This window comes from Podarcis vaucheri (genome assembly GCF_965113315.1).
Source record: "Podarcis vaucheri genome assembly, chromosome: 13".
Classification (NCBI taxonomy): domain Eukaryota; kingdom Metazoa; phylum Chordata; class Lepidosauria; order Squamata; family Lacertidae; genus Podarcis; species Podarcis vaucheri.
Window position 1 is genome coordinate 51010164 of NC_138751.1, and position 72089 is coordinate 51082252.

The following is a 72089-nucleotide window of genomic DNA, read 5'->3' on the forward strand; positions in this document are numbered from 1 at the left end:
AAATGCATGAATGAAGGCAAATTCCTATTGCTGCTGCCCAGTTCCCTTAACATTTAGCTCCTGCCTGAGGATTGACAAGCTGTCAGAAGTCCAGTTAGGCTACTAAGGATCCTCACCACCAACACCTTGCAATGGAGAACAGGCAAGCAACTAAACTCACGGAAGGGGCTGAGAGAAGGGTGCAATTTTAAAATGCCCCCAACAACTTTCCTTCCCTCTCCTAATTGGCACATGTGCCCTCCATGCAGTGGTTAGGAAGGGAACAGTGAAGGCAGTGCTGATCCTGAAAAGTGCTGCCAGAAGTGGAAAGAAGAGAGGGGGGGGACAACTGTAACATTCAGATTAGTAGCTGAGATTGAGCTACCAATCTCTCCTTCACTGCCCCCTCATCAGCCACCAGAAGCAACTGGCACCGGGCGGACTTTGGTAATCTTTGGTAGTATGGTGCCCTCAGCAAAGCCAAAATCTGGCAACCCCAAATGAATCTTCTCAGTGATGGGTCTTCTCAATGTTGTGGTACCTTGGCTCACTTTGCTTAGAGGGTGGACCCAGCCTGCTTCCACAGGGAGTGGGGATCACAGGTCCCACTATGAAACACGAAACACCAACTTACTTTCTGCCTACAGTCCCAAGATCCACCTTGGGGAAGGGCAAGGATGCCCCAGTTTAGTGTCTGCAGTTGTTACACCCTGTTCAGGGACTTGCAAACAGATCAGACTTCTATTGACCCAGAGACACTCCACCAGTTCAACAGAGGTGTAAATGCAGTTATGCAGTCTTTCAGAACTGCCACACAACTGCCCTGATGTCCATATGAACTGACCCAGCCATCTGAGGCCCTTTCTTCATGTGCTTCTTTCATGAGAGGCCTGGAGGGTCAAAAAGCAAGAGTAGGCCTTTTCTATGGTGGCTCCTGGCAAACAGAAGGGGAAGAAATGGAGGCAGTGAGAGATTTTACTTTCTTGGGTTCTATGATCACTGCAGGTGGTGACAGCAGCCACGAAATTAAAAGACGCCTGCTTTTTGGGAGAAAAGCAATGACAAACCTAGACAGCATCTTAAAAAGCAGAGACATCATCTTGCCAACAAAGGTCCATATAGTAAAAGCCATGGTTTTCCCAGTAGTGATGTATGGAAGTGAAAGCTGGACCATAAGGAAGGCTGATCACCAGAGAATTGATGCTTCTGAATTATGGTGTTGGAGGAGACTCTTGAGAGTCCCATGGACTGCAAGAAGATGAAACCTATCCATTCTGAAGGAAATCAGCCCTGAGTGCTCACTGGAAGGACAGATCCTGAAGCTGAGGCTCCAATACTTTGGCCACCTCATGAGAAGAGAAGACTCCCTGGAAAAGACCCTGATGTTGGCAAAGATGGAGGGCACAAGGAGAAGGGGACGACAGAGGATGAGATGGTTAGTGTTGTTGAAGCTACCAGCATGAGTTTGACCAAACTGCAGGAGGCAGTGGAAGACAGAAGTGCCTGGCGTGCTCTGGTCCAGGGGGTCACGAAGAGTCGGACATGACTAAAGACTAAACAACAATGGTGGCTCCTGCTTGTGGAATTTTCCCTCAGGGAGGCCTTTTAAACTGGGGGGAAGGGCATTGTTTTTGTTGGTTATTATGGTATGTATTTTGTGGTTTTATATTGTAAACTGCCCTGTGATCCTCGGATGAATTAGATTTTGTAGGGAAATTCTGGGCTGGTCATTCAGAGCATACAGAAAGATTTGGAGATTATACAAAATGCTGAGTAAGAAACCAGCTTCTTTGACTATAACCCAAAGCCATGTAGTTTTGTCGTCAATCCTCTCCTCACTTATTTGCACTTCCTTCTGTTTCCCTGATTCAACAGAAGGAAATGCACTTGCAAATAGGTGATGTGTGCTCGTTACTCCTGGCAGAAAATTTTAGTCTCGGAGCTGGAGCTGCTAGTGAGGCAGCTTTTAATGCCTCTGATCATCTGTTCATAGGGAGGATGACAGGAAGGGCTGAATTCAGCCATCTGTTCCCTTCTCCTCCCCACAGGCAGGTGGCTGGTGTTACTGAAGACAGTTTGATTAGGATTGTGTGCGCACAATCAGTCCTGGATCAGACTTTTCAGGTCAGAGGCAGTTGACTCCAAGCTTTCTTTCAGTTGGATCAGGGCCATTCTCTTACCCTCCCACTGATGATCTCTTATACTCTTTGACCACTTATGGATCTCGCAAGAAGCACCATTTGTGGCATAACTGATACCATAAAGGTAAAGGGACCCCTGACCATTAGGTCCAGTCGTGACCGACTCTGGGGTTGCGGCGCTCATCTCACTTTACTAGCCGAGGGAGCCAGCGTACAGCTTCCGGGTCATGTGGCCAGCATGACTAAGCCTCTTCTGGCGAACCAGAGCAGCGCACGGAAATGCCGTTTACCTTCCCACCGGAGCGGTACCTATGTATCTACTTGCACTTTGTGCTTTCTAACTGCTCGGTTGGCAGGAGCAGGGACTGAGCAACGGGAGCTCACCCTGTCGCGGGGATTCGAACCGCCGACCTTCTGATCAGCAAGTCCTAGGCTCTGTGGTTTAACCCACAGAGCCACCCGCGTCCAAATGATACCATAGAATCATGGAATTGTAGAGTTGGAAGGGACCCTCTGGGACATCTAGTTCAACCCCCGTGCAGTGCAAGAATATGCAGCTGTCCCATATGGGGATTGAAACTGCAACCTTGGTGTTATCAGAACCATGCTCTAAACAACCTGCAACTATAGGTCATGTTCACAGTTATGTGATGGCCTTGTTAATACCATTAGCATGGGATACAGCCATACCTTGGATCCCGAATGCCCTGGAACTCGGACATTTTGGTTCTCAAACACCGCAAACGTGGAAGTGAGTGTTCCAGTTTGTGAATGTTCTTTGGAACCCAAACGCCCAAAGGAGCTTCCTGCAGCCAATTGGAAGCTGTGCCTTGGTTTCTGAACATTTTGGAAGTTGAACGGACTTCCAGAAACGATTCTGTTCAGCTTCTGAGGTACCACTGTATAGGCATTATATTTTATTTTATTTTTAAAAAAGGGTTGTTGTTTTTAGATGATGTACAGGGCTGTTTAAAATCACCAGTGGTTTATAGTACTAAAATGAGATGTCACAACACACAGTTTTGTATGTGCTTTGTGGTTTTAGGAGTAACGGCAGTTACTTAAGCTCCTCAAAATATGTAGGGTCAGCTCAGAAGTTGTTTTTTTAATCAATCAGGGATTTAGACAGAGCTAGTGCTATGATCCATAGTGCTATTCCATTGTCTACCACGCTATCTTCTTTCTCTTGTTGCAGAAATGTTTTTGAATATTTTGCTTGTCTCTCCAAGGATCCACCTGAAAGGGTGTTCCCTTTTCTCCTGCCCTAGTGAGCTTTCCAATAAGGGGATTAGATCCCACCAGTGATGGGAGGGAAATATGTGTCTGATTAAAAAGAGGTGAATTCTGCATACTCAATGGAAATAACACTCACTCTTGGTTTCCCGGCCAATCCATGTTCCATCTGCACATTTGGTAGCTTAGCCTGCAAAAGAGGAGACTGAGAAGAGCTGGGGTAGCCATTTTCGAATGTCTAAGGGGCTGTCACATGGAAGATGGTGCAAGATGGACCTGAACTATTGGATTCAAGTTTCATGAAACTAAGCAGGAATAACTTTCCAACAGAGCTGTTGAACTGTGGTAGACTCTCCTTCCTTGGAGGTTTTCAAGCAGAGGTTGTATGGTCATCTGTAATGGATGCTTTAGTTGAGATTCCTGCATTGCAGGGGGTTGGACTAGATGACCCTATATAATTCTATCAATCTTCAGATATAGAAAACAAAATAAGCCAAACTGGCCATTAAAGAAATATTGGACCAGATGGCTTAAGCAATTTATAGTGATTCGTGTTAAACAATTTATTCTGTGCTTAGCATTGTTTGCCTAACCTAATCATAGCAGATTAGCCTTTGAAATGTGTAAGTCGATCTGATTCCTCGATCATAATGTTTTTAGCTCTGTCAACAACAGCTGACATTTGCTGATAACATGGCCAAGTGCAAATAGTCATCTCTAATATGGGCTTTCCACTTGGGAAGGGGGTTAGGAAGGAATATTCTTAATGCCTAAACCAAATTCACACAATCTAATATCTGTGTAATTCATCTCTATCTTATAGCTATATCTAGACAGACAGCCATGCTAGTTTGCTGCAGCAAAAACAGAATCTTTCGTAATATGGCACCCTGTGAGAGACAAAAATTTGGCACCCCCAAATTTCTCAATTATGGATCTTCTCGATTTTGTGCCCCCTCGTCTCAGCACCCTGCCAAGACCACCCTAAATCTGGCGCTGCTTGTGGTACTATAAATATTAATAAATATACTGTGCCATAAGTGGACCACAGTTCACTATGTCATGTGCATGGAGTGTTTTGATGGTGGTTCTGCTAATAGTGATGGTTTTGTGGGATAATCAGCCTCATATAACCAATATGCTTAAGGCTGATGTGCCAGGCTTAGCTAGGTCACCCACCCCCCTCACCTTGGGAAGAAGGTAATCAAGTCTACCTGATGAACTCAGCATATGAAGAGGCTAAACTGACCTTCAGATTTTGCTGGACTCCAATACCTATCAGTCTAGCCAATGTGGGGAAAAAATGGTCATGGGCGATGGGAATTGCAGTGCAACAATTCTAATGTGAAGAAAGGGGAGGAGGATGCTCTGGCAAAAGAGAGAGGATCAGGGCCCAGTTGACTACAAGAGTGAATTTCAGATAAAGAAAATTAAAAGGGATAACTACTAGCAACAGTAAAATGGGCATAGTGACTATGATTTGTGTAGATTTTTCAGAGTTTGGGGCTATTTCACATTTCAGACACCTGCTGAACTGAGTTCATGGAAATCATGTCTGTTTCCAGAGGCTTTGTTTACTTGCTTATTTGGTTGTGTTGTTGTTATCGTCTATTATGTTTTCTAGCTGATCCATGTATGCAATGTATCTTTTGCAATAACTGCTTACCTCTCATTCTTCACTTTCTTCATTTGCTTCCTCAGGAACAGCCTCTACTTTTCTTCTTCTTCTTTTTTCACTGAAGAAGGAAATTCATCTTATTGTGCAGGAGTGAGAAAAGTGGCAGGTTCTGACATCATGGCCATTCATGGGAAGTGAAGAAGTTGCCCCCTCCCACAAGAACCATAATCCTTCAAGTTCCAAGCTTTCAATTTATAACAAACATTAAATGTCTAGCATTTGTAGAACCTGAGATACGAGGCAAAGTGTGCAGGTGCTATTCCCATTTTTGTGAGGAATTCCCCTATTCCCACCTTTGAATGTTTTACTCCCCCTGAAAAATTCTTGTGGATGCCCATGACAGACATTTTCCTGTCTACACAACTTTTAAAAGTACTAAAACATGTTATCACATGATATATTGTGAAGACATCCTTCCTATACTATAAACTTATATAATACTCACTCTACCCCTCCCCAACCCTCTGGGAACAAGTTGTTTTAAACCCTCCCTTTCCTCCAGTAAACTAAGGGCTTCATGGATGGTTCTGTGAGGAGAGGTAGGGATCTTCACCAGAGAATTTACAGCACTCTCACCAAACCAGAATTCCCAAGATTCTTTGGGAAAATGAAACTGGAATAAAACTGATACTGCAGCATAGATTCAGATACAGAACACACATACTTGGTACAGACCTGCACTGTGGATTTTAGCAAGTGCAGACAGGCTCATTTTTAATCATTTGCTATCCCCTTGTGTCTTGCTTGTTAAGATTGTAAGCCAGCGACAAAGAGCTGTGACAGTTTATTGTGTTGTTCCTTCTCCCTCCTCCTCCTTGAATCAAATAATTTGAAGACCTGGACATACCTGCCTACCTGTTACCGCAGTCCAATGCAGTTCTCATTACAAATCATGTACAGGCAATCACAAAACTCCCACTTTCACATAAGCGGTGCAATAAAAATCAAAACATTCCATTAGAATCTTCATAAAGAAAGGAAAAAGTAAGCAAACTCGGGACTTCTGAGTGAATTCAGGTAGGTAAAAGATAAAGGGGACCCCTGACCATTAGGTCCAGTCATGGCCGACTCTGGGGTTGCGGCGCTCATCTCGCTTTATTGGCCAAGGGAGCCGGCGTACAACTTCCAGGTCATGTGGCCAGCATAACGAAGCTGCTTCTGGCAAACCAGAGCAGCACACGGAAACACCGTTTACCTTCCCGCTGGAGCGGTACCTATTTATCCACTTGCACTTTGACGTGCTTTCAAACTGCTAGGTGGGCAGGAGCAGGGACTGAGCAACGGGAGCTCACCCTGTCGCGGGGATTCGAACCGCCAACCTTCTGATCGGCAAGTCCTAGGCTCCGTGGTTTAACCCACAGCGCCACCCGTGTCCCTAAGGTAGGCAGGATAGCAAATTCTCTTTTTTTAGCCTCATAATTAAAAGAAGATCCACCCAGATACAGAGGCACATTTTCCATTGTGCCTTTCCATTGCATGCCATGGGATACGGGTACACTGCTTGGGGGTACTTCCGGTGGCCTCAGTGGCACAGAGTGCCTTGCATCCAATTTAGTTGGTAGCCCAGCTGCACCACTATCTGGAGAGGGATAGCCTAACTTCTGTTGTTTATGCCAGGCATCCTGAAACTCGGCACTCCAGCTGTTCTGGGACTACAACTCCCATCATCCCTAGCTAACAGGACTAGTGGTCAGGGATGATGGGAACTGCAGTCCCCAAACAGCTAGAGGGCCGAGTTTGGGGATGCCTGTTCTATGTTTTGGTAACACCTTACTGCAATGTGTTATGCGCAGGGCTGCCTCTGAAGACAGGTCAGAGACTTCATCTGGTGCTGATCTCGGCAGCTAGATTGCGCACTGGGGCAGCCTTTTGAGCATATAATGCCAATTCTGGCCCAACTGCAGTGACTGCCAATTAGTTTACAGGCCCAATTTAAAGTGCTGGATTTGACCTTTAAAGCTTTGAATGGCTCAAAACCCCAATACCTCAAGGACTGCCTCTCCCCACAGTAGCATAGCGTGGGGGGTGCAGGAGGGCCGGCCGCACCGGGCGCAACATCTGGGGGGCGGGGCGGAAGAGACTCAAGTGCTAAAATCCACGGGTTAGGGGGCGCAAATTATTTGCCTTGCCCCTGGTGCTGACAACCCACGCTACACCACTGTCTCCCCATATGAACTGACTGGATCTTGCGTTCACCATCTGAGGCCTTTCTTTGTGTGTCTCCTCCATGAAAGGTCCTGAGAGTGGCAACATGAGAGCGGGTCTTTTCTGTGGAATGCTCTCCCTGGGGCGGCTCATTTGGCACCTTCATGAGACACCTTTAGGTGCCAGGCAAAAGCCTTTGACTCAGTAAAAAAAGCTATGGCCTTGTGTGTGGAAGAGTTACTGTTTTTGTTTGTTACTATGTTATGCATTTGTGTGGTTTTATATTGTAAATCACCCTGTAATCCTTGGATAAAGGGTGGTATGGAAATATAGTAAATAATCGAAATATTTGCAGTTCTACATTTTTCTGGCCATATAATCAAGATCACTTCATCTCCAGTAACATACATAAATTAAAAGACGATTCAATACAATTCCGACATGACATATGTCCAATGCAAATAATTCAATGCTTGGAGACCATAACAAATTTTAATGTGCATTTTTTACAGAGTAAACAGAGGGGCGCATTGCCATCTGCAAGGGCTCAGACCAGTGAAAAGTGATTGCATGGATTACAAAATCTCACATTGCACCGAATTACAAATTAAAATGAATGCGTTGTTGAAAAGGAAACAGAGATGTCATTTGGTGGCACCACACTGAGATAATACTCAAACTGGCTTGCAGGATGGACCACAGAATGTCTATTCTGAAGTTATATCACACATACTGTAAGCAATTTACAGAATTTAAGTTAGGTTTGCATATACAGGAGTTGCAAAATTAGAGAAAACACATCAAAATAGAGAACACACACAAATAAAAGATGTATTTATAGAAACCTTCAAGTGCTCCCCAGGGGTTGGCGAGGGCCAGCAGCTGCCACCATCAAACAGGAAAGAAAGCAAGAAACAGTAATGGGAGAGGGAAAATCAAATGAAAGAAGATAGGATGCGCAGGAGAAGTTCCAACACTTTCTTCCGCCTCGTCCAGAAACATATAGTCCTCTTGTACAGTGAGCAGCTTTGAATTCTTGTCAGATTTGCTGCCTAGAACAAAAAGCACTTTCAACACAAGGTTGTGTTTTAAATCTTGCAGGCCGGGCAAGTTTTGGGCTGAGATTTGGGAAAGGGGAAGTTTGGATTCTGCTTCCTTTCTGTATAAGGACAAATGTTCAGTTGGATGATGCTAAAAATTTATAGGCAACCCCTGAAGACTCAAGGGAATTCAATGCTTCTCTTCACTGAATCAAAAAGGAGGGGGGAAAGTGGAAGAAAATGTTGTCGTCAAGTTGAACAATGTTCTGTTACAGCACTCCAGATCCCCTCAAAGAAAAGACCAGTGGCACATTCCAAAGAAAGTAAGACTTGAAGAAACTATATGCTAGCCTCTTCTCTCCTTTTGCAAAAAAATTCTTTTTAACATTTTGTTTTTTGTGTGTGTGTCCTGAAGAAGGTGCTCCTTTTGTGTAGAGAATTAGAGTACATTGGGTGCAGAGAGGTGGTTGGAAGTTAGGGTCAACTTTGCTGTCCGCTCCGTAGGTTTTACAGGCGATTTGCTCTTTGCTTTAAGAAGAGAAAGTGATATTGGAAAAAGTCAGCACTTTTTAGATTAAAGCAAAGCACCCTTCACAAAGCCACAAACAAGAAGCAGGACAGAAAGTCCATGGCTTGTAGCTATCCTCGCACCTGCGGAAGAAGTTATAAGATATTCGCTCATCTTGCAGATTTCCAATGCTCCTTTATAAGGCTGTTTAAACACATACATTTTTTTTTATACTTAATTAGCTGGCCAGCTTGGCTCTTGTGCCCATGACTGTCTTGGCATGCACTGCAAATAACAACACATACAAAGTATTTCAGTCCCATGGAAGTTCTTTGCTTAGTTTTCTTGTATGCCTCTCTCAGTCTCAACAATGCAATCCGATTGCCGCATGGCAAAAGGAACAAACTGATATACCTTCCGCCTCAAAGCATTTATTTTTCTTTCTTTAACGCAAAACATATATAAAGTCACTGACAAAGCAATCCCCTCTTGGCTAGAAAACACTTCCTGCAGAAATTAAGCAGGCAGCGCTGTGCAGATTGTGACCCATCAAACCGAACACAGTCCAGGAGTGATACATTGTGGCTGTGCTAATCATAGAAGGCTTATCCAGCCCCCTGCGAAACAACACCCACAGCTGGTGGGTTGTGTCTGGCTAGGTGAGAAACAAGCAGTGCAGTCCTGTGCTAAAGAGTCTGTAAAAAAAAGCTTTGCATTGGACAAAAAGGATATGTTCAAAAATATATGTAGCATATATTTTTTCCTAAATGCTTATTATTTCAGGTTAGGCACTTTCCCCTCTAATTAAAAACAATAATTATAATACTGGGAGTGGGGCAGAGCTTGCTAGTGGAAAATTAGCCTTCCATGCAGAAGGTCCAGATTCAATTCTTGAGACCCGAAAATGATCTTGGGTGGCCGGAACAGGGAAGACTTCCAGCTGCCCAAGGCTGCAGAGAGCTACCACCAGCCAGTCCTGGTGCAAATGGCTAGACTTGGCATTAGGTTGCTACAAACGTTCATAAAAACAAAATGGTGGTATGGCACAGATAGCTGATTTCTACATATCTTGCTGCCTCGGCTGGTAGACCACTGTCACACAGCTAGTAAACTGTGTTCAGTTAGAGTCCAAACCAGATGTGTACTTAAATCCGGTAAAAACCAATGGGTTTAAGTGTGCCTAACTAAGTTTTGGACTGGATTAATGCCAGTGACATCTGAGAGCCTGCTCTTATATATATTATAAAATTAGCATGGGCTAGCTCAAAGAAACATTAACAGGTGTGACTTGGGGACTGCAATGTACAGAACATTTCTTTGATCACAAAAATATGCATGTTAGTATGATACTATCATTATAAAGCACAATGAAATAACAGAATAACAAATATTAAAAGGTTCATACAAAGTGAAGTGAGGAAGAAGCTGCTAAATCTATTTCTTTTTTCTTCTCTTTTTTGTTTCTTTGATGATATGGCTGTGACCCAGAAGATTGTGAACACGTGGACTTTTGCAGAAATTAATTAATGTGTGTATACTACATATGGAAAAGGGGAAGTGGGACTGTATCATTGACTCCACCCTGATATCATGAACTTTGGTTATGATGCCCTCTCCACCCACAATATCCACACATTGAACATAATATTTCCCAGCTGAGCTAAATGCATGGAGATGCTCCTCTAATTGGCAGGTCCAAATGCATGGCACACCTATGCAGGATAGCTCAGTTGGTAGAGGACAAGACTCTTAATCTCAGGGTTGTGGTTTCAAGATCCAGGTTGGGAATAAAGATTCCTGGAAGATTCCTTCCAACTATACAATTATATGACACTGTGATTCTGTGTTCAGCTGCCATGCCTCAGAGCTGCTTCGCAGTTATCACAATGAACATATAGACACCGAGGGAGCTTGATGCCCCAGGAGTACAGTCCCATTCTCTCTTCTCCATGTGTACTTTTCAAGTGTGAGCAGCGTCTAAAATGGACACTTCCTTGTAATTAGCTATGACAGTTCTCATGGTCTCCTGACTATGGCCTATGTTCTTAGACATATTTGTCCCGAGGCTTGGGATTCCATTGGCCTTGAGAGGTTTAAAACACTTCAAGCGTATTGTTGTATGACAGCAAAACAGCCTTTTCCCGTGGACATTTATAGTTTCAGAACTAAAAACTGGCACGTTAAGGTCAAGACTGTGCATGGCAACAATCAAGTACGCACCCAGGTTACTTGCCACCACATACACAGTTTATTTCGGTTGTGGCAGGTTTATTTGTTTTCATTTTATTCAGTTTCATTTTAAATCATGTTCGACAAGACATGTGCAAGTTAAAGCAGACCTGAATATGTAAATAAATTTAAAAGAAGAGGAACTTCATTCCTTTCATATTTCTCATTGAAATGTCCAAGATGTAGCATAGCAAGTTTTTATCTTCTGCAATTATATGTCTACACAGGCCTCCACAAATTTCTTTTAAAAAAATAAATAAATAAATCTACTGGTAGAAGATGAACTTTTAAAGAAGAAAACATTTGCCCTGCATTTTGGAAATATAGGTCTAATCTCCTAGCGTCAGCAAAAGAGTCCAGGATTCAGGAGGCAACACTGCCCTGCCTTGCATGGCTATTGTAATGGGTATGAGTTACTCGTGCATAAACTGGTGCCTTTCTCGGTTAATTTGCCTTGTTAAAACTTTCTGACTGCACAGCCCCTTCTCATAGTAGCTGCCTCAGTCACTGGCAGAATCCGTCAGTGGGCGTTTCTTGAACCTCTTCCAACATAAAAGTTGTTTGACACCCAGTCTCCTCCTCCTCTCACTGCACGGGAGTCTTCTGCGCAGGGAGGGCGTGGGTAGCGGAGGACCAGGGCTCTCCTCACTGATGTCCAGTGAAGAGTCCTGGAGCCCTCTCTCCACTTCCCCCCGTCTGCCTCCCTTTATCCCCGGTGTTGCGCTGATTGGCTTCCCCCTCTACTGAGCTGTTTCTCCCCCTGCTGCTGGGTCCTTCGCCAGCATCATCTGGGAGCCTCCCCTTCGCCTCTCGCTCCGATGTCAGTTCCCTGACAGCTATATATTTCCATCTTCCTGTGACTTCAGACGTATTCTTACCTATCAGTTTCCCCCCTTCACATATCAAGATTTCTCTTCCTCCTCTAAAATTACTCATCACCAACAACCTGAATTTTTGAGAAGAGTTTGGACCAAACTACACATGGTTTTCAGTCAGTAGCTGTTACTGCTCCACACCTCCACGCCATGTCTCCTGACAGAATGCCCACTCACACATGCTCCACCTGACAAAGAAATACATCACCAAAACAAGACTAAAGAGGATGCAAATTTGCACATGGTGATTTATATGTCTAGCTGCAAATAAATAAATAATGGCTATGTCCTTCCAGTGAGCACTAAGGAAATCAGCCCTGAGTGCTCACTCGAAGGACAGATCCTGAAGCTGAGACTCCAATACTTTGGCCACCTCATGAGAAGAGAAGACTCCCTGGAAAAGACCTTTGATGTTGGGAAAGATGGAGGGCACAAGGAGAAGGGGAAGACAGAGGACGAGATGGTTGGATAGTGTTCTCGAAGTTACCAGCATGAATTTGACCAAACTGCAGGAGGCAGTGGAAGACAGGAGGGCCTGACGTGCTCTGGTCCATGGGGTCACGAAGAGTCGGACACGACTAAACAACAACAACAACATAACTAAGGCTTTTTAATACCGGAACTCGCCAAACTCAGTTCCGGCCCCTCTCAGATGGGCACCATTGCCATTATAAGAGAACAAGAAAGATGTTCATGGTGAGTTCCAGCACCTCTTTTTCTAGAAAACTAGAACTGGCTATCCTAATAAGATAGAAAGGTTGTGTGTCAGGCTTGAGAAATTCTCTCCCTCCTCCCGATGGCACCACAAGGCAGGGAGGAAAGAAGAAAGTTCTTACGTATGATTTATTCAGTCATCACGGTCAAAGACAAAGAATTCCAGTCATTCCTCCATAATGGAGTTGCTCACACTGAACTCCTCCCCCTCTCACAGCAACACCTGCTTCTAAGGTGTCTGTCCGCAGACAATTGTCTCTGGGCTCTTTGTTCTTTCACCCTTTGGGGAGAAGGGGGGGTTGGTTATGCTCTCCAGTGACATGTAAGCTAGCTGTCCTGCCTTCTCCTAACACAGCATAACTCTGCTGTTTGCCTGTCTCTGAGCTGTTATCTTCCTCAAAGCCCTGCTGTGATTCAATGCAGCCTTCCCCCTCTCCTGCAGTGTCAGCTCCTCCTCCTCCATCTCACCCTCTTGAGTCCAATCCCTGACATTGTGTGAACTGGAGCCCCATGTGCCTGCTAGCTAAGTCTGCTGCCCAAGTCCTAACTGTTGATAGGCAATTTCTTGGCTCCCCTTTCTTCCAGTTTCCTATATTTAAACTGAACTTGGACCGAGCAGCCCTTTCAATAGAGGAGGGCTCCTCCAAGTTGAGGGCTGTTCTCTGAAAGCCCTTCAAATGTCCTCTGTGCACAGTCACCCTACATCACCCTCAATGCTGCCCCACACCCTACAAACAGGAGCCAATGAAGTCAAACCATACACAGCATGACGACATTGTACCATGTGTCAGTTTTGAATAAACACTATTTGGGTGTGTGTGAATGTCGGCAACTTCCGTTCGTTAAAAGTAATGTGTACTTTGCCCCTCAAAACCATAGTTGAAAATCAAGCACGTAAACTCATGCAAAACAAACATAGCTGCCTGCAGTATATTAATTTGCATACATTATGTGTAATAAATGTAGGGGTTACTCGTGCGCAAGTTGGTGCCACTCCTGGCTAGTTTGCCCTACACTTCGTGGCTGTTCAGTCGCTGGAAGAATCCGTCAGTGGGCATTTCTTAAACCTTTTCCAGCATAAAAGTTGTTTGACTCCAAGTCTCCTCCTACTCTCCCTGCGCGGAAGTCTTCTGCGCAGGGAGGGCATGGGTAGCGGAGGACCCGTGCTCTCCTCGCTGATCTCCGGTGAGGAGTCCTGGAGCCCCCTCGCCGATTCCCCCATCTGCCCCCCTTTATCCCTGGTGTTACGCTGATTTCCTTCCCCAGCTGGTGAGCTGCCTCTCCCCCTGCTGGGCCCTTCTCCAGCATCGTTTGAGAGCCTCGCCTCTGCCTCTGGCTCCGATGTCAGTTCCCTGACATTATGCACTGGATTTTGGGTTCCCATTGTACAGAGTTTAGATTATGTCGTGAAATTATAGAGGGCTTAAGTCAGTGCCAAAGACAGATTGCATTTTAAAGATTGATTATTTGGGCCTTTTTCAAACATTACTTTTGAAACTAGGCATGGGTATTTCTAGAAATACTGTCTGGCATTTAAACTCATTCAGCTAAATGCCCTTCATAAGGTATGTTGGATGAGAAAGGGAACTTGGGCTTGGCTTTCTTCCCTTTGTTGACACTGTGGTTGTCAGCAGGATGTGGTTGAAATGGGACTAGTTCGGTCGGATCCTATGCATGCCTTTGTGAAACCGATTTGGAACATCCCCAGCACTAGGTCCTCTTTCAGTAAGTAGCTCAATGATTAATTATTCCTAAGGCAGCTGCAGTTGTTGAAATGGTTCATTTAACATATTGGAAATACTCTTCTTTTCCATCATTTCATAGGAGTGAGAGACAACTAGGCACTTAGTCCACAAATGTACATAAAAGGAGAAACAAATGAGATTTCCTTTTTATAAGCTGTAACAAATAAGAAGCTGGTCTCCTTTTCTGGATAAGGCATTTGATTTAAGTGACTGCCGGGAGTGGGAAATGTTTTTGACACAGTGTGGGTGCAAGTTTTGCATTATAGATAGAAGGAGACTTTCTTTGGCAGTGCAATGCTTACAGTTGTCCATTTTGATGGGAAGACTTGGGTTCAAATCTCTGCTCATTTACACAGCTCAACTCGCCATGAGCCATTCATTCCCTCTCTGTCAGCCGGCCCCACCTCATACAGTGGTTGGTGAGCATAAAGTGTAAAAGACCATGTACGCCATCCTGAACTCCTTCAGGGAAGAACGAGATTTTAAAAAATGAAACAGATGAGCAAGATACTCTTTCTCAACCTCCCCCCCCCCCGGGTATGTGATTTGAGGCATGAGGACGAAGAAGAAACTTGAAACATAAATATTTTAAAAGTAATGAATGTGAAACATTTGAATATCCTGAGAGAGAAAATAAGGAGAGTGGGTGCTGAACTGCCCTAACCATAATTTATTATGGGCTGGGGATGAGCAGCAACCCTTCTTGCCATCTGTCTCTGCCCAGACTACCTACTCCATGGGTTAACTGAGAAGTTGAAGTTGCCTTTGCTACGAGAAGCCAAGCTGCAGGGAACCAGGCAGAGGGCCTTCTCGGTAGTGGCACCCGCCCTGTGGAATGCCTCTCACCAGATGTCAAAGAGAACAACAACTACCAGACTTTTAGAAGACATCTGAAGGCAGCCCTGTTTAGGGAAGCTTTTAATATCTGAAGGACTATTGTATTTCAGTATTTTGTTGGAAGCCGCCCAGAGTGGCTGGGGAAACCCAGCCAGATGGGTGGGGCATAAATAATTTATTATTATTATTATTATTATTATTATTATTATTATTATTATTATTTGGAGAGGGGATGTAGGGATGCACATACAGTTTACCTGCTGCAGAATTGCAGCCTGTCAGGCTGCTTCCAGCGACTCCCACGGCTAGTTGCCCAGGAATGTACAAAGACAAGGAATGTTCTTACTGTCCACTTTTTATTCAGTATTTATAGAGGGAGGCTTTAGAACCCAGCCTCTTGGATAATGGCATTGTCCCGAGTGAATCTGCTTCCCCCGTCTCTCCCACTTCCTCATTCATCAAGCACAACGTCTCTACTACAAATGCTGAGAAGTACCTTTTGTCTTTGAGCTCTTTGCTTTCCTACTTTCAATGCCCGCCGGGTTCTGGGAGAGGGAGGGTCTGGAATGCTTTCTTAAGACACTGAGTCCGTCAGCTGTCACTCCTCTGATAGTGCTTCTTCTTCCTCCTCCTCTCCCATTATTTCCCAACTTTCCCCCTCATCTTCCTCTGAGCTGTGACCTCCTTCAAACCCCTGTTGTAATTCTGAACTGTCTTCCTCTTCTCTGGAAGGGTCAGGCTGGGGAGGCGGTCTCAACCATTCCTCCTCGGCCCAGCCCCTGATATAGCCAACCATATTGTCTCTACTGTCCTATGTTAGGTGGCCATAACCTCAAGGGAGTAGCTGTCAATCTTCCTTGGCCTCACCTGCTCTCAGTACATTTTAATCTAGACAGCTGCAGAAACCCATATGATTTTGTATTGGCATCTGTGCCATGACATGGAACTGGGTAGTCCTCAACATCCATGTGTCTCCCCCAGTGTCCAATCATGTGGTGGACTAACATGCTTCCAGGTAGCTGAATGCAAGTCAGCACCCCTTTGCAGATGTCTGGGCTTAACCTGTGGACACAAGGGGGTTCGGCTAGAGAACTGTGTGCAATGTCAGGGTTCAGATCAAGCACCAGCAGCCCAGCATCAGTCCCTTATATACCCATGGATGTTGTATGCATGGATAATGTATACACAGGGCTACAATTTGAGCATAAAACCAGGGAACGTTTGATGGTCTTTTGCATGAGTTTGAAAATGATTCAGATTTTCTGCTATTGCCCTGCAGAATTAATTAGAAACAGATTCTCGGTGTTTCATTGTGATTCCTCTCAGTGCCCCATTTCTTCTTTACCGGCATTCTTCATCTTGCCCTCGTTTTCCCATACTGCCCCTGGATCTTTTTCAATGGCATCTCAATGTCATGTCTAACATGAATGGCCATGAAAAAACAAACAAGCCAACCCACATGCATTCCTAGAGCAAGCAGGATTCAACAGCAGTCTCAGCAAATGAAGCTGAGGAGCGTCGCAGAAAATAAAGAAATATTTCAGCCCTTAAAAATGTCTTCAGTGCCTGAAGAGAGTCACTATTAACACACGTAGGAGTCAGTCATATTGGAGTGGCAGCGCACACTGTGTCTGTGCTGGAAACTTCTCTGCATCTGGCCAGCGTTATTGTGGAGGGATTTTAAATCTTTTTCATTCCCTGCCTGAGAAAATAATATTCGCTGCATTATAATTAAAGTGTGTGTGTGTGTGGGGGGGGGGAGAATACGATACCAACACAGAGCCTTGATGGTTATGAGAGCTTTGCATTACTTGCAGAAATGTGAGTGAGGTTTCAAAACATAACTTAATTACACCCACTCCTCTCCTCCCACATTCCTGATTGCTACCTTTTCTGATACAGAACAAAGCCCTTCCCAGCTTGAGACCTCAGAGAGCTGTATCAACTGTCAATAGTACTTTACATTATTATTTTTCCACCGCTGTTTGTTCCCCTTAGCTGCTGCTGCTGCTTCTCCTCTGAGCATTTCCCCCTCTTCTTTCTTTGCCTCGCGTTCCTCAGCTTAATTTAGTGACACAGCTGTTGACTTCAATTCACTGTAGCAACCCATATGTGTGTGTGCTTTTTAATGAACATCTACAGCAAGTCCTCCCTTCAAAGTGGGTATCTGCTCTGTACCCACAAACTCTCCATGCCATTAACAGGGAGCGAGCAAGTCACATGGAAGCTTTCATACTCAACTCCACAGGAGATTTCTCCATCCCATCCGACAAGAAAATTCAAGAGGTGATTCGTCCCCTTCACAACCTCTAGTTCCACCCAGTTGGGAAATGGGAACAATCAGATTTCCCTCTGTATAAGTGATAAATATCTGGATTCCTCTTCCTAACTGGCCAGCCGCTCCTGCAGAACATTTTCCAGCACTCTTAGTCCCTCTCTTGTAACTGGATTGCATCTTTCCTGGAGAGATTTGTAAGTTATGTTGGTTGTCTTAGATAGGTGCTTTCTTTCTTCTAAAGCAGGCATCCTGAAACTTGGCCCTCCATATGTTTTGGGGCTACAATTCCCATCATCCCTGACCACTGATACTGTTAGCCAGGGATGATGGGAGTTGTAGTCCCAAAACATCTGGAGGGCCGAGTTTGGGGATGCCTGTTCTAAAGCTTTCCTCCATTTTCTGGCACATTTTTTAAAATAATAATAATAATAATTCTGTTGTTTACTCTGAGTTAGTTACTTTTATGTATAGCCACAAAATTTGGTCTACTCACATGGCCTCACCACCATTTCAGCCATGTTCTAAGCTTTCAGGGACAGGTCCTGGGAACAAGGGTGGAGATAATATGTCACCACTGGTGGAGGAAGAAGAGTTTGGGGGGAGCGCACCGCTGGCGGCAGAGTGATCCCGGTGGGGTTCCATCACGGCTGTCCCCCACCTGTGCTGGGCACCACACCCCTACAGGCAGCGAACCCTGCCCCCGCCTGCTCTCCAATCCCCAGTGCCAGAGCATGAAGCTGCGCCACTGTATGTCACCCTGTGCCAGGCTATCTGATGCTCTCCCCGCAGCCCTGGTGGCTTAAGCTGGGCTTTGGGAAGGAGGCACAAGGCTCTGGCAGGATCCTAGAGCCCTCCTACCTCCTTGCCAAAACCTGGTAAGCACTTGCTTGGCTATAGGACCCTGTCAGAGCTCTCACACCTCCTTCTTGAAGCTAGGCAAGCCCTTGCTGGTGTTTGAGAAGATGCCCTCTTTGGCTGCAACACTTGCACTGTCCTAAAGCCTCCTCTGCAGGGAATTGCATATTAGACGGCTGTTGGCTGTAACGTACTTTCAAAGCATATTTCTTCCCCTTTCAGCTCACTATAAATATTGCAAGTCTGAATCTCTTTCTAGACATGAATAGGTTTAGACGTGAATAGGTTTAAAAAGAAAGCGGTGGTGGAAAGACCAGGAGCAAATAAACCCAAAATAACACCTTGCCGTCAATCATACTTGGCAAGATTGAGATCAGGGAGTTGCCCTTTACAGGATCCATGATGCCAGACATAGCATTGTGAGGACATTGAAAAGGATACAAGGGCAGTGTGGGGAAATGAGGCCAAGAACGGCGAGGGTGAAGAAGACGAAGAAAAAGGGCACCCAGAGGAACAACCTTGCAACAATAGATGTGAGAACTTTTCCTTTTCTGAAGCATTAAAGAAAATGAGGGGTATTTTCTTTTTCATAAGAAGGTCAGCTGTAACCTAGTTTCATGCACATATTATAGCCCTATGTAATATAAGTACCCAAGGGGTTCTTGCAGCTGCTCCCACAAAAATTCTCACTTATGTGGCACATTTTCTTTTTATAACTGCAAATGAGGTTGAACAATTTGGATGTTCTTTTCATTGCAGCATTCACATGTGTGCTATGATGTTTTTCAAACAAAAATGGGAAGCAGAATCATGTTCCTTCTTCTATTATTATTATTATTATTATTATTATTATTATTATTATTATTTATTAGGTTTACATATCGCCCTTCATCAAAAGATCTCAGGGCTGTCACAGGATAAAAATACTAGATAAAAACACAGTTAAATGGTTAAAACAAAAACGATGAAACAATAGCCCCCCTCCCACAAACACATTTAAAAGTGTGTAGAATATTAATCAGCCAAAGGCCAGGTTGAAGAGGAACAGTGCCTAATTCTGAAACAGACAGCTTACTACTCAGGTTTGGCTAGAAAATCTGACTATATAAGTGTTTATACAGTGGTGCCCCGCAAGACAAATGCCTCGCAAGACGGAAAACTCGCTAGACGAAAGAGTTTTCCGTTTTGGAGGTGCTTCGCAAAACGAATTTCCTATGGGCTTGCTTCGCAAGACGAAAATGTCTTGCGAGTTCCTGCGGGTTTTTTTCCTTCCCCCCTTTTTTCTAAGCCGCTAAGCCGCTTATCAGCTGATCCGATAAGCTGATAAGCCGCTAAAAGCCACTAATAGCGCCAATAGCGCTAATCCTCTAATCCGTCAATGGCCTTGCTTCGCAAGACAAAAAAACCGCTAGACGAAGAGAATCACAGAACGGATTCTTTTCGTCTTGCGAGGCACCACTGTATTCTGTTAAAGAGTTAAGTTCTAAATTGAAACTAGTCCAAACCCAAGCCTTCTTGTCCTCTGCCTTTTGGTCTAAAGATTGATTGCCAAAATATGATTACTTAGCAATTGTGTGGGTGTCAGGGGCAGTATTCTGCAACTGATGCTACATCATCATCATCATCATCATCATCATCATTATTATTTTTGTTGTTGTTGTTGTTGTTGTTGCTGCTGCTGCTGCTGCTGTTGTACCTAGGTTGTGCATTTGTTTTTGCTAACTTACCCTTGTTATCTGAAATTTCACATGCTGGTTACCACCATTAGAAATCTCGAACAGTCTGGGCTTTGTGTCCTTTAGCATGTATTTACTTATATGAAAGTAAATTTCATTGAACTCATGCATGGAATTCCACTGTTAGAGACTACCTTCTCCTATGTCTTCTTCTCTGTTTGCTAAGATAATCACATAATGCCTTACACAAGGTTTGCCATTCATTGGAGTCCTCTCAGAGGCTACCTGAATCTGATCCTTTTCTGAAGTGGTGCCCAAATTATGGAACAGCATCCTCCTGGGAGCATTCAGAAAAGATCCAAAAGAGGTTCAGAGAAGGGCAACTCCAATAATTAAAGGGATGGAGCAACTTCCTTATCAGAAAAGGTTACAATATTTGGGTTTTGGTTTTGGTTTTAATTTAGAGAAAAGCTGAGTATGACCAAAAGTCCAGAAGCAGCATTATTATAAATTTACGGTGGGGTGGAAGGTTCGCAGGCTAGGAAGGACTTGCACACAAATTTATTGACAGCCGCACGAATTATGATAGCTAGGAAGTGGAAGGGGCAAGCAGAATATCAAATGGAAGAATGGTATAAAGAGGTGTGGGATATAGCTATTAATGATAAATTAGCATGTGCCATTAAGGTAAGATGGGGAATATGCAGGAGATATGGAGGATGTTTGTAGAATTTGTACAGTGGTACCTCGGGTTACAGATGCTTCAGGTTACAGACTCTGCTAACCCAGAAATAGCACCTTGGGTTAAGAACTTTGCTTCAGGATGAGAACAGAAATTGTGCAGTGGCAGCACCACAGCAGCAGAAGGCCCAAGTAGCTAAAGTGGTACCTCAGGTTAAGAACAGTTTCAGGTTAAGAACGGACCTACAGAACAAATTAAGTTCTTAACCTGAGATACCAGTGTATAGTGGTACCTCAGATTAAGTACTTAATTCATTCCGGAGGTCCATACTTAACCTGAAACTGTTCTTAACCTGAAGCACCACTTTAGCTGTAACCAGAGTCTGTAACCTGAAGCGTCTGTAACCTGAAGCGTATGTAACCCAAGGTACCACTGTACTGTTAAAATGGAAAGGGGTCAAACCATCACAAGAGGTGTTGAAGTTTTGGGATGTTGGATGGTTACAATGGAATGGTCTTGGTGGTGGGGTGCATATTTTTATTCTTATTTATGTATGATTATTACTTTGTCATAATAATAATAATAATAATAATAATAATAATAATAATAATAGATAATTTTTAAAAAGCTGAGTAAGAGGAGACATGATAGAGGTGTATACAATTATGCATAGCATTGTGAAATTGGATAGAGGACAGTTTTCTTTCCTCTCTTGTAACACTAGAACTCAAGGATATCCAGTGAAGCTTAATGTCACAAGTGTCAGGACAAACAAAATAAAGGACTTAGTCACATAGCATATATGGATGACTTTAAAAGAAGACACACCAGTTAATGAAAGGTAAGGCTATCTGTGGGTGCAATGACGATCTTCTATCTCCACTGTCAGAGACAGTGTGCTCCAGAATACAAGCTGATGGAAAACATAAGACGAGAGAAGCCTGTTGTGCTCAGGTCCTGTTTTCTTGCTTCTCACACACATCTGGTTGGCCACTGTGAGAAGAGGAAGGTGGACTATTTAAGCCACTAGCCTGATCCAGCAGATTAGTCTTATATTCTTATGGCAAACTATGGTCTTAATATAATTCCCAGGACCGCTAAGTGAGCTTCACAGCTGAGCAGAGATGCAAATCCATCTATTTCTGGTCCATGTTAGTTTTGCATGGGTTAATTCATAAATCGGTTCTGTCCCATTCCCAAATTAAGCTGCCATTTTAAAAAAGAACATGAAAATTCCTATTTAACCACTTAATGCATATTTTATAACAAAATAATATTTAAATGTATATTTTATGGGCAAGTATGTTCTTCTTGTTTATATTTTGCAGTTTTATGGGGGAGCTGTTGGGTTGTTGTTCTTATTTTCATTATGTATTTTGTGATTTTATATCTTGATTTTATTCTGTGAACTGCCCTGAGACCCCCCAGGTATAGGGCGGAATATATATCAAACAAACAAACAAACAAACAAACAAACAAATACAGGCACCAAACTACACTGTTATTTAAGCCAAATTGGATCCTCCTAATTGAGGGTCCACATTGTGCGCAGGCCCAAGGTGCCCCCCCCCATCCTGGGGTGGGTGGGAGAGAGATTGAGCCCAGCCCACGCGAAGGCCCCATGATCACACCATGGCCTATTGGCCAATCAGAGATCAGTAGTGTGATCGTGGGGGCATATAAAAGGCAGAGACACATTTCTGGGGATTCACCTGGCTTCGCGATGCCGAACCCCCACCCAACCACCCTTTAGGTGTCTGCTTTGCCTTGCTCTGGACTTCAGTTGGTCACCTGTTTTGGAACATGGACTGGAATTTGTTCCATTTGGCATATTGGCACTAGCCATTTGGTTTTCGCCTACCTCTTAGCAATCGTCACAACTTTTGTAAGGTTTGGCAGTTAGGCATTGGCTTATTGTGATGTGGGGGAGGTGAGGTGCAGCCATCACCTGCCCCTCCAGGTACAAGGATATTCCAATAAAGGAATCTGTGGGTCTGGATCTTGTCCAAAGTCCGCTTGTGGGGCTAGGGCCATACCACAACCCAGCGGGAAACCCAGGGTGAGCTTCAATTGGATACCATCAACGGAGCTCCCTCATTCAGTTGTTTACCTTTCCAGACTTCCTGCAAGGTGGGCAGGAGTCATATATAGTTATTGCCAATGCCTAAGCCAATACCACTCACATTGCTGTAATCAATAAAGTTGTGGCCTAAATTTTTGCCCACTAACCTTAAACAAAAAATTCTGTGTCAGTGTGTCTTTATTTATCCTTGGGGGTTCGCTGGAGTCTTGTCGTGCAAATACATGTGTTACTCACTTATGGGGTGTAAATGTGCCACAGCCCATCGCTGGCTCCTCTTCCATGTGGCTGTTTGTACAGAGAGCCCAGAAAGCGAGCTCATACTCACTTGTGGGGGCTCTGCATCATCCAAATACCCACACAACCCCATGTCCCAATTCTGTGCAGCCCCTACACATAATAAACAAGAGCTCATGCACCAGGCTTTCTGTACTGACGTCTGTGGGCAGCACACAGTTTAAAGAAGACCACCTGATGTCAGGGGCAAAGCTAAAAGCATAGACCCATCTCACTCTGCACACAGTTATACATAAAGCTTTAGTTGCCATGAGAACTGGGTCTACCACCTACACATAAGTGTTCTAAATTCAGCCACCACAATTGCCAGCATGGCAATGAAGTGCTGTCACCATCAAAAAAAATTTTGTTTTGGCTGCATGTCACAAGCCCTTAACTGCTCAGGTGGCCCTAAAGATGATAACCTTGTGTGCCAAGCACCCCTTTGATTGCATTTGACCTGGGCCAAGAATCTGTGTCTCAGCATTCCTGGCAATTGTCAACCAGTGGTCTCTAACTCTATCTATCTATCTTTCTTTTTAAAAAAAATAAAATTGTGACTTGGAATAACATGAGGCCACTTAAAGCTGCTTCCCAGTACTGTTGATTTGATGGTCTTACAAACGAGAGCAAAGGTTATATGTGATGACGCAAAACCAAATGCTTTCTGATTTAACATGTAGGAGTCTTGTGTTAAGCCTTCTTAAACTATGCGATTCCTCTGGAGTGGGGATGGATATTTTCATGAGAAAGTGGGTGGAGACCATATGAGGAAGAGTTCATGAGCAAGCTTACGGCTTATCAAAAATTTGACCAAATATATGTAGCAAGCATCATTGCCTGGACTGCTTACAAGCATTATACCTAATCTTCCATTGAGTAACTAGGGCTATGGTTTTATTAATTTGAATATAGCAAGATTTCCAATTTTAACATGTCAAACTCAGGAGCTACCTAGTGACTCAACTTTTTGAGCAGCTCACTGTTCAAGTATTAAGAGAGGCTCCCCTGCAACACTTAACCTCACTCAGGACTCATAGTTCCAGGTAGCTGAAATAGGGCAGGTGTGTGAGTGTCTACAGCCTACTTTGTGGGTACCACATCCTGAAGTAACAAGTATTGGGAATCCTGATTCTCCCAACCACCTTAAAAGTGTTTCCAGGTGCACACCAGATTTTTCCTTGACCAATTAACTTCTAAATAGAAATGCCCCCCACCAGTTTTTACCCAAAGATGGCATTCCCTCCTCCTGCAAGCACACACAATGTGGAGTAGGCAGAAAAAACCCAAAACTGATTGTGCACTAAGCAAACCTGGCTGATTTTCTTGTTTGACAGGCAAAACAAAAACCCTAATTGGCCCCTGGGGTGACCACCTAGTCCAGAGGTAGGGAATCGTTTTCACCCTGAGAGCTGCATGTCCACACGGGCAAACTTCTGGGACCCACCTGCGAGAGGTAGCAAAACGTTGGTGGCGTTGGTGGCCAAAGTCAGTGGGACAAAGGATGTACCTCATTGTACACAAAAGTCCGGAGGTTTCTACAGCCCCTAGCCCTACCCAGGCTCGGCCCACTGATGAGGCAGACTGAGGTGCCCACTTTGGGTAGAGTCGGCACCAGAAGCCCACCTCCGCTGCCTGCTCCACCAACTCCACTGGCAGGGGAGAAGCGATGCAGAAGTCGTTTGCATTCCACACCACTAATCTAAGTCTCATACTGCAGCCAAAAGATGGGTGGGTGCTATAAAGCTGTAAAGAGGCGTGGCTTGGAGGGCAGAGGCTTATTTAGACACAAAAGTGTTGCCCCCTCCAGCACTGGCGCAATGTGCACAGCCAGCCATGCATCTAACATTGTAACCTGTCTCTCTTCCATCCAGGGCACCAGTAAGACACCCACCACAATCTGCATTGGGCAGCTGTGCAGGCTGATAAATGTTGCCATTTCAAAAATCTGTCATAGTCCTTGCATCGTTTTTCCTCCCCTCGTCACAATATATTTGCATGCCAATAAGAATATACAAGGGAATATTTGAAATTTCCTGCAATTTCCAATTTCCCCAACTCAATAAATAAAGTTGTAGGTTAAGTGTGAAATGCTTACCATCCAAACTGGAAATTCTAAAAGTTGCTTAAGATTATTATTATATTTTTCTTTTCTTAATTGCTTTGATTTTGGCAGGCTTCATCTATTAAACTTCCTAAGCTGCCAACTGTGAAACGCTGTCAGTTGCTAATTACCAATGAACTTTGTCAGATAAAAGATGCCATTATATGTCAACTATTACATATAGTCAAATATATTATACCAGTGGCCTGGGTTCTTGAAAACACACAAGAAGTTTTTCAGTGAGAAGTTCCATAACCATGGTGCAAAAACTTTCCCAAGAGAGGAGGTTTCCTCATCATTCATTTTCTTCTGCAATGCACAGCCACAGGTGACTCTTGGGCAACATTCTTGAAGTGGACACACTCGGTGTTCATTTACCTAAGCAGACGCCTTAAAACATCCCCTAGAAATCTCTGCAACGTATTGGGGTTCTGTGATATATCCTTGTGCATGAGCTATCAGTATTGCAAAATATTATTTTAGAATCTTCAGAGGAAATGAGTGCAGGAAGGGGAAAGTCGATACAACCAGCTCCTAAATCCCATCCCCTTGCAGACCAAGTGTGTTAAGGTGAGTGTGTTAAGGAATGCAGCTAACAGGTTAATTCCATTAAAGAGGAGAGAGTTCACTCCTGAGATGCACTTGGCTGAATCTGGTGACTTCCTTATCAGTGCCACTGGGCAGACTAGGCATGCAACTTTGTGTTAAACGGGATCAGATTACAATGTTGGTGGTGGGTCATTGGTCGCGATCAGGAAGGAGTGGATCATTGCAGAACATCTAAGTTACCTGAGAAGAGCTCATTTGGGAGGAAGACTTGGACAATTGCCAGACTTCAGGACTCAGGGAATTCTAAGCAGTAGCAGGACTCTGTGCAAATTGACTTAGAACTTGCGCGTGGACTTTGTTCAGCAAGGACACTGAAGTATAGAAACCCCTCTGACACCAGAGAGACAAAAGCTTTTGTGTAACCTTTTATAGAGTGGGAAAATACAGGGTGTGTGTTTTGTGTCAATTTAAACAGCTCTGCTTAAGACAACAACTTTTTCACATTGGTGAGCTTAACAGCTTTACTGAGCTTCCAAGCTGCACACAGAGAGAGCAAAATTCATAGGTGTCGAAGATAAACTCACACGCCAACAGAGGCTGCTCACCTATCAACCACCTGATGTCAGAGTGATGTCAGGTGATGGACACTTGCCAATATTTGAAGGAGTGTCACTGTAACTGTAATCAGTTTCCTTTGAAGATGGAATTTCGGTGCTACTTGATACTGGGAGAGCACCTTTGAAGAAACTTCAAAGCCTCTGCAAAGGGGGAAGTGCTCTGTTTAAAAACATGGAATGAAGCAGCTGCCTTGGGTGGCATAATCCTGCAGGGTGGCACTGGATTTTGCCAAAGCTCACTGCCATGTGACCCCAGTAAGCATGACTTATGACAGGAGGCAGCATCTTCCTGTTTCGCCTCACATGGCCAGGGCTGGATTTAGGTTTGATCAGGCCCTCAGCTACTGAAGGTAATGGGGCCCTTTATATGTCCAGCTGTCCTTTGTCAACAACAAATTGTCACTTTTTTTGTGTGTGTATTGAAAATATGCTACATGGTAGGGTTACCAGATGTCCCCGTTTCCTGGGGACAGTCCCTGGATTTGCAAATTTGTCTCCGGACAAATTCCATCCCCGGAATGTCCCCGAATTTCATCTAATGTCCCCGGGAAACATGGCAGCAGCAGTCTAAGCTGCCCAGAGCCAGCCTAGTAGCGCAGTTGGCTCTGGCTGGCTTCAGGAGCTGCCTGCTGCCATGGCGCCCACCATTTTACCTCACTGGAAGTCCCCATATGATGTGTTGTGCACAAGACACATCATGTGGGGACTCTGTGTAGGGGCTGAAGATGCGGTGCTGGGTGAGAGCTGCGCGGGGTCGTTGAGCCCGGTGTGCTGCTGCAAGGAGGGAGATGGAGGGAGGGAGAGGGGGGAAGCACGGCTAGTTCTCCAAGAAAGACCGGGACCTAGAGGAAGGCCACGCAACAGAGGAGACCGCAGAAGAGAAGATATTACTTCTTTATTTTTTAAAATAACTTTTTTCCTCTCTTAAAAAAATGATTGTTTGAATGATTGATTGTGTCCCCAGATTCATTGAAATAAATCTGGTAAGCAGGTAATTTATGGACCTAATAGGTATCTAAAGCCATTTGCACATAACAAAATATGTATCTTATCAAAGTAATTGTTGAACTGAAATACAATTAAGATGAAGTATATTAATAGTGAAATACTTTTAATTTTTTTGGGGGGCCCCAAGAGAGTGGAGCCCTAAGCTATAGCTTGTTTAGCTTATACCGGTATGTAAAAACGGCAAGGCACATGGCAAAACAGGACAGGCCTCTCTTGGTTCCTAGTGATCCCCCTTGAAGCTCCTGATAGTTCCTTTGTAGCTGTCTCTATAGTTACCAGACACATGTGTGACTTTGTTTTATTAGGCCCGTAGTCCAGACGTTCTTCACCCCTGTTTAATGCCTAACATCTATTGAGTTTGGTGGGGAAAGTTGTCAAGGAAATCTGGATAATAACTGATATTAAAATGTGAAGTGGAGAATTTTGTGTCCTTCACTTGCTGAAAAGACAGCACAGTGATGGAAGCCTCAGCACTCTAGATACAAGCACAGTCATTTCCCTTTGTCACAGTAGCCTGGAGGTAAAAATGAAATAGGCTCACTATCTTTTGTCAGTTCTCTGACAAAAAGCACCTAGAGTAAGTTCAAACAAAGCAAAGAAAGCCAGGTTTTGTCTTAATCTCTCCAAGAGAACTGGAACGGGACAAGAGAATGAGATAGGAGCCTTTGAATGCACTGTAATTACATACAGAGGTGGGATTCTCTTGAGCTCTGTTGAAATCTGTGTGGCTGTTTCAGTTCAGTTATCAATCTTTTCCTCAGTGCTTTCTAGACATGAGGTGAAAATAAACAACTTTCCCCAGTTGTCTGAATGATAGGGTGGTGTGGGAACAACTCTCAACTCAATCTTGAGGGTGAGGCAGGACATGGAGCGATGCGCAGCATGCCATACGGCCCTGACTCCTGCTGAGACCACGGCAACAGAGGCTCTTAGTTGAGAGCAAGGAAGAGATCTTTATTCAGGCACAGTCTCAATACACAATACACAGCCTCAGTAGCAGCTAAGGAGTCACAGCAGCCTTTATGCTCAGGCTGGATGGAAGGAGAGCGTGGCCTGGCTAGAAGCAGTGCTTCTGCCCTATGAAGACCAAGCTCGGTGAAAGGAATTTGCAACTATGTAGAAACAACAGAGGTGTCCCAATAGGTTGGCATACCCAACTGCCAAGCTTCTAAAGTTGGGACAAAGTGGGCTTACGTGTGAAACTCTCATGCCTTGTAATAATAATAATAATAATAATAATAATAATAATAATAATAATTTATTATTTGTGAGGTGTCCAAGAGCTTACAGGGTTAATAGCTCAAGGGAAAAGACGTCCTGTCCCCGGGGTGTGCTTCACCTATGAATGCGAACTTACTTTCACTTTCTGTTTTGGCTGCAAAGGAGAGGCAACATGCCGCTGCTCTCTCCTGTCTGCTCTTCCTGGATTCCAGGGAGTCTTGTTTCCCACATCCATAGCAACTATATGCTGTGGGAGGGAAGTACCTGTCTTCTCCAGTCTCTATCCCACCCCACCCCTATGTTATCCTCTTGTTCCTCCTCCTCATCCATCTCAGCCTGCCACTTGACGCCTGAGCCCAGTGGCACCTATAGAATCACAGAATTGGAAAGGACCCTGAAGGTCATTGAGCCGAACCCCCTGGAACGCCAGAATCTCAAGTAAATCATCGCTGACAGATGGGCTTAGAATCCTCTGCTTAGAAACCTCCAAGGAAGGAGAGTGGTGCATGGCTCCTTATAGCCAGCATCACCGCACCCATCCTCATGTCATAGAAGTGGTAGTATAAGTATCACTGCTCACTTCGTGACCAAATAGGGATGTTTTGCCTGCCCTCTCAGTTGGCATATGATGTGCTCCCCTCTCCCTGCCAATTCCTCTTTACTGCACCTGAGAGAAATGATTGCAGTAAAGGACCCCTGGATGGTTAAGTCCAGTCAAAGGTGACTATGGGGTGTGGCGCTCATCTCGTTTCAGGCCGAGGGAACCCTTCATTTGCAAATTCCTGCAGCAGACAACGTACTCCTGTTGCTACTCCAGGTCTTCTCTAAACCTAGACTACTGAATCTTCTCTGCTGTGCCCTTTCGTTGTCTCTTGTTGGATCTCCTTACATCTATCCAGCATTCTGCTGTCATGTCTCCCATTGCTCTGATCATGTGACACCTTAAATCCCCACATTGGTATCCTCTCCACTCCCAGATCTGGGAAAACTGACCTTTAAAGTCCAGCCGGGTCTTCTGTCTCCCCCCACTTCATCTCTCTGCTCTTATACCCTGATATATCCCTTTGCTTTTCCCAACTCCACTGCTGACCATCATGGCAGTCTGCAGTTCCCTCAGAAGACCTCATCCTTCCACCTCTGCTGCCTCATCTTTTCAGAACCACCTTTGAACACCTGCACGATGCAACTTCTCTCACTCATTCAAATCCTTCTTGGAAACTACCTTTTTCCATCGAGCCTTTGACACAAACTGTGCAACTATGCCAAAGCACATGCTGCTGAAACAGCCATGTACTTTCCATAACCTTTCTTCCTCTCTTGCCTCTCATTGAAATTTGGAGATTGCAAGCTCCCAAGGGCAAGGATTGGCTCTTCTACTCTATAAAGTCTCACACGCACTGATGCACACTACAGAAAGGAATATGAACATCATAAAATCACTGTTTAATAGACATAAGAATTCAGGAACTGAGTTTTAGCAAGAATATATATTCCTTCCTTTTCCTCTGTCAGGGCTTGGCATGTTTATGCCCACTACCAGGAACCAACATAGGAACTGCTGCAGTGAGGATATAGATTCATTGAGGAGGCAGGACCATGGAGGGTGCTCAAAGACCTTCTAAAAGCTGAAATCAACATTATCTGGGGGAGGGGGTGTATGGCAGTGGGAAAAGCAGAGGCAAGAGCTATAAGTGGGTAGTAGTCCATAGCTGTCAACTTTTCCCTTTTCTTGCGAGGAATCCTGTTCGGAATAAGGGAATTTCCCTTTAAAAAGGGGAAAAGTTGACAGCTATGGTAGTAGTCATTGTAGTCGTATGGACCCTCCATTTACAGTGGAAGCATACCTGACTACCAGATACTGGGGACAAACTGTGCAGAATAACTGTTGTATGTTTAGTAAGGCCCTATGGTGTGTTGGCCAACTCCATTTGCTGTAATCTAGCTAAATAAAATAGAAGAGGAGGTAACTCTGAACGGCCTGCCCATTGGGATTAGGTTTTCCTTTAGAATGAAATATACTTTGTGATGTATTAACTTCATTCAAGAGCAGATGCTACATTTTGTGAAAGCTGAGTCAAAACTACTCGGCTTTTCATAAATATTTTCCACCAAATCTTTTTTTTAAAAAAAAAAAAAATCTTAAGCTAAAATATATTCAGTGCAGCCCTGTATTTTACCCCCCCCCCTCTGCCCAATACCCAAACAAAGCATTTTGTAGTTCACAGTTGGATAACTATTTGCAGAAATGAATTTTTATGTATGTTCTGCCTCTTTATGCAACAGGGATACAAGGCCCACAACTCAAAATCCTATACAACTGAATAGTTCTCCTTTACAAGTCCCACGGAAACTTAAGGTAGCTACACAAAATCTTAAATAAAGGCTAAGTGAGAGGGTGGGTCTAAAAGTTAGTGTCAGGTAAAGAATAAAAATTCCTGATGAAACAAGCTTTAATCTGGAAAAGTGCAAAGAATTATGAGTAAATATTTATGAAACGGGAGGGAGAAATCTCCCTTACTACTAACTGTTAATCTCTCCTTCAGGGATTGGAAACCTCCAGTCTGTAGGCACATCTTGGTGCACCATCTCCCCAAACCACACCTACCTGTCAATCATCTGATCTCACTAAGTGACATCAGCTGATGGGTGGGGTTGGGTCCTGCTTTGCCAGTAGACCCTTGCAGAGAACAAGACTGAACCTTCTGCTCATCAACTGATGAGCAGAAATTTCAATCTTGCTGGGTGCCTTTTCAACAACACATTTCCAGTAGAGAACAGGCTAGCAAAGCAGACCTCTCTGCCTGCCCTGCAGGTCAACTCTGGTAGGTGGGTGATACTACCCCCATACCAATCATCTGACATCATTGTCAAATCAAATGACTGACAGGTGGGTGGTCCTGCCCATGTGTCAAAATTGGCCCTCAGAAGACCAAGATCTGGTCCACCCTACGCTGATCATAGTTCTCAGTTCCCTTCAAGTTCAGAGCAAGATCTTCCACAGTTGCCTCATTTTTTGTTCACTCAAAATTCAAAACAATTCTTTCCGATACTATGAATAAAACGAGAAATGTTCATTTACATGAATTTTGTGTTCCATTTCTGTATTTTTAGAGCTGCATTTGTTAGGTGTGTTGGCAGGAAATGCCAGATGGAACTCTGAAATTTGCTCTAGAGTGATAATGCTTGAGACCTGCCTGGACGAATCTGAGTTTCACAAATACTCCCCTTCAGCGAGGAGCGTCACAACTTCATGTCCTTGCGGGGGAACCAAAAGATCAGTGAGTTAAATGATCTACTGCAATGCGTCACCATCCACATGTCAGATCCTCGCAGAACAAACCCCTCTGTCTAGACCACAATGCTGCTGAGAAAGCTTGCACACAACAGTGCATCACTTTGAAACCCGCCAGTTTAAGCTGAGCCAGTAAAAAACAACAACACCAAGCCACATGCTTCAAGGGGAAAATAACCCTTAATCATTTGTCAATACAACATGCAAAGCTTCTACATGACCCACTATATGAATGGCAACAAAGACCTTGACTATGATCATAGCCCACCTGCTCCTAAGGGGGTTCAAGATGGTGCCATTTACTATTTCCTTGTCTCTTCCCTTGCTTTCCACTTCCTTCTGCTTTATTATCATTGCTGCAACTATTTACATTTAGAGGCCCACACTTTCTATCTATGTTGCTCTTTTTGGTGTCATAATAAAAGTATTGCCCAGCTGTGAATATTGGAGGAAGTTTGCTGAATAACCACCATCTAACACTCTTTCCTGAGCTGCAGGAAAATGTTGACAAATCAAAGTATTTAATTTCACTTGGTCAAAAGAATTCTTATAGATGAGTCACCTTGCTATGTATTCACACCAATAGTTGCAAACAGTGAGATATAGATCTGTATATATTTGATTACACCATAAGCCCTCAGTGCTCTCTTGTCAAATGGAAACCAAAATCTCTAGCAGTGTCCTTGCAACCTGTCACCGCCAGTGGGAGCACAGAATATGAGTATATAAAAGTGGTGTTTCTGCCATGTAGCCTTGTATCAAGGGGACATTTAAGGCATTCGTAGGCATTCATAGAATCATATGTGTCCTTAAAGCAAGACCATAGTCCTCAGCACCATATTGAATTTGATCTGCTTGGAGAAAATAACCAAAATAACATTTAACTTGCACATTTGTCTTATCAGAACATGTATTGCCGCTGGGGTGTTTTACAGTGTTGGAGAGAGAGGAAAAATGCTTGTTTTCATCAATCCACAGCAGAGTCTTTTTATATTTTCCCCTTCTGTTGCTAGGTTTCCTCTTAAATTCCATCTGACCGCAGGGCAGCACACCAGCAGATGTACTGCTGTGTACATTCACGTCTCGTCTGTTCATTCAACACTATGGAAATCTACATCTCAGTTCCCATATGTCTACAAATGAGGCATCAGTGCTACTGTTGTCATTGTTAGTTATCTCTATCATCTTACTGTACTTATAACAATTGTGTAAGATGGGTCAATATCATTATTCCCAGTGAGAAAGTGTAGCCTACTTAAAAAGGCCACCTAGCCTATTCATGCCAAAGGCATCGTGATTCATCACTCGGTCTCTTAGTTGTAAAGTTACCCCAACTCTCCACACTTCCACACCCAGTCAGAAATCTGGGGGAACTTTGGAGTGGTCATATTCTCCTCGCCATTTGGCAGAATGACACAAGACTGGCTTACCTAGTGGTTTCATGCAAGTAAGCAGACAGGATGTCTGCATTAAACCAATGCCCAAAACTGTGGAATTACATACAAAGGTGATGAGGGAAATCATATTTATATTTGGAAGAGTGCTACATTCCAAAATATTAAGACCTTCACGGTTTCCCTCTCTCTCTCTTTCTCCATTTGATGTTCATTTGATATCTCGATGCATTTTATCTCTAAATGCTTGTTTACTATCAATAAGCAAGTATTTAGACAAAACCATCCCTACTTATAGACCACTATGACAAATGCAGCCCCCCAGCCATGTGTGATGGTTCAGCAGGACTAAACCTCCTTGGTTTTGTTGCCTGCACGAGACTTCAAAAACAAGGAGACTGGCTAAGCAGTAGGCAGGACACAGCACATAGCTGGCGGGTTGCAGTTTAGTGAGTCACACAATGTGCAGCGTAGTCCTAAAGAGACACCAAGTAAACTAAGACAAAGAAAAGAAAAGAAAGGTGGTGGGAGGAATAATAGTAACGTTTTATAACACCTTTGAATAAAACTCCTCTTGCTTTGGGCCTTGATATTTACTTATATTCTCTATTAAAACCTTTGCTTAGGTCATTGAGATGTGCTATTTTGCAATTTCTTAGAATTAGACCTACATAATTTGTGACTGATCAAGCCATGCATTGAGGCCTTCCTAGCACTTGACAAGCTCTTCCTTCTGTCCTATTTTTTTGCAATCCCCCAAAGGCATCCATCCATACATGGCTCATGGGCTACGTGCATCTAACTTGGTGGATAACAAGCTGTGTAGTCCTGGTTAAAACATAAGGGCACTTTTTGTCTTGTATAGTCAGGAGTACAAAAGTATGGATTTTTGTACAATGTGTTTTCCTAACTGTGCTTCAGGTGTAAGAAAGCGCATATCATGTTTTTGTCCAGTAAACAGCCTTTCCCTCCTCCTTTTTATTTTTTTTAAAAACCACACGTTGCAAAGTCATTAGCAACAAAATCCTTCAAGTGCTCAAAATAGTTACGCATACCTGATTGTGGGCTTTGTTTGGGGATTTTGGCATCTGCTGGAGGGCTGGAGGTGGGGCGCATACGTTGGCTGGCAGAGTTATGGATGCTACTGGGGATGGCTGCTGAGATGTTTTTACGAGGTTTATCCTGTAGCCACATTGGGGAAGCTTCAAAGGCCTGCATTCGTCGGGTGTGGCTGTTTGCATTGACCTTGAGATGGGCCTGGACTTTGTATTCCTGGAGGTCTCCATAATTGGCGTCAATCACTCTGCACTCATACAACCCTTCATCCTTTTTCCTGACTTTGGAGATCTGCAGTTTGTGGGAGATGTCGTTCCCTTGTACTTTCACTGTCTGCAAAATTTCCAGAAACAACATATCACGTTAGACATTGCCACCAGCAGGTGTTCCAACCATCATCTAGAGAAGGAGCAGCTGCAGGGATGGTGATTCCCTTCTCTCTGTCAGAAACAATTCTACTCTGGCTTTCAGTTGCCCCAGGACTGTAGAACTGAGGGGAAAGCAAACTCTGCCCCCCACCCATTGCCCAGAGGACTAAGGGTTGTTGGGTTCTGCATGTGCTGGGGGTGAGTAACTATTCTGCAGGGGAGGAAATTCTATTTTTTTTTTAAGTACCTCTAGATGCCTCAAGTACCTCTCCTCCACAGGAGAATATTTGGAAATATGTTCCCTCCCATTTCACCATCCGTGCATGCTGGGTGCAACTCTATTAGTATTTAATGTTATTTTAACATCATTGACCTGGGATAGCTCAGTTGGTAGAGCATGAGACTCTTAAATCTCAGGGTTGTGGGTTTGAGCCCCACGTTGGGTAAAAAATTCCTGCACTGCAGGGAGTTGGACTAGAATAACTCTTGTGGTCCCTTCCAACTCTACAATTCTATAAAAGAGGGAAACCATGGGCATGGCCCCTACACTTCCCAGTCCTCTCTCATCACATTGCTTCCTTCATCCATTAAAATAGATTGTTTAATTCAACATTAAATGAAACAGCATTTCTAAAAAAAGAAAAAATATAATGTTCTAAGAATGCACAGAATTCACCCACAAAGATATTTGGCAACCTCCCTCCCCCACTGTCTACAAATAGGTGTGAGTTTGTTGGTTGCCTTTATAGGGTAGTGTTGATATTTTCTCAATGTGTTGTAAACTGCATTGAGGTGGGGGCTATATAAAATAAATGCAGAATAAATATATAAGCCCTTCTGACAATATAAAAATATTTAGTATTGATATAACATTTTCTTTGGTGTACAAAGCCCTTCACATTTATTGCCTTTCCAAATTCTTTTATCAGTTCTCTTTAAAGTAGGCTGGCATCCTTATTATTCCCCCATTGCAGATGGTGGGATGAGTTTTGTGATGTGAGATGATGGCTTTGGCCAAGACCACCTAGTGGGTTCATAATTAAAGCAAGATGCTAAGCAATATTGTATCTAAAAAAAGAACACTAAGGGCACCCACCCCAGACAGAAACTGGACAGGAAGGGGGCCAAACAGGCACTAAAGGTCATGTACTGATTAGGTAAGTTGTTAAAATAGTGGCTGACATGTCAAAAATCAACTGCAGACTGAATGTGGGCAGCAGGCAGGACAGAGTTGTGCCATTGCAATTTCTCACTTGCTCTATACTTGCCACCTAGGACTCTACATCACATTCAGCCATTGAAAATGGCCAGGGGCAGGGAGAGAAATTATACATATCATTTTGTTAACTATCACTGATTGGCTAGTGACGTTTGAGAGGCATTTTGCACAATAGCTTCCCAGCAGGAGGAGCTATTATGAGCTATGACAACTCTGCATTTGAGCAAAAGGACCCTTAAATGTCCATAACCAGTCTTAATCTCGCTAAGATTATTTTGTTCAATATGTCATATATCCATTTCCAGGCATGTCTAGTTATAGCATTGATTTGAACTTCACAATCCAGAACTCTTAACTTCGGAGCCAGGAGTGAGGAAGACCTGTTTGGGACTGCATGCGAATGGTGGACTGGGCCAGAACGCCTCACTCATCCATACAAATTCACACTCTTCCATCCATGTGCTCTCTCTCACTCTTTTTCTCCCTCCCTCCCACCTCATCTCCATCCCCCTCTCTCTGCTATTCTCTTTCTCCCTTCCATCTTAGCATTTTTTAAAGTCCAGAAAGGGGACCCCATGCAACAATCAGGCTTTCCTAAAGCTTCCCTTCACACATACTGAAGCTTTTTTGAAGCCTAATTGCAGTGCAGAAACAGTGCAGAAACTGTGTGCTCCAGGCCAGGTGGGGTGGTGCCATGGGATGAAAGTTCCCCACCTACTCTGGGAGGAATGTCAATGCTCAGTGATATCTAGCTATGTGGAATTTGGGACAACAAAGAACGTAATTTTCCAAAAAGGTGTTGGACCAGCAAAATCCTTATAGATAATAGGGCTTTAAAGGTAAAGGTAAAGGTACCCCTGCCCATACAGGCCAGTCGTGTCCGACTCTAGGGTTGTGCGCTCATCTCACTTAAGAGGCCGGGAGCCAGCGCTGTCCGGAGACACTTCCAGGTCACGTGGCCAGCGTGATGAAGCTGCTCTGGCGAGCCAGCACCAGCGCAGCGCACGGAAACACCGTTTACCTTCCCGCTATAAAGCAGTACCTATTTATCTACTTGCACTTAGGGGTGCTTTCGAACTGCTAGGTGGGCAGGAGCTGGGACCAAAAGATGGGAGCTCACCTCGCCGCGGGGATTCGAACCACCGACCATACGATCGGCAAGTCCTAGGCACTGAGGTTTTACCCACAGCGCCACCCGCGTCCCAATAGGGCTTTATTTATAGTTTACTTTTGATAGCATAGCATTCCTTCACCTCTTGCTCTTATCTTCTTTCCCTCTGTCCTTCTTACCCTCTAAACTCTATGCTTCTAATTAATGGCTTTTAAAATAAATCAACGTTTTTCCAAACAGCTCTTTTCAAACATGCATTCTTCTCCTCCTTCTACTAAGCCTGCTTTTACTTAGAGGGCTAAATTGGCTCACTTAGCCTTGAAACCAGATGTTCAAGGGCCACATTCTCTTCTGGGCAGGCAAATGTGTGCAAATTTTACCTTTGCACTGTAGGCTGGTTTCTAGAAATGCTCTCACAAACCTCTCTGCCCTTCGTCCAGGTGATAAAAAAAGAGGCATTGCCAGAGCTTGCACTCTTGCAGAGTGAAGCGGGACCAGCGATGGCATGTGGCCTGGGGAAAATAGGTGGAGCGTGGAGGAGAATTTTGAATGCCAGATAAAGAGGCCAAGAGGAACAAGATTGTCCCTCAAGCCTGGGGTCCAACACACCTGCTTTATTCCACCAATATCCTTTCTTTAAAGATAGCAGCGGGTGCAGGAAGGGACAGAATTTTATTGGAACTATGCTGCTGGGAGAGGGGTTAATATTCCTTCTGACCATCTTCCTGACTAAAACTGTTCTCCTGAAGCTACCAAGTGTGCCACAGGCAAATGATAATTTGGGAGGTAATTTTGATTTAGAAAATGACACGGGGGGGGGATAAGCATCACCCACCACCAGCTCCCAAGTCTTGATTTGATCCCCACTGGCTGATCTTAGGGGGTTTATTTGGGGTGGGAGGGATAACTCCAACTCACAGCTTCCTCCTCTCACATCTGGTCCTAGTTCCCATTGATAGCAGTGATAGTTATACACAACTGCCTTCTTCCATTGATCTCTGTGGGAGAAGTAGGCCTAACCCATGGGTAGGCAAACTAAGGCCCAGGGGCTGGATCCGGCCCAATCGCCGTCTAAATCCAGCCTGTGGATGGTCCAGGAATCAGTGTGTTTTTACATGAGTAGAATGAGTGCTTTTATTTAAAATGCATCTCTGGGTTATTAGTGGGGCACAGGAATTCGTTCATTCCCCCCCAAAAAATATAGTCAGGCCCCCCACAAGGTCTGAGGGACAGTGGACTGACCCCCTGCTGAAAAAGTCTGCTGACCACTGGCCTAACCAATGTGTTCTTTCTTGGAGTTAAATCCCACAATATCCTATGGCATACCCTCCAACATTTCTTTGATGAAACTAGGGACGTCCCATTCCATAATGCTAATTTTAGTATTTATACCCCACACATCTTACTGGGTTGCCCCAGCCACTCTGGGTTTACTTCCAACATATATAAAACCATAAAGATTAAACATTAAAAAGACTTCCCTATACAGGATTGCCTTCAGACAGCTCAGGGGGTCAGGCAACTCCATACCCTCCAACATTTCTCCAGTGAAAATAGGGACATTCTAAGGATAAGTGGGACATTCCAGGATCAAATCAGAAACCTTTTCTAAATCAGGGACATCCCTGGAAAATAGGGACACTTGGAGGGTCTGGTATGGGACTTACACTCAGGCCAGTCTGGTATGGGACTTACACTCAGGCCAAACCTGCAGTCTGAGTCACAATTAACTTTACCAGACTGGTCCATGAGCTCAAACAATGTTTACTGCAGGATCCAATTTCCAGTGTGCCAGAGGTGTCACCTGCCCCTCAACAGCACTACACAGTTGTCTGTTCATCATGTATTTGTATTATTTTATTGTTCCAGTTACAGATAGGTAGCCGTGTTGGTCTGCCATAGTCAAAATAAAAAAAATTCCTTCCAGTAGCACCTTAAAGACCAACTAAGTTAGTTCTTGGTATGAGCTTTCGTGTGAATGCACACTTCTTCAGAAGAATATCTGAAGAAGTGTGCATGCACACGAAAGCTCATACCAAGAACTAACTTAGTTGGTCTTTAAGGTGCTACTGGAAGGATTTTTTTTATTTTATTGTTGTTAGCCGCCCTGGGCCCGGCTTCGGCTGGAGAGGGCAGGATATAAATTATTATTATTATTATTATTATTATTATTATTATTATTATTATTATTATTATTATTTGTCATTGGACCAAGTTGGTGGAATATGGGATCAGAACAGCTACTGAATTTCCCTTTCCCAAAGTGACATTTTGTCCTTTTTGCCAGGAGAACTCAGGATGAGTGTGCAACAAATTTTAAGGATGTAAAAGGAGTTTTGAGTACATTATTTTTCCTGGGGTGGGGATATTGCACATCTCCAATATCCCCATCCTTAAACATTCCCCCCCCCCCGGTTTTAATTGCATTAATTGCAAATCAAACTGCTGTGAGCCATACTAAAAGCAGACAAGTAGTATAGGTGTTAAAAGCTCATGTGACTAAGCAAAAACACCCCCCAAATAAAGCTGGCCCAAAGTTCTTAGTGGAGAATGTGGGGCTGGAAGGAGGGTTGGAAGGTCAGTAGACAAGAGGAAACCCCCTTCCTCTGGCTCACCTTATTTTGTAGTGCCAACAGTTCCATGTTTATACAATTCTCTTTCTAAGAACACTTGCAATCATATAACATCATCCCATGGGGTTGGGGAGGGATGACGGTGACTGGCAGGCACTGAGAGGAATGTTGCCACTGGTGGAAAGGCCCAATTTTTTATCTCCTCATCTTAATCACTATTTTCCCCATTTTCCCACCCGAGAAGAGTGCAGCAAATTTTGGGGGGAGAGGCATTTCAACTCAGTGCTACAAAAACTTGCAGGCATGAGATTGTCCAAAGTGTGGGGGATAGAGATGTCAGGGTTAATAAAATGCTTGGCAGTTTGGGGTCTACTGGGTTGTAAAAGTTTTGGTGGGTCTCAAGTTCTGTATGCTTCAATTAATACAAGAACATCTGGAATATACGGTACTCTCTCCCTCCATTATTAAGGTTTTTTGTGTGTGTTTCCCACATAGTTCCATGGCATTGTAGCACTTTGAAAATCACTCTCCTATATTTATTTAATTGCATTTCAGCTAAGTAATAAAATAATACTGAGGGAAAGAAAGAAAATCTAGGTCCTACATGTTCCTCAGTTCTTGGTAATAATGATTAAAGAAATACAAAGTATTCTGAAGGGCTTGTTTTTTGTCATGCTGGGCAAAAATTCCATTAAGGTTATTGAAAGTATGATGTGCGGTTCCAAAAACAAAAAAGGCTGTTTTCTGTAGCAATTTTCTTTTTAAGTACCCATATTCATTTTTAAAAAACCACAAAAAAAGGATTTTTTTTCTTCGCTGTGTTGTGTGTCTATGCTTGGAGGGGGTTGGGGTTGGGGAGAATAGGATCTATCACATGACCAGATTTAAAGGCACAGTACTTTTATCTTTCCTTATTAGTTCATATGTTGTAAGGGTTCTAGATCTGCACATTGTCAAACTGAACTTTTGACCCCATTTTGGAACCTGTGTGAAAGCAAAGAATTCCTTATGGGACAGAAAAGGTAAATAAAATAAAATAAAAATGGGCACCTATGTGCTCACTGCATTCCCCCTCGTATACCCTTATAATCTTGGAGATGGTCTGAGAAGTGGAGAAATCTCAACCTGAACCAGTAAGCATGGAAGCCCATGCAGAAGCCTCTATGTCCCAACACACTCCAAATGATGTCCCCAGGTGTATGTCCAGGAGGGTCTACTGAATCCTGGGGGCATCCACAGCTGCCCTAGGTATTACTTGCAGGTCTCCAGCATGTAATAGGATCAATAATATCCTCTGTGCATGTCTGCCAGGACCTTGAATGGAGAGTGTCTTCATTTGCCTGGACTCTCCACAAAACCTCCAACTCTGGTAGAGGCAAGGGCCACCCACAATTTGACTACCAACATCCATTAATGTTTTCTGTATACAAGAGCATACATTCTCTGTCCTAGTCTTCATTCCCAAAGGGAGTCTGGGATGGCTAACAACATAAAATATAATGAAAATCCAATGTCCAACAATTAAAATGGCAGTTTTTACAAAGCTACGGGGCCTCAAAGGAACCTAGCCCCTTCTGAAGACCTGAACAAATTAAAAGGTTCTTTAAATTCTGCCTCAGCAGGGCCAGGGAAGTGAACCAGCTCATCTGCACAAAAGAGTTCCAAAGGCTTTGATAATGCCCATGCCCCAAAAGGCACAGGGAAAGTTGCAGAAAATAAATCCCATTCACTAGTCCAGGGCTCATGCATTTTTGGATGGTGGCTAATGAAAGACAGCACAGTAAATGGAAAGTAACTGAATATGTAGCAACAATCTATATTTTGTAATCCACTTACGCTTATCTTTGTTCCATCGTTGTCCAAATCTCTCTCCACCTGTGGGGGAATGGATAACTGTTTTTGCATACTGCAGGCGAGGAACCTCCAACATTAAAGGTTAAATCACTTATTCCCTTCCTTTCATTGCATGGGGTTCCCACTGTCTCTGCCTGGTCCCACCCTAATTTCTGTCCAGCTCTGTAATAAGCCATGACAACCAGAGCTCAAGCATAGTTTGGTTTGAGAGGGTTTACTGGTGGGAGACAGATGTTCACTCAAAGGCAGCTGAATTGGCTCCACAGCTGTGAGATAGATCATATCAACAAAAAAAGGCAAGTAGATGGCCTGATTCCATGATGCCTGCTGCAGTTCATAATTAATTGATTCAGGATGTAAATTTGCTGAACTCGTACTACACTAATGCATTAGAAACTGGATGCTATGTCCCTAAATTCTTCTGCAACCCAGAATGCCAAAGAAATTCTGCATCTGAATAGAAAACGCTTTGTTATAAACATCCAAGGACTCATCACTAATGACAGTTTAGTTAGAAGTAAGCAACTGTCTGTAAAAGGTGGTTCCTTAAGGTTCCAGAATATGTAGGCAAGCTTTCAGAAGGCTTGAAGGCTCAGAAGCAAGGGAGCTAAACCATCCCAGAGTTTTTCAGACCAAGCATATGGAAACTCCACATCTTGAAGGACCTATACTTTCTGTCAATCCCATATTGAGTACATTCAGTTAGCCTTTCTTCGACGGCCTTTGAAATATTTTTAGATCATAGCAAGGCCAAAAAGGTTACTTCCAAATGCCTCAGTATTTAATGCAAATTAGATGCTTTGATTGCTAGAACTCTCACAAAAACAAAGAACGTGGCACAATATTTCATATGAGAGGGACAATTTCCCTCTCCTCTGAACATTTCTGCCCAAAGGCTCTGTTTTCAATGCAAATAAGATGCCTGGTTGCATTGTCATCAGTTTTTAAATTATTAATTCCATTATATAATTTAACCAGTTGAGAAACATGATGGGCAGATAGTAAAATAAATAAATAAAAAGAGAGGAGGGCTCTGCCACTGCTCAGGTCTTCCTTGACTACCCACCAGACTGTCTAGCCCAGGCTTCCTCAACCTCGACCCTCCAGATGTTTTTGGCCTACAACTCCCATGATCCCTAGCTCAAAGGACTAGTGGTCAGGGATGATGGGAATTGTAGTCTCCAAACATCTGGAGGGCTGAGGTTGAGGAAGCCTGATCTAGCCTCTGAAGAAGGCTCTCCCAATAGAATGTAGAGCCTTGAGAGATCAGAGCAGCAGCCATAGCAGAAATGAAAATCCTACTTCTGTTCCTTGCATAGGTAAAAGCTCCACACCGGGGGTGTTGGGGTGAGAGAGAGGGGGGAGGGGGGACATTGCATGAGGAAGCAGATGTCTGCATTTGAGGGATGTAGATTTGGGCAGGAGGAACAGTGATCAGAACAGTGACTAAAATATCCCTGAATATATGAGTTCATGTCATAGATCAGCTGCCATAGAGAATTATCTGTCATCCTGTAAGGCAATTAAGATAATTATCTAATTCTCGGCACAGTGGAAGGGGCTAAGTTAAGCTGATCACATGTTTGAAATCATCAAAATTGTGGGAACAGCTCACCGGGAAGGAGAAAATAGGCTCATGTTTATGGATTAACCAGGGAACTTGTGAGATGCAGAGTTCATTTGGGGTTTACACCAATCACCAATTTAAAATGGGCATGATACCTGAACAGGCTATGTGTGGATTTTTGATGTTTGGGTTTCCCCATTTCTTGATCTGTTTCAGTCTGAGGACCATGGGGTAAGACTGAACTTGCCCATAGCTTGTGAGTTTTCTGATGACTAATTGCTGTTGAAATACTACTTAAATAAATGGATTCTTCCTTGGAGAACACTCACATGCTCAGCCTGCCACCTATAGGCAAAACGATGTTCCTTCCTGTCACATTTAGCCACTGTGCTACATAGTTTGGATGGAGGCTGATCTCTTCACATTTGGCTGCATTTAATGCCTATCATTGCAGGCAGTCTCAGAAGAGTGAGGTGCCATATTAACAGGTTTATATGTTTGCATGCCTTCCATGGAAAATTAGTATGAATTCTAAAGCAGTCTGGATGCTTCAAATGAATTCTTCAAATAAAAACTTTTGGGGGAGGAGACAGGCTGGAAGGAAATGGAATGATAGAGATGACGCAGATTTTCCCCACTGTCTCAGGAATGAAAACAAGCATCATCTGAAGCCAGTGAGATTGTTTCTTGCCAAATAGGAAATAAGGAAGAATTGTTACAACTGAGTCAAAGGAGGCCTGTTTGATTTCTAGAAATCCTGTCTACAATAGGTTCCCGCAGTGTGTTAGTAAGTATCTCCGCTCCATGTGTTTATCAGTCTGAAACAATGGAGGAGGCAATGAAAATCCCCGAAGGGATAGAATGATAGCAAGCAGACTTCCTATGGGGGGGGGGGGAGAGGAAGTCTTTGCAACAGCCTGGGTTGCAAATCCAATCCATTGCTATGATATCTATACTGTGCCTTGTCACTGATGAGAAAAAAGAGAAAAGGAAAAGAAAGGATGCTTTATCCATGCACATGAATTTGTCAACTACCAAAAACCAATTGGAAGGGTTCAAGGTTTTATGCTCTAGTGGTGGCTATTTCTCAATGGATTTCTACTGTTGTAAGATATATTAAGCCTTGGGGGCAAGACTTTCCTTGTCCCCCTGGTCCCCATTTTTTCTCTGCTTTTGGGGAGTGGCTGACTTGCATAGGATTTCAGGGGCAGTAAATTGATACCTGAGTGCCCTCACCTCTGTTCCAGGGTCTTGGTCCTCAGCTGCCCGTAGAAACCACCACTGGATTTCCAGGTACACTGAGGCAGAGCCACTCTGGAATGCACAAGACATCTCCACATTCTGCCCCTCAGTAGATGTGACATTTTGAGGGAATTCAGTAAATTTGGCTGCAAAAGAAAAGCATATCTTATTGGGATTCCTCTCTCTCAATTTTCCACAACCTCTCTTTCCTTTTTCCTCCCCCACCCCCTCTTAAATTTATCTGCCTGCACTTGCAATCTGATGCCTGTTTACATGGGAGTAAATTCCATTTAATGCAGCAGGGCTTATTTACAAGTAAATATGCATAGGCTTAGGCGGGTGCTTTCTAAGCCAAGTCTGTATTCTGAGTTCAGTGGAGCTTACTCACAAGTAAGTATGCACAGGACTGCAGCCCTGTCTCCCGCTCCCTGCCCCTCCTTTTTCTGATTCTAATTCTCATTCCTCTTTGCATCCCCATGTTTTTTGTTTTTTCTCAGACCCTTTCCTCCCCCTCCACCCCTTTATCCCTTACAAACATGTATAAATTGTTTAGTAAGCCTATTTTGCTTATGGACAAATTGAGCACCCTTACCAGTATCTCACTGGAGTTTGCAAAGTTACAAATAATTACATGCAAATATTCTTAGGAAGGCAGTATTTCAGCATTCTAGCTTAGGGATCCAGGGCAGAACCATTTGGAAAATCAGCTCAGATTATTTATTGTATTTTATGGATGACATTATACCATATTAATTATTAAACATATTGTAGACTACTGGGATGGGGTCCTGTTTGTTTGTTGCATTATGTCTAAATATTTCGAAGAAGTAGCTTGTCATGTGATTATTTGTTCTCAATTTCATTTTCTTGTTTTGCTTGCCGTGTCAAGCCAAGAAAAGACTTGATCATGTTTAAGTTTAGGAGATTCACAAACAAGAAATACTTTGCCTCTGGCACTTCAGTATGGCTACCCTTTCCAGTTCCATATGGTAGAAGACATGCATGCTGACAGTCCATTTCAGGATGCCAGCATATATCTTAGAAGAAGTCATAATCATCACAACCTTCTTGATCCACTTTCTACTCATATATGGGGCTTTAAGAATGTGATCCATTCAATCAGCTGTGTGAAACCCTCACTGACAGGATAGACAAAATAATAATAATAGAAATAATAATAATAATAATAATAATAATAATAATAATAATAATAATAATAATAGCTAACAAGAAACACTTTCAGTTTTCAGAAAGAGTCGAATTTACCAGTTTACCCACTTCTTTCAATTCTATGACGTTACAGGTTGATAGGGGGGTAGACCGAAAAGACTGCAAAAATAATCCATGCATATGTGCTAGGTTACGCCCTGGGACTCATAGCAGTGCTATATGAGAAAAAAGCTGCCTTTACTTTTTAAGTACTTAAATTCCAAGTAGGCATATGTGAAAATAAGCCCAACACCACCAGTCTCCACGCGTGTTTTCTACAGCGTCTCCTTCCGCTCCTCAGCCAGCACTGTACCGCTGCTAGTGATATCTATTCACCTCATCAGCAGGGAAAGAGATCATATTTCCGCATTCTCAGTCTGTTTCCCCACCACCACCTCAGCCAGCCCTCTCTCCAGAGTTAAAACAAACAAAGCGGCGGAGAACTGCGCGGTTGTGGGTGCAGCGTGCGGCATGGATACGATCTATCCATGGTTCTGAAATGATCACTGCAGCCCTCAAAGTCTCCAGCAACTGGAAGGCTTCTGCAGAGCAGGGGCTACTTGGAATGCAAGAGGCGACTTTGACAGGGTGATGGGGAGGGGGCGTGCTTTGTAGAAACACATACTTGCAGACGAAAAGCAAGGTTTAAGAATACGGACCTCAGGGCTCCTGAAAAAATCGGGGAGGGGGGGGACAACGCTATGAAAACACTGCACTATTCAAAGCAGACAAACACATCCCTTTTTCACAGGCGCTGTGTCTGTATGAATCCTGAAAACAAGAGTTGGAAGATACACAGTGGCATGCTATTCCCCACCCCCACCCCACCCCCGCTCACGCACAAACATTGCATCTACTCAGTCGGGCTATGTTATGCTCATGTTGGCAGGAGATCGGTTTCATATTCACTTCGGGTGAACTTTTTTCCCTCCAGTGGGGCGAGAATAAGGCTAAGGCAAAAAGATAGCACGACGTTTCCATTCCACATGGCTTGCCCCCTCCACAAAGATCGCCCCGTCCTGCTGCAATTTTGGCCAAACACACACAAAAACAAGGCAGCTCTTACCTTGGGAAGAAAGTCCTTGCTGAATGTATAATACCGACAAGGAAAGGAATCCAACATAAGCCCAGAAGATCCCCATTATTCCAGAGCGAGAGGGAGGGGGGGTCACATCGGGGTAATGCCAAGAAGACGCCCGTTCTCGAAAGGCAAGGCAGGGCAAAGGGTTTTTACAAGGCTATTGGGCGCTGGAGCCCCAGCTGCACCGCTGCCAGCATTCTCCTGGCAAGGGGGGGGGACAAGATCGGCTTCCGACGGAGAAGGAGAGGCTGGGGGTTCTCGGGTGTCTGGAGTCCGGATCCAGCCCTCCCCGTGGTTGGAGAGCGGGTGCTTCCCGGGCGTCTTCCTTCCTTGCTACCTGGCAGCTCCGTCAGCCCCTGCTGCTCAGGACTGCGTGTTGAGCGCCCTCCCTAAACATTCAGCCTGCTTGAAAAGTAGGGAGGGAGAAAGGAGCTTAACTGCGCTTCCAGCACTTCAACTCGCCCCCCCTCCCGTTCTCCTCTTCCTGGGAAAGGCTGCGTTTAACGGTGGCTCCTCGGTGGCTTCCCTCGCCCGCTGTCCACGGTGCTGAAAGACGCACGAGAGGGAAGCGACTAATGGAGATGATCACGGAGGGCAGCAGCTTTCATTGAGCTGATGGGGGGAATCTTCCGCCTCCCACCTCAGACTGAGAGGTCAATGCGGTGGTTTCGTAGACGATGGTCTCTCTCTCTCTCTCTCTCTCTCTCTCTCTCTCTCTCTCTCTCTCACCCCCACCCCCGACATCTCTCTCAGGCACACATACACACAGAAGGGGAAATATTTAAGAATGAGTGAAGCTTATTTCCTCTCCCCGTTTGGTGTTGTGAATCTGTAAGCCTCAGATTTTTGAAAGGTTTGCTGTATTTGCAGTCAATGTTGTTTGTTACATGGGTTCCTCATAGTCGCTTCCCACTGTAAACCAGACACCTGAATTCCAGAATACATGCTTTAGAGTTAGACACACACCACACACACACACACACACACACACACACACACACACACACACAGAGAGAGAGAGAGAGAGTTTTATGTGCACAACAGCTAAGGTTAGAATCCAGTAATCTCTACATAGATGCCAAAGTTTAATTGGTAGGTAGAACTCAGCAGATCTCATCCCTGGACACTGTTTCTAGACCAATCCTGTATCCTAAAATTTAAGGTAATGATAAAGAGAACATCTGAAAATGTTCCAAGTGTCTCCCTTCACCTTTAAACAACTTCAAGCAACCTTTGAACCAAGGTATTTCCACGCAGACTTGAATACTAGCATCTCTTCTCAAATTTAAATCCCCACAAATGGATGCACTTTGAATCAGAGGGGAGGGAAAGGGGAGACACGTTTGGACTACCCTGTGACTATGCTAATTGTGACTCAAAAAGCTGGTTAAAGTGTGTGTTGAAGGGTAATTAGCTTCTTTCATCTGATGTTACATATTTGTATTTTTCCCAACATGGTTAAGAAAAATAATAATTTATAGCGTCTATGTGATTTACTGATTTGTAATTTCTAAGTACAGAGGAAGCCTTAGGGACCAGTTCATGGGTGAAATTCATTACACTGTTAAATTAAACTTCTTTTAATTTATAAGTGTATTTCTTATCACTTAGCAATAGAAATACTGTTAAATAATAATACATAGACAAGCTCTCCTTATTCCTGACCCCAGCTTAAGAAGGTTGCCATAACTAGGAACTAGCTGAGGTTCTCCCTTCAATTTAGAGGTGGTAAAATGGCCATTTGCATGTATTTGAAGCTCTGCACATAGATGAAGGAATTATTTCCTGTTGCTCCAGTCAGGGATGATGGGGATTGCAGTCCACCAACATTGGTTGACCCATGATTGGCAAAGAGTAGGATAGAAACATACAAGGCTAGCCAAAGTGGTCTATGAAATAGGAGCCCATGCGACCTGGACAGGAGGACAATGGTTTGGCTATGGAATCAATTCTGGCTCACAGTACTGACTTCACCTTCACTGCTTCTGCTGTGCTGAAGCATATTTCTCAGCTCAGTAGATGAGAGTCAAAACCACCCTATGGCATGAAGCCAGTTTGGTGTAGTGGTTCAAGTACTGGACGAAGACCTGGCTGGCAAGGGTTCAAATCCCCTTAAGCCACAAAGTTCTCTGGGTTACCTTGGGCCAGTCACCCACTTTCAGCTTAACATATCCTCACAGAGTTGTTGTGAGGATAAATGTGAGGATAAGCCTTGAGCTCCTACTGCTACAAAGGGCAGGTCTAGGATATAATGGACTAAAGATATTGGAGGGCAGATTTTTGTTGAATTCGAAGAGAAATGTCTTGATGGGTAAAAGCAGTTCTGCAATAGGAGCTATAACTTAGGGAAGTGGTGGGTTCGCTGGCTCGCTGGAGGTGTTCAAAAAGAGGTTGCACAACCATGTGTATTGAAGATGCTTCTTTATGGATTTTCTGCACTGAGCAACCAGTTGAACAAATAATATTTCTAATAATGGTAGAATTATTATTTTCAGAGTAATTGCATTAAAGCTACTGCTCTCTGTCCTTCCCACAGAGGGTAAATCTTACCCATCACGTAATCAGCATAATCACATAATCAGCATTGTGCCCTATGTTTCCTTAACCATTCAGCAGCATCAGTAATAACCCGTCACACGTAACAACAGTGTTTGAATTATGATTGGGGGTGGGTGGGTGGAGAGCTTAATGAATCCACAATATCTAATATGCACACCCAATTTAGCCCTGCTCCTCATAAGCTACTCTCCTATCCTGCTTAACCTACTAGTTAAGAGTAAAAGGCTGGTGTGCAGGGAGGGGGGAGGGTTGCAATTTGAGCACTGTTATAATGAGGTCAATGAGATATTGAGAACAATTTGTATTTTTTCTACCAAGCATTGCTGCGTCTTCTGATACAATGGCTTTTTTGCCTACACAGTGATAAAGCCAACTGCTGACTACAGTTTCCTATTCAGTTACTTGGTTGCAAAGCAAAGCACATTTCCAAAGCAGATGTACATGGCCTGTGGGGGCTGGGAGAGGACCCCTTGCTTTACTTGAGGCCTACACAACTTGTGACCTACTAGCCTGAACTCGGCTCACCAGCTGTTTGGTCATCCAGGGACTTGACAAACCTGCTTATGCTATCTATAAGACTATAAAACAAAATAAGAGAGCCGTCTAGCACTTAACAGGCCACTATGCATGGCCTTTGTTTGACTTAGTAAGTCACTAGTCAAATAGACCTGGTGTTTTAGAATAGGAGCAAAGAACCTTTATGGCCCACTGGGCCAGATCAGGTCAGGTCAATTTGGCTACCTGCATGTTAAAAACCTGATGTCATAATGACATCAGGTGATTGGCAGGAAGGTGGTCCTACCCACTGGTCAAAGATAGCAACCTAGCAGGACTGAACTCCCTGCAGGTCAACTGTTGCATGGGGAGTTCAGTCCTGCTTTATGCAGTTATTGGATTCATGCCCTGATTCACCACTGGGAACTGGAACATGAAGCTCAATTGAACAGGATGGAACCTGCCCATGAGCTGTTCAGTTCTGCAGGGATTAGCTGTGTGTGCTAGTTTTCTGTGGGGAATTAGTATGTGCAGCCAAATCAATCAGGATTGAACACACCCTTTCACGTCTTGCACCCACCCATTGAGTTGATAGCACCTGATTGACAAGTAGGTATGATTTGTTTTGACATCCTCTATATTCACTCCCTCAAGAAGGCTGCCGTGTTGCTCCACATGCTCCCAAGCAGCAGCAGTCCATAGCACAATACCTCATTTATTGTGGCCAGCTGACAGTCATAGTATGCCAGAATTTGGGTGGGGAGATCTGGGTTCACATCCTTGATCAGCCATGTGGCAAGATGGCAGTCCTTATGCTTACTTACCAGGGGAGTTGTTGACACCTGTCTGTCCCGAGATACAATGGAAGACCATGTTATCGATGGTAGAGTCAAACCATTGGAGAGTAACAGTGCCTACCAATACAGGAGAGACATCTTTTGTAGCAGCTGGGGCAGATGAAGGCATCCAGTTATGCTGCTGCAGATGCAACATGGTGTTTCTTCCCTCCGCACTCCTCCCAGCAGTCATTCCTCCTCTGGTCACTTCTGTGGATGCACAACCTGATTGTCTGTCTCCAGGCCTGGGATTCCTACAGGGCATGGTTAATATTGGCAGCCTTCACATCTTGTCTGCATTCTTTGTAATGCAGAGCTGGTGTCTGAAGCCAGCTCTTTGGGGGTCCTGTCATCTTCCATTCCATGTACATGACCAAGCCAGTAAGCTCCACTGAACTGAGTTGTGCTTACTTCTGACTGCAGAGGTTCACACCCTCTTAAATAAATGTGTGGAATGTGATTAGTAGTTAAGCACTCACCACTCAACCTGTAGGGCTGTGCATAGAAACTTACAACACTAGCAGGAAAATGCTGACTCAGAGCAACAGAACTATACACCAGTATGAGTTTGTTTGTTTCCTTAAATGTTTTTCCTAGAATCATAGAATTGTGGGGTTGGATGGGGGCTACGACTATCACCTAGTCCAACCCCCTGCAATGCAACAACCCTACCCACCATGGGTGCCAACTTCAATTAAAAAAATGGGAGGGGGGAGGTAAGCCCCACCCCACATAATTGATCACATGATACAGTGCACACATTATTTGAATGGCAATGCCCATAAACTTTGGGGGCCCTGACCCCCTCAAATATTTTAGACCCTTTGGCCCCTAGGAGTTGGTTTCTATGCTGCCCACAGCCTTACTTAGGTGGACTCAAAGCACCTACTTTCTGGTTAACAGCCAGATGATTATAACAACAACAACAATTTATTATTTATACCCTGCCCATCTGGCTGGGTTTCCACAGCCACTCTGGGCGGCTTCCAACAAAATATTAAAATACAATAGTCCATGAAACATTAAAAGCTTCCCTAAACAGGGCTGCCTTCAGGTGTCTTCTAAAAGTCTGGTAGTTGTTTTTCTCTTTGACATCTGGTGGGAGTGCGTTCCACAGGGTGGGTGCCACTACCAAGAAGGCCCTCTGCCTGGTTCCATGTAACTTGGCTTCTCGCAGTGAGGGAACTGCCAGAAGGCCCTCGGTGCTGGACCTCAGTGTCCGGGCAGAATGATGGGGGTGGAGACGCTCCTTCAGGTATACTGGACCGAGGCCTTTTAGGGCTTTAAAGGTCAGCATCAACAATTTGCATTGTGCTCAGAAACGTAATGGGAGACTGGTGTTATGTGGTCTTGGTGGCCGCTCCCAGTCACCCATCTAGCTGCCACATTCTGGATTAGTTGTAGTTTCCAGGTCACCTACCACGTAGAACACATTGCAGTAGTCCAAGCAAGAGATAACTAGAGCATGCACCACTCTGGCGAGACAGTCCATGGGCAGGTAGGGTCTCAGCCTGTGTACCAGATGGTGCTGGTAAACAGCTGCCCTGGACACAGAATTGACCTGCGCCTCCATGGACATTAACAGAGCATACTGTATGTTGAAACCACAGCAAACGCCAATGCACAAAACATAGGAGAGGCACTTGATTTTCTTTTGCCAGAGTCTATACAAGACTTCCCCTAATCGTGTCACACTTCAGCTGCTTACTGAACTCCAGTGTCTGATACTGGAAAAAGTCACACTGCCCAGTTTCAGTACAACCTCCCTCACGTGGCACGTTTAGGGAATCTGAAGAATGCAGCTTCCTTGTGATGCCTCAGCATGCTGGCATAATTATTCCACCGGCTTTGCTTCGTTATATTCCCTGCCATGTGTTGCTTTTCATCATCTTAAATGTTATCACCATACAGTTAGGAATATTAAACAATGAAAGATAAGTATCTTTTATTTGGTTACACAGCTTGAACTGACACACTCTAGTCTCATTTCACAGGTCTCAGATTCTAATCTATCTTTGAAAAGAGGGCTGGGGAAAGAATTCTGCAAGTGCTATTAAAGAAATAATTCCTTGGTCTGGATTGGTAAGGGTTGAAGGCCGCGTTTGAAATAACCAGAAGCTTGAAGTCAAATAACTGGCTGGATGGTCCAAAACAAATGTGAAATCAACTCCCACCTATACTGTTCGTTGTCATTCTGTTTTTTCTTCTTGCCTCAGGGCTCATTATCCCTTAGTTTATCTAAGAAAAACTTCCAATTCTTATTCCACAGTGTGGAATAAGAATTTTCAATGTGAAAGAATTTAGTCTAGCCAGATTTACAACTTATTTCCCCCCCCCTCAATGAGTGATTTCAATATTCACATATCTCTGCTCTCTAAGGAGTTGGAATGTCTATGAACATTCTCTGCCATCATAGCAGCTCAGCCAATCAGAAGTTTCACATTCACAAGTGGAGAGAAAGTTGGATTCTTAAACTCACAAGTCCTACCTTCGAATGCCAATTATCAGTGTTCAGCTACAAGAACAATCATTGCTGAATGCCAGATGGACTAAAGACCTAACCAGCAGTGATAGGAGTCCCAGGGTAGAGAAGATGGTGGAGGAATGGCTACAACAGGGCATCACAAGAGACAAAAAAGGTGGCAGGCAGCAACAGCAGCAACAAATCAGGTCAGTCATGCCAGATTAACAGTCAAGATTAGAGAGGGTATTGGGTGACAAGGCCGTTTGTGTGTACTACAAGTTAATACTGTCCCCTTGGAGCAGTAGTTAGAAACCCCAAAGGGTTTTGGAGCAAGGAACTGCAGTTTCCTCCAGCCCATACCTTTTCCCCAAGGCCAAAAGCTGGGGAGTTCAAAGGATTTAGTAAGTAGCCTTCAATTGCCAGTAGGGAACTGATGCAACAAAATCCATTCCCTGTTTATGATGATGACGTGTGTGTGTGTGTGTGTGTGTGTGTGTGTGTGTGTGTTTCTCAGGAGTCATTATGACTTGAGAGAGAGGCAGTGGTAGATGTTGAGAAAGGGCTGTAAATGGATAGGGAGAGGGGAAGAAAGAGAGACCTTTTATATAGCAAAAAGTCAGCCTCTATAATGCCTCCAAGGAAGATCACTCACGAGAAAGGGAGGCAGGGCAATGGCATACATCTAAGTGCCCACTCTGAGAACTGTCATTATCAGAGTAGGATGAAGAGATGACAGAAATTCTGGCCAGGGTCAAGGCCCTGAGAAGGCAAAGGGCAAGAACAGGCCTTCTTCTCTCCCTGACACCTTCATCAGACCTAAGCATGTCCTACCACACTGCTCTGGTGAGGAACCAAAATATAGCAACCCCCTGCTGTAGTGCTGCCCAGGGGAACTGAAACTGAAAAGAGAAAAAAAGAGTCACAAATGGGTGATCGAAGGACCCAGCTGATCCAGTATCCTTCTCCTTCTCTGAATCACAGAATCATAGAATTGTAGAGCTGGAAGGGACACAGAGTATCATGTAGTCCAACTCCTGCAATTCAGGAATCTCACCTAAAGCATCTATGCCAGATGGCTGTCCAACCTTTTCTTAAAAGCCTCAAAGGAAGGCGAGTCCACAAGTTCCCGAGGGAGTCTGTTCCACTGTCAAACAGCTCTTGCTGTCCAAAAGTTCTTCCGTATGTTTAGTTGGAAACTCTTTTCTTTTCTTTTAAATATTTTTATTAGCTTTTTAAGATATCATTTTTAAGACTAATTAAACATACTTTTTATATCTTATACAATTTATTATGACTTCCATCAATCATCTGAAAATTTTCCAATCTTTTCACTTAATTTACATTTCTTACTTTCACTATTATATTTAAGTCTCATAACTAATATCTTTCGCTTCATTGAAATATTTCATATGTTTCTCCTTACAAAACTTCTTGTAGTCCTACTAGCGTTATTTGTTGGTTACAGTTGCTCTTCAAATAATTTGTATATTTCTTCCAATCTTCTGTAAATCTCTGGTCCCACAGGTTTCGAATCCTTCCTGTCATTTTATCCAATTCTGCATAGTCCATTAATTTTATCTGCCATTCTTATTTTGTCTGCATTTCTTCTTGTTTCCACTTCTGAGCTAACAATACTCTTGCCGTGGAAACTCATTTCTTACAAGTTGAAGCCATTGAATCATAGAATCATAGAGTTGGAAAAGACCACAAGGGCCATCGAGTCCAACCCCCTGCCAAGCAGGAAACAATTGGTTTGAGTCCTACCCTCCAGAGCAGGAGAGAGCAAGTTTGCTCCACCTGTCACGTGACAGCCCTTTAGACATTTGAAGATGACTATCATATCTCCTCTCAGTCTCCTCTCTTCCAGGCTAAACACACCCAATTCCCTCAGCTGTTCCTGATAAGGCTTAGTTTCCAGACCCTTAATCATCTTGGTTACCCTCTTCTGCGTAGTTTCCAGCTTGTCAATATTCTCCTTAAATTGTGGTGCTTGAATCGAAAGTGGGGCTTAGGACAACGTATGCTTAAGGGACCCTGTAAAACTAACACTCACTGAACATCCCTTTAAATTCTTTTTTATTCCTATCACCACCCCTTTCAACAGTTTTGTGTTCCTCCCCCCCCCCTTTTTAATACCTTGTAAACTCTGATATCTGTAAAGACAATTTTATTTTTAATTGCTTTTTGTGCCTAGGGTCTTTGTACGCGTGACCTACTCGTGACACTGCCTAACTGGGATGATATCAGCAAACATGCAGTCTTGAACTCAGAGTGAAAAACTGTGCCTTTTGCAGCATTATTATAAATTCCACCTGGAAAATCAAGGTACAGGATGCCAATACAAAGACCTTTACAGAAATTCAGTTCTGGAGTTGCTCAGCCTTCATATGGAATTCTTCTTATAGGACACAAAGAAGGAAAAGGGTGTTGCTGAAGAGGTCCATTTCAGAAGCTAATAACTACCTTCCTAAAATGGGGGCCTTTGCTGCATATGTCTGTGAACCTGAAACGATAAAGAACTGTAATGACTTTTCTCCACCCTTAAGTGAACAGGGGATGTCAATTTGCTTTGTTCCAAACCCACTCTCTTAATTCACACATCATTTCCCCCAGCTACAGAAATACAACTGGCCAGCACAAAGTGAGCTTCTTCTTTTTTTGTTCTTGACAGATATCCATCCCACTAATGTCAGGTCAGAGTGTCATGCAAGAGCTGCAGGAGGTCGGGTGCTTTTCTGCAGCAATACTGACATACATTTTTGCCTTGCAGAGATGGAGAAGGATTTGTTTTTGTTCTTATCCCATCTTTCTGCTTTTCTATCAAGTTGCACACAGTTGGCCCATAGACATAAGGATAACTGCTGGCTTTCAGTGCTGTGCTGTGCTGGAATGGTGTGTGTGAGTGAGTGAGAGAGAGAGAGCTGGAATGGTGTGTGTGTGTGTGTGTGTGTGTGTGAGAGAGAGAGAGAGAGAGAGAGAGAGAGAGAGACCATTCACCACAAATTAATGAGGAAAAATGCTTTCAAAAATTGTCAAAGGGGTTGGGGAAATTTCAGTATAATTCATATAGGCGGTGTTGTTGTGCTTAATTTTGAAATAACAGAGATATGATTTGGGTGGGGTTTTTTAGTATCTTTTATTTCATTCAGTAAATCATTTCTCCAATGGCCTGCATTCTGCAGCCTGCCCAGGTATTCATACTTTCTGAAAATCTCCTGGTGAACTTTCTTATAAGCACAGGAAATTGAGGAGATTGTCTACCATTCACATAGAAGCTTTCATTGTCAGGGTTTTGGTTTTTTTTGTTTTTAAAAAGTGAAGGCTTTTTACTTTTAGAGAAATCAATGTGGATTAAAAATAAAACATGATAAAAGGAAGGGCTTCCCTTGTCAACAAAATCTGTGGGCTTGTCAATCTCTAGTGCTTCGTAGACAACCTCTCTGACTTTCCACACCTTGGTTCAAGTTCAAAGCAAGGCACCATGATGTAACTCATCCCATGGAACTTTCTTTCTTTCTTTTCTTTCTTTCTTTCTTTTTTTGAAATATTTTTATTAGGTTTTACAATTGTTTTATAATAATAAAAACATAACATATAACATTAAAAATAAAGAGCAATTCCCCAACCCGCTCCCCGACTTCCCTCAACTTCCTCTTCTGGTTATTGACATATTGACTTTCCCTGCTTGTTATATTATATCTTCATCTTACATTCTTAATATACAATATTGTTATTCCTTTATCATTCTCATATTTTCTTGATTATACTTTAATTTACTTTATATATTGTAAGTGTTTAATCAAACTCTGCTAGTGATTCCATTTCTTTACATTGCTTCTGTAAATACCTCATAAATGGTTCCCAGTCCTATTGTCTTTGTCTCTTAGTCTTTCAGTTAGTTTTGTCATTTTGGCATATCCCATCAGTTTTTCTTGCCAATGTTCTTTGGTTGGTAATTCCTCGTTTTTCCATCTTTGTGCTAGCAATATTCTAGCTGCAGTTGTCGCATACATGAACAGTCTCTTCTCCCATGGAATTTTCTCAGACCTAGGGAGGCTTCAGAGCACTGGGGAAATCTTAAATGTAAAGGGGGAAATATGCATAAAATTATTGACCACCTTAGAAGCAATGAGATAAGCTCAGTCGCTCACTCATGAGAAATTGGGAGACAGGCAATAAGACAGAGGGAGAGAAGGAGAGGATGGCTGCTCAGTGACTAGGATGCACTAACTTCCTCTGTGGGGTTCATTCTAGACCAGGAGTCAGCAACCTTTTTCAGCTGTGGGTTGGTCCACCGTCCCTCAGACCTTGTGGGGGGCTGGACTATATTTTTTTTTGGGGGGGAAGAACGAATTCCTATGCCCCACAAATAATCCAGAGATGCATTTTAAATAAAAGCACACATTCTACTAATGTAAAAACACCAAACAGGCCCCACAAATAACCCAGAGATGCATTTTAAATAAAAGGACACATTCTACTCATGTAAAAACATGCTGATTCCCAGACTGTCTGAGGGGTGGATTGGGCTGCATCCGGCCCCCGGGCCTTAGGTTGCCTACCCCTGTTCTAGACCAACACAGAAAAGCCAGCCACTATTCCAGGCCCCAAGCCAACCCCTAAGCTCTGGTTTGTCTCCCAGATAGCTCCTCATTGTGTTCTTCCCAGGTTATCTTCTGTGATGGCCTTAAAATGACTGTCACGAACTTTACATTCTCCATGAGGAAATCCCATGAGTCATCTTTGGCAGTGGCGTAGCGTGGGGGGGCCGGGGGGGCCGGCCGCACCGGGCACAACACCTGGGGGGGCGCTCGCACTCGCAGTGCTAAAATCAGTGCCAAAATCCACGGGTTAGGGGGCGCAAATTACTTGCCTTGCCCCGGGTGCTGACAACCCACGCTACGCCACTGATCTTTGGGGCCTTGGCTTGGCCTTATAATGCAGACAATTGAGCCAGGTTGGCTTGCTTCAGCTTCTGTTGATTTGGAAACTGTCATATTGGTCTCCTTTTTGAGGCTGTACTTGTTCTTCAGCGCTGGGTGTCCCTCCCTGACTGGGGGTCTAGTGGAATGCAATTCAGGATACTGCTGGCTGAGTATTCTCCATATGCCCTCCTCTCCATAGGCCAGGAGCTGGGTTGAAAGAGCATATGGGAGATGATAAACGGCAGCACTTAAACTGGGTAACCTATGACTACAGTGGTACCTCGGGTTACAGACACTTCAGGTTACAGACTCCGCTAACCCAGAAATAATACCTCGGGTTAAGAACTTTGCTTCAGGATGAGAACGGACCTCCAGAACGAATTAAGTACCACGAGGTACCACTGTACAAATCAGGTAACAATGACAAGAAGAGCAATGTAGCCTTTTTTCTTTTTTCTTTTGCAGTCTTGCTGATTCTGTCCAAAATCAATGTAATTTGTATTTTAAGGGCCACCATTGATAACAACTGGTTGTTAAAACAACAGATGATGGAGCGATTGCCTGAGGCTGCAGACCCCTGGAGCTGCGTAGTGTTGCCAGCCATCTGTCAGCTACTTTTGAAGACAGCATCACATTAATTTACTATCTACCTTTTCAAATTAGCAACTGTTCTCCTGGCACTTTCCTTAGCTCTCTTTTTTATGTAATAGTTTCTGGATACTTGGCAAGAAGCATTTCTTTAAAGAGTTAGGAAAACACCTTGGAAAAGCAGCTTCAGGAATTATGCTCATAGGAGATGTAAAAATGGCAAAGGCATGAACTGAGCATTATCCATAAATGCATGTGGCAAAAACTTAGCATTCCTCCACCCAGCCGATCAAAAAAGCAGCTTTAGTGATGGGAATGCAATAAGCATTAGGGTGAGGGGCTGAATTCTTTCTATACTCTCTGTTGCTGTTTTCTTTCCCAAGGGATTCCAAGAGCAAGTTTCCCCTTGGATGGGATTACCTCTTTATCCGAACCAAGACCAGGGCTCTGGAATGTTGGCTATTTTTCTGAGTCATGCAGAGTGATACAGCAGTTTCACCCTCAAAGCCCTAGTGATGAAGTACACACACAAGACTTTGAAGATGACTATTTTCTTGCAGGATGGCAACTACAGAGATACCTCTCAATGTGAAGGGGATCCATTCCGGAGCCCCGTTCACATCCTGAAGCGAACACAACCCACATCTGCACTTGCGCGGGTCGCAATTCACTGCTTCTGCACATGCGTGTGACATCATTTTGAGCATCTGCACATGCGCGAGCGGCAAAACCCAGAAGTAATGCACTCCTGAAAACCTGAAAATGCTCAACCTGAAGCACATTTAACCCGATGTATGACTGTATTGGGATGCGGGTGGCACTGTGGGTTAAACCACAGAGCCTAGGACTTGCCGATCAGAAGGTCGGCGGTTCGAATCCCCACGACAGGGTGAACTCCCATTGTTCGGTCCCTGCTCCTGCCAACCTAGCAGTTTGAAAGTACGTCAAAGTACAAGTAGATAAATAGGTACTGCTCTGGCGGGAAGGTAAACAGTGTTTCTGTGTGCTGCTCTGGTTCACCAGATGTGGCTTAGTAATGCTGGCCACATGACCCGGAAGCTGTACGCCGGCTCTCTCAGCCAATAAAGCGAGATGAGCGCTGCAACCCCAGAGTCAATCACGACTGGACCTAATGGTCAGGAGTCCCTTAACCTTTTACCTATGACTGTATTACAAGCAGTATCATACGTATATACCAAATCCAATGCAATGTGCTTCACTCACCTGAGCCCAAGAGAGGGTCTTTTTGCTTCCTGCTTCTAAAACTCCTTCAGTGCAGTCCATAAATTATAGCTTCTCTATCCTCACCAATTCCTCAGCAAAACAAAAGCGAAGCAGCCAGTCAACCTCTGACTCTCACGTTTCCTATCACGACCTAAGACACGCACATGTTCACTGATGCAGGCCAAGGAGAAGATTATCTGTGGTTGAAGAACTATACCTGCCAAGCTGAAGATGCTATTACATGTGCAGACCCAATATTCCCACTGTAAAGAATATAACACTACAGTTCACATAGCATCCATGCCCACGTTGTGCACAGTATGTCTGGAAATTTTGCCTGGTTCATATCTTTTAGATGCATTTGATCTGACTGGACATCCAGAATTGCTCTTTTAATAGATGTATGATCTCGACCCCAGAACACTGCTAAATTTGTTGTCTCACTTCCATCAGCAAAACTGCATGATATATTTAGAATTAAATAGAATGCAGTCTTTGATACTTAAAGGACAGTTGTTTGATATCTAGAGGACAGTAGTTCAACACTTGGTAAACTAATTTTCTGTTAAATACAACTCTGGTCCAAAATGAAATTGCACACAACCTTTAACAACACTAGATTTCTATGAATTCATTTTGTTCAAGTCACAATTCTTCCTCCCTAGCTGTGTTTCAAGCTATAAAGAAATAGATATAGATAGAGATAGATAGATAGAGATAGAGATAGAGATAGAGATAGAGATAGAGATAGAGATAGAGATAGAGATAGAGATAGAGATAGAGATAGAGATAGAGATAGAGATAGAGATAGATGCCTTGTATTTAGCATGAAGTTGAATTCATTCTGACCAGAATACAGTGTGGTATTCTGACCAGAATATGTAGTAATTATATAGATATTATCCTACTGACCTCTCATCCTGAACCACTCACTGACCCATCAAAACCATTGCCATTCACTGAACCATCCCTTGCTCTCTCCACTGACAAGGTATTTTATTAAAATCACACTTGGCAACAATGTCTACTTATCTCACCATAAGAAAAGAAACTGTTCAAGTTTTGTCGTCATTACTAACAGCCAATACTTCAACAGTATTATTCTTTCAGATGTAAAAATTCTAGAGTAAGGGAAAGTGCTTCTGCAAGTCACCTACATAAAAAATTAAGATGCAAGGTGCATTTGAATTAATTAAAATATTTCAGTTGGAGCACTTATCTGCTTCCTATTTAAAAGCACTGCAGTAACACTGAACTGCCTTCTATGCTGTCATAAATAAAATTCAACCTACATCACCAAATGGCAATATTATTCAGAATTCTCTTTCTCTCGTTGTGCAGTTGCTCAGTTTAGCCACTGGTTATTGCTAAGAATTATGATTCATACTGTAAATACCGTAAGCAATGGGTTGGATCCCTTCTTAAGTCATGAATAATTTCAGACCCAGGTCTACTCTAAGCAAGGCAGAGTCTGGGTGCAGAACAATACCTGCATTTTTTTTTTTTAGGACAGAGATCATTACAGCAATCACGACTACCCAGTAAAATAAAGTATCCAAGAAATACTAGCTTTATGATGGAGTGAGAAATGGATGTGAGCTGCGGGCCGCATTCTCCACCAGTCACTCAACTGATTTCATAAAGATGCTCCTATCAGCTGAATTCAGTTAATGCAAATCATTGGTGGGAAGATTATTGTTCTAATCAGATTCTGCTTGTGGGCTTTCCCATGAACATCTTCATGGCTACTATGAGAACAGAATGCTGGACCAAATAGGCACTTCACCCAATTCAGCAGAGCTCTCCTGGTCTTCTTATTCAAAAAAATAATAATAAAATAATAATAAATTATTGCGTTTTACATAACAAATTTAAGTTCAAACATTAAACCTCCACATCATCATTCAGAATTCCCTGAATCCTTCGACTTCCCTCTGCCCTTCCATGGTTACCATTATCAATCTTTCCCCCCAACTGCTTCCCTTATTTTCTTTAGTCTTTTAAGAAAAATAATCCATTTTCCCCCATAGTTTTTTGTACATTACAAGCATTACTCAATCCTGCCAAAGTTTTTAGTTGTTTACAGTTTTCTCCGTCTTAAAATTCTTCTCTTCCTAGTTTCTGATTTTCCCGGTCAATTTCACCATTTTGGCTTAGTCCATCATCTTCATCAGCCATTCGTCACTGGTCGGGACCTTGTCTTCATTCCATCTCTGGGCCAGTTGCATCCGCGCTGCTGTCATCACGTACATAAATAGTCGCCTCTGCTCTTTCGGAAACTCTGCACCTAAAATACCTAGTAAAAAAGCCTGTGGGATTTTTCCACAACACAAACGTTATTTTAAACATTTTTTCCCCAACTCTTTGTAAATCATTTCCCAGAATGCTTTTGTTACCTTGAACGTCCACCACATGTGGTAGAACTTGATTTCTTTCTGCTTACATTTCCATCAAACATTTGAAGCATTTTTATACATCTTTGCTAATTTTACAGGCGTTAAATACCACCGATACATCATTTTCGTAAAATTCTCCTTCAGCACACAGCACAAGCTCTCCTTATCTTCTTATGGTATGAAGTATGAAAGTATGAGCAAATGTATATACTTTCTTTTTGGGGAGGGACAGACAAAAATTGTAGGATGGAGAGATCTTAAGAGTTTACATAAGATGTGAGTGACAGAATTGAAATCACACATGATCAAGATCTATATCTTGATACCTGTACAATCCCTAGAACTTGTTTTACAATATTCTTTTGGATTCATTTAATTTCAATAGTCAATTAAAAGGTGTCACACTTTCGAACAAGAGTTTATACTAACTTTCACCCCCTCCCTGGAAATTTTATGTTAATGTATTCATAAGCATTGTGCGCCAAATGTTATTTCTGTACTCTTCAGTTGAGGAAGCTTTTGACAGTTTCCCTCGGTTTTTGTTGTTTTTGTCTCCAATTGTTGATTAGTGGCTATCAGAATCTAATTATTTTTTAGAGGGAGAGCAGAAAGGTACCAACACTAAGACACAAACAATTGGGCTACAAATAGAGTCTAATTAGGAAGGGAAGGCAGCAGTGGAACCAACAAAGACATATTTTTTATAACGAAGCCTGTTTGAAATTTTAGTTGAAAGGGAGTTTCACACAGCTCTCCACGTTGTTACGGAGAGGCAGTGCCTGAACAATATTCATCATCAAATGCAGAGCCTGGGGAGTTGGAGAGTATAGAGGACAGAGACTGTGGCCTCTTTCCCTTTGAAAGACTTGGGCAAAGTTTTATTAAGTGGCTAATGGAAATGAATTGGGTGGCTTCACCTCAGGCTGCAAATGAGGCAAGAGGACATTGCACGCTTCCAGTTCATTTCTTCTGCTGTTTCTGCCAGTGTTAAGCCAGAGGCTTTTGTTCCATCCTGTGAATTTAGTGTGGCACATATCCTTCTGTAAGGTAATGTTAAGGCATGCAACCCCCGTTTCTCCTTGCTGTTATCTGTTGTGCGGAAAATCATAGGGTCTGTGTCAACAGGCGAAACAGAGTGGGAGAGGAGGATAATGCCGGCCCCACTTCAAACAAGCTTTTTGTGCCTCCAGATCACTCGGCTCAACAGGAACATGAGAATTGTGTTGCCAGATAAAATGAAGGATCCATCAGCCTCCTATTTTTGGTTCCAAAATCCACCAGTCAGATGACCCTGGGAGCTCACAAGCAGGGCTCGAAGGGATTGGACTCTCCCCTCCTCTCTTCCCCATGATCACAACAATATACACTTCATGTTTTATATACAGTTTTGCAAGCAGTGTTCCCTGATGTAATGCATTTGTATGTTATTTTCACTACCCTAATACAGGCTTCCTCAACCTTGGCCCTCCAGATGTTTTGAGACTACAGTTCCCATCATCCCTGACCACTGGTCCTGCGAGCTAGGGATCATGGGAGTTGTACGCCAAAAACATCTGGAGGGCTGAGGTTGAGGAAGCCTGCCCTAATATATATCCATTTTTTGTACATGGTACTTGTCTGGAGAACTGTATTGCAAAAGTCGAAGAAATGTGAATTTCTAAGGACGGCTGTTTCTGTTCACTTGTTTCAGAAAGTGTGAATTAGCGATGCACTCCTTTAAATGCAAACTGAATCATATTTCTCCACTATCCCTACTCTTGTCCTTGTTGGGCTTTGGGGGAACCTTTGACAAGGGCTTTGTGACACCCAGTATGGGCAGAAACTACAGCGGAAGAAACATAGTGTAATAGGTATGAGTTACTCGTGCGTAAACTGGTGCCTTTCTCGGTTAATTTGCCTTGTTAAACCTTTCTGACTGCACAGCCCCTTCTCATGGTGGCTGCCTCAGTCACTGGCAGAATCCGTCAGTGGGCGTTTCTTGAACCTCTTCCAACATAAAAGTTGTTTGACACCCAGTCTCCTCCTCCTCTCACTGCGCGGGAGTCTTCTGCGCAGGGAAGGCGTGGGTAGCGGAGGACCTGGGCTCTCCTCACTGATCTCCAGTGAAGAGTCCTGGAGCCCTCTCTCCACTTCCCCCGTCTGCCTTCCTTTATCCCTGGTGTTGCGCTGATTGGCTTACCCCTCTACTGAGCTGTTTCTCCCCCTGCTGCTGGGTCCTTCGCCAGCATCATCTGGGAGCCTTCCCTTCGCCTCTTGCTCCGATGCCAGTTCCCTGACACATAGGATGCATTGCTCTTGGCAACTCATGGGTTCTGTTGCACCATCGTAATTTGTCTGCAATAAGCAATATTGTACTTGCCCCTGTATTATTTAGTCTTATTTTGTTGTGAAACAACGCATGGCCCAGTCTCTGATCCTCTTTGCCCCCTAATTTAAACCTATTTTGACCACATTTTCTATATATGGCTGTGAAATCTGATTCTAAGTATGGACAAAAAGAGGGGTGACAACAAAGCTTTAGATGCTGTAACTAAGTATACTCAATATATTTAGTAGCATTAAAGTGGAAACATCTGTCAGGCTTTTAGTTGCTGAACTGGCTTTGCCAGCACTCCCACAAATTGGGATGGGTAAGTGGATGCCAAATGATAGAAGAGGGACATCTGGCCTTGTATACGCAGCCAGGTCTTGCCTTCTATTGGCTGGGCTACACAACCGCACAGTGCCCTATCCCTTTTCTCCCTCCCAGTGCTCCAAAACCCACAATGTGGCTGAAGGGGAAAGATTGCGATTGTGCAAACAGTTGTGCCATTAAGTTGCTGATATTTTGTGGATTGGGCTATAATATTCACAAACATTTACAACAGTGAGCATGTGGTTTTAACTTTGGGGAGGGAAAGTCATGGCTGTTTACAGCTTCCTTAATAAAACATGCCTCTTTATGTTCCTTCGCTTAGTCTGGCAAATGGATAGTAAATGAAAGAGCTCATTCTCAGTTGAGTCTTCAGTGTTTTGATGGGACAACAAAGGGAGGTTGTAGCTTAAGGGTTTTCCATGTCAAAGCCAGAAAGAAGAAACGAATGATATTGGGTACAAATCAGCCTCTCCCACTAGAAGGAAAGGGTATTTTCTATTTCTTAACTGGGATGAAAATACTTCAAGGATAATATTTTATTTCTGGAGTACACTGGCAAATAAATTAGTGCATTCAGATTTTGGTTTGTTTGGTAAATTCTTACAGTGAGAAGGCCGACCTGCTGGCATTAAGCAATGTAACCTTCTAAAGAAGACATAAACATGCTTTGCTATCGCTGCGAGTGATTCCAGAATGGCTGGCAGTTAGTGGAATGTGCTTCTTATATTGTTTGCCAGTTCTTTGCTTTATTTTGTTTCACTCCTCGACTGCAGCTAAGGAATACTCCAGGGGCACATACAGGCAGTTCGCCTAGCAAAACAGAAAATATGCAAGGGGCTCACTCAGATAAAAATGCAGGATAATGAATCCAACTCTGTGCAAGCCAGCGTTCATCAGAGTGGGTCATGACTCTGTGGTTGCTCTCTTGCTGTTTCACATGTGTGGAATAGCTGCCATCCATGGGGCTTGTCCTGCTCCTGTCTTTACATAAAATATAAGTGGCACATTGCTAAATCAGCTGGGTGTCATTTGCACATTATGGAAGTTATGTATGGTGCATTCCAAACTTCCTCCTGCTGCTGCTACCTGGGCTCTCATAAGAACTGGAACCACCTTTGCACATCACAGCCAGGCTAAACATACCCAGCTTTCTCAAGCATTCCTCATAAGGCTTCATTTGCAGACCCTTCATGATCTTGGTTGTAATTATTATTATTATTATTATTATTATTATTATTATTATTATTATTATTAATACCCCGCCCATCTGGCTGGGTTTCCCCAGCCACTCTGGGTGGCTTCCAACAAAAAACTAAAACACAATAACCTATTAAACATTAAAAGCTTCCCTAAACAGGGCTGCCTTCAGATGTCTTCTAAAAGTTTAGTAGTTATTTTTCTCTTTGACATCTGGTGGGAGGGCGTTCCACAGGGCGGGTGCCACTACTGAGAAAGCCCTCGGCCTGGTTCCCTGTAACTTGGCTTCTCGCAGCGAGGGAAACGCCAGAAGCCCCTCGCCGCTGGACCTCAGTGCCCGGGCAGAACGATGGAGGTGGAGACGCTCCTTCAGGTGTGTTCTCCTCTGCACACATTCCAGCTTATCAATATCATTCTTAAATTGTGGCACCCATTGGCAGCAAGAATATTATTGGCACAAAAATGGAAGCAAGAAGAACTACCGACAAAAGAAGAATAGAGGATGAAATTGATGGACTATGCATAATTAGATAAATTAACAGGATGGATTCGAAACCTGCGGGACCAGACATTCTTAGAAGACTGGAGTAAATATATGAATTATTTGAAAAGTAATAGTAATGAACAGATTACGCTAGTAGGAATGCAAGAAGTTTTGTAAGGAGGACTATTTGAAATATTACAAGATTATGAGGAAAATCATTAGTTAATGATAATTAAGAGTAATATAGAAATTAAGAAATGCAGAATAAGTGATAAAGAATGGAAAATCATCAGAGGTGTTTATGGAAGTCAAAAATATTGTATAAGATAAGAAGTTATGTTGTATGAATGTTGGAAATGATATGTTAAAAAACTAATAAAAATATTAAAATAAATTAAAATAAATTGTGGCATCTAGGTGTGGTTTCACCAAGACAGAATACGGTGGTACTATTACCTCCCTTGATTCGAACACTGTATCTGTTGATAAAGCTTCCTTTTAGCTGCTGCATCACACAGTTAACTCATGTTAAGCTTGTGGTCTACTAAGCCCCTATATCGTTTTCACATGTACTGCTGGCAAGCCTCACCTGTTCTCCAAGTATCCTCAAAGAATATAAACAGAGGTTCTGAGATTACATCCACAAGCTCCTTTAATACCCTTGGGTGGCGATCGTCAGGCCCTGGATATTTGAATTCATTTAAAGTATCCAGGTGTTCCCTATCTTGAGCTGCAGCTCCCTCCTTGCAATGTTTATTCTGTTATTACCAGATTGGGCACTGCTTTCCTTTTGGGTGAAGTAAGTGTTGAGCAGTTCTGCCTTCTCTCAATAGCATTTCTCTGTTGTTGTTGTTTTCTGCACAGAGGACCTGTTGCTTGCTTGTTCTTTCTCTTGCTTCAAACGTAGTCAGATAAAACATTAAAAAATTATAGTTAACCTCTCTTGCAAGTTCATTGTGAGCTTTGGCCTGCCTGACCTTCTCCCTGTAACTGTTGGCTACTTGTGTGATTTCCCCTTTCTTCCATTTCTGTCACATGTCCTTCTTAAACCTCAGCTCATCTGTAAGTTCCTTATGCCATCACACCAGTTTCTTTGGCTGCCTCCAACTTTTCTTTCAGGTTGAAATTGTCTGCATTTGTGCCTTCAGTGTTTCACTTCTAAGAAACTCCCATCCATCTTGGACTTCCCTTTCTTTGAGTATTTGCGTGTTCAGACCCAGAAACCTTACCCCTAAATAATTTCACACTTGACTCAAATTTTGGTTTGTTTTTTTGGCAGAATTTAGGCCACAACTTTATTGATTACAGAAAGTGACTGGTTGCATAGGCTCTGGTGAGACTAGCTCCCTGCCATGCAGGTAGCGCTGACCCAGGGTTCCAGCATAGGTCAGCCAAGGGTGAACACCTGGATAAGAGGAAAGCCAGGAACAGGCTATCTCCACCACCCAAATGTCCCCCTGGACTCAGGCACAGGCACAACCCCCTCTCAGGGGTTGACCAGACCATTGAGTCCCTGGATTCCTTTAACGGAATACCCTTCACATAGGGATGACGAGAGAATTCTCCCATCCCTATCACCTGAACCAGTGCCTATCTGCAACCTTACAAGTTGTGACTATTTGCTATGTGGCAGGCAAAACCCAAATGGCACCAGCCAATTAGCCAAGTGGGGAAAATTCCTTCCGTGTCCCTGTCCCAACGACACACGATGGCATAGCAAGGTCAAGCGCACAAGCCCTAAAAGTAGGGAGAGGTGGGCGGGTGTTCCGAACGCACACGCCGAAAGAGGAAGCTCTGGGTCACATGCATAGGCATAAATAGGTCCCTTGGACCGTTTGGACTGTGTCCCACTGGCCAGATTGCACTCAGCTATGAGGGACCTACCAATCGGGTGTTGTGGCTGACCAATCGTACCCACCCACAACACAGGGTGTCGGTTTCCAGGTCTCACTGCAATACCTGCGCTCTTTAAGGGAGACCCGTTTTCTGACATGAGATCCCACCTAGCAGCTCCTTAAGCTTTTTGAAATCAGCCTTCTTAAAGTCCAGAATTCATGTCTGACTACACTCAACTTTCCCTTGCCTCTGTATCATGAAACCCAAGAGGACATTATCTCTTTCTCCTCCCAAGGTTACCCCTTCTGCATTGTAGCAGGGGAGAGAGAGAGAACACAAAAACAATGGCTTTGACAAGAGCAGAGATCAGTTGAAGAGTTAGTTAGTGAATGAAAATCCCATTTTGGTTTATGATACTGGAATGAATGATGAGAAGAGATATTTTGAAGCTCTGGGTGGCTAATAGAGAAACTAGCTCAAAGACACTGGGGATCAAAGGAAGGAAACTTAAATATTTCTGAGATTCAAAACAGCTAATATTATAAGCAAGGGAGAGACATGGCATTTCAAAGGGAATGGCATAAATATTATTCCTAAATCATCACCTGGACTTTTGTTAATGTAAAAAGTCTGTTTTTAAATGGTGCTGGCTAGGAATTCTTTCCCAGTTAGTGATTTCTTGCAAGCTCTGTTGAAAAGTCATGTAAATATGAGGATCAATGCCCAGAAATGTTAGGATGAAAACGACATCTTCTGTAGGACAGCCTGAAACACCTGCTGAGTAAGAATTGTGGTATAAATCATGCTTCTTAAGAATCATTGGAAAGCTTTTTGAAGTATGACTTGCCTGTCACTGCTAAGCTTTTCAGAACTTTGTGTGTATGTTCTTTGCTTTTGTATTATACTACTTTTTTAATGGTTTTATTTGAAGAATCATATATTCCATAAGATACAATCGGGCTCCTCTAGCTCCCCCCCCAAACTGTCTCAGCCCTGGAAAGAACCCTTAATTCAGGATGTGCATGGTGGGTCCCTGGTACCCCTGGGAGTCAAGGACTCTTCTCATCATACAGAGTGCCATCTGGTGATTCTGCCATTTCCCCTCATTTGGCTCTATCACACCACTGGGTCTTGGTACCACAAACTGTTCTCTATTGACTAGATGTCTATGGTCTTCTGTCTCAGTGGTGTTTGGAAACTTTCTTGCTCCATTTAACCTCCTTCCAACTTCCCCCACCTTCCCTCTTCCATACTCTCTCTTGCCTTCCTTGGCAGTACTCCAATCAGCTCTGATCCAGAAGTTCTCCCTCCAATGACCTCCCATTGTAGTCATCTGCTCTCCTGATGGCTGCCTGTTACGTGGCCATGCTGTGTGAAGGGATGTATATCTCAACCAACTGAAGCTCACCTGGATGTGTTGACATTCAGCAGGGCAAAAAGCAGGACATGGCAGAGGTCAGCAGCCACCTCCTTGATCTCCCCACATATGTAAACATTCTGTTTGACTGTGGGTGGTTTTTAAAAACATTTTATTATTATTATTAAGACCTTCCATCTTTCTCTTTTTCAAAACCCTTTTCTGTCAGAGCAAGTCTGTCGAATCCTCAAGAAGACAGGAACGCTTCATAATGTTTAGTCAGCTGAGCAGGTTAGGGGTCTCTAAATACGATATACTCAGAAGCAAAACATAGCAGCTGCCTTTGTGTCAGGAGTCCTGGTTCCTGTATTGATAACACAGCAAGCGTAGTTAATTGCAAAGGAAGATTTATTGCAAAAACAAACAGGGTTCGCTGGACGGCTCTAACAAGCCACCAGCCTCATCAATCATGATGACCCTTCTGAAGACTGCTTCCTGCAAGGCCAGAAGCAACTGAACCTTTTGCTTCTGACGTCTCTTGTTTTGCTTCCTGTCTTGGAGCCCTCCCATTCACCGAGACTTTGGACTGAGAGGGTCAGCTCCCACCTCTTCCCATTCTCTGAGGTCTCTTAGCTCTTTCCCGCCTGATAAACTGCTTCCTTCTCTGTTTCAGGCATTTTGCATTTCTCAAGAGCGTTGGCAGGGTTCTGGCTCATTCTCTTTTTTTTATAAGAATTTTTATTGGTTTTACAAATTTTCATAACAAACAAACACATAAAAAGACAAACAAACATATATAGTGTTTCACAATATTTTTTCAAACCTTCTTTTCTCGGACTCCCTCATACCTCCCCTTTCTGCATCCCCATGTCCAAAGTTATTTAGCAACTTATATATATTTCTTTCAAACCTCTGTCCTGTTAATCTTCTCTTTACTCCAATCTTATATCACTGTAACCCTTTCTTTCTAAAAACCTTGACATTTTAGCATTCATCAAGTTTATAATAGTCCTTTAGATAAATTTTGAATTTCTTCCATTCTTCTTCTGCAGTCTCTCTTTCTTGATCACAGATTCTGCCAGTCATCTCAGCCAATGTCATATAGTCCATCACTTTCATCTGCCATTCTTCCAAGGTGGGTAGGTCTTGTGTCTTCCAATACTTTGCGATGAGTATTCTTGCTGCTGTTGTTGCATACATAAAGAAAGTTCTATCCTTTTTTGACACCAATTGGCCGACAATACCCAGGAGAAAGGCTTCTGGCTTCTTAAGGAAAGTACATTTAAGTACCTTTTTCATTTCATTATATATCATTTCCCAGAAAGCCTTAATCCTCGGGCATGTCCACCAAAGGTGGTAAAAAGTACCTTCAGTTTCCTTACATTTCCAACATTTGTTGTCAGGCAAATGGTAAATTTTTGCAAGCTTGACTGGGGTCATGTACCACCTATAAATCATTTTCATAATATTTTCTCTTAAGGCATTACATGCCGTAAATTTAATCCCGGTGTTCCACAACCTTTCCCAGTCAGCAAACATAATGTTATGACCAATATCCTGTGCCCACTTGATCATGGCTGATTTAACTATTTCATCTTGTGTATTCCATTTCAACAGCAAGTTATACATTCTTGACAGATTCTTAGTATTGGGTTCTAACAATTCAGTCTCTAATTTTGATTTTTCCACCTGGAAGCAAATTTTCCTGTCTTGTTTGTAAACCTCCATTATTTGATAATAATGGAGCCAATCTTGTACTTTAGGTTTCAGTTTTTCATGACTCTTTAATTTCAATTTGTCTCCATCCTGTTCCAAAATCTCACAATACTTTGGCCATCCGACCTCCATATTGTATTTCTTCAGTGCCTTAGCCTCCAAGGGTGACAACCATCTAGGGGTTTTATTTTCCAACAAATCTTTGTATCTTATCCAAACATTAAACAACGCTTTTCTGACAATGTGGTTTTTAAAGGCACTATGCACTTTGATTTTGTCATACCATAAATATGCATGCCATCCAAATGCATTATTGAAACCTTCCAGATCCAAGATATCTGTATTCTCGAGGAGCATCCACTCTTTCAGCCAGCAAAACGCTGCTGCTTCATAGTACAGTTTTAAGTCCGGCAGGGCAAATCCCCCTCTATCTTTTGCATCTGTAAGTATTTTAAATTTTATTCTGGGCTTTTTGCCCTGCCAGACAAATTTCGCAATATCTTTCTGCCACCTCTTGAAACAGTCCATCTTGTCAATAATCTGCAAGGTCTGAAACAAAAATAACATTCTAGGCAATACATTCATCTTAATAACTGCAATTCGGCCTAACATTGACAATTTCAAATTTGACCATATTTCTAAGTCTTTTTTAATTTCTGACCAGCATTTTTCATAGTTATCCTTATACAAATTCAAATTTTTGGATGTCAAATATACCCCTAGATATTTCACCTTCTTAACCACCATCAAACCTGTCTCTTCTTGAAACTTATTCTACTCCATGTCTGTTAAGTTTTTCCCTAAGACTTTGGTTTTTTGTTTATTCAGCTTAAATCCAGCTACCTGTCCAAATTGTTGGATTATTTCTAACACCCTTTTCGTACTAGTGTTTGGCTCTTGCAAAGTCAATACAAGGTCATCTGCAAATGCTCTTAATTTGT

The 72089-nt window shown here is 43.3% G+C and overlaps 1 protein-coding gene across 3 annotated transcripts; it reads right to left on the reverse strand.

Moving 5' to 3' along the window:
• Positions 1-7654: 7654 nt before the first annotated feature.
• On the reverse strand, positions 7655-47151 carry VSTM2A (V-set and transmembrane domain containing 2A). Of its 3 annotated transcripts, none has more exons than XM_082195130.1 (5): positions 46422-47151; positions 44141-44292; positions 41320-41358; positions 34212-34545; positions 7655-8867 (listed from the first exon to the last, which is right to left on the reverse strand). In XM_082195130.1, exons 1-5 carry the CDS (start codon positions 46495-46497, stop codon positions 8791-8793), a joined length of 678 nt encoding a protein of 225 aa, XP_082051256.1. In that variant the 5' UTR covers positions 46498-47151; the 3' UTR covers positions 7655-8790. The 3 variants fall into 3 exon arrangements, with proteins under 3 accessions (XP_082051256.1, XP_082051255.1, XP_082051257.1); XM_082195129.1 differs by having other exon boundaries at positions 7655-8744; positions 46422-47149; XM_082195131.1 differs by lacking the exon at positions 7655-8867 and adding an exon at positions 8880-9009.
• Between the last annotated feature and the right edge of the window lie 24938 nt (positions 47152-72089).

Excerpts from the sequence above, each read along its gene's own strand:
- VSTM2A (XM_082195129.1), bottom strand. The coding sequence starts at position 46,497 with ATGGGGATCTTCTGGGCTTATGTTGGATTCCTTTCCTTGTCGGTATTA. Across the intron at positions 44,293-46,421 it reads GCAAGGACTTTCTTCCCAAG|CCAAATTTACTGAATTCCCT; the intron begins GTAAGAGCTGCC and ends TTTCTTTTGCAG. Across the intron at positions 34,546-41,319 it reads ACGATGGAACAAAGATAAGC|ACAGTGAAAGTACAAGGGAA; the intron begins GTAAGTGGATTA and ends GAAATTTTGCAG.